Here is a 71,163-nt window from a genome sequence, read left to right on the forward strand (position 1 = left end):
TTCGTTGACGTTCTAAAAAATTAAATAATATAAACTATTCAATTTAATTCTATTTGCTTTTTTACATGAAAATCTTTTACTTTCCTTAACAATTAAGATATAAATTTCCATTACATGAATTTTGTTAAGTGTATAAAGTTTCAATTAATGAATCAGCAAAATGATGTATAATCTACATATCATTTATTATAAAAAGTGAAGCAGACAACTAAAATCAACAAAAATAATAATAATAAAATAAAGTAAAAATAAAATTCACGCAATTAAGCACATCAACAAATGATTTGTTTTCTTATCTGGTTTTTCCAATCCATGTGTAAGACTTTGAGCCGATTCAAACTCAAAGTTTCACCAAAAAGTAGGTACCCATATCATGGTTTTCCCATGACAGGTGTACACCTTGATTGTCAATTTTTATTTTTATTTTTGTCAAAACTCAGAGCCGTCCAAATGACACTCTCAACCACAGAGAGACTGCCACCTAGCATTTTCTAAATATGCACGTGTCAAAAAAAATAAAAAAACCCAAAATTCTGAAAATCTTCTAATCTAATTTAACACCCAATTGACTCACATTTGCTAATACATTTCCTCTTCAAGATTTTTTATCATATACTTTAGACAAATATAAACCTCCTACTTGTCAATATCTGCCCAAAGTAGCAATCCACGAATCCTTTATGTGCCAGTTTGACCACTCCAACAAGCAATTTCTTTCTAATTTTATTTGGTAATGACAGAAACAAAATGAAATAAATATTATATAATTTTAACATCCCTATCTTATTTTCTGTAAACACAAAAATTTTCCACGTACACAAAATTCCTAAAAACAAATCCAAATCAATCAAAGAGGAAGAATCCAGTCCTTTCCACCTCTTAAAACCTTGACCAACAAAAGTATTGATATTTGTAACTAAGCATAAAGGTCCAAAAAAACCCATCTAATAATAAAAAATTATACTTGTAAGATAGCTCATGGTGGGTGATGAGTGAAAGAAACCTCTAATTCCTCACATATACCTACAAATAACCCTACCCCAAAATAAACAAATAAATAATAATTGAACAAATAAGAGAAACACACACTAATGCTAACGTGTCACTTAAATTTGGGTCTCCGTTACACCACCTTTTTTTTTTTTTTTTAATTTTAAAATTTCTTTCTTTCCCTTTCACTATCCCATCCTTTTGACAAAATTCCGGCCTAACTATCATTTCCAGCGTGTCCACGTGTTGGCACGTGTCCACAAACTCCTAGCCGACGTCGTTTGCCTCCACGCGTGAAAAAGGCCTCCACATGAACAAAATGCGCTCTCTTTAAAACACAAACAATAAAAGAAACACACCTCCTCTAGCTCCCTAACAAAAGAAAAAAAGTTTCTAGAAGCTTTTTATCGTTATTCTGGACACGTGTCCATTTCATCGGGATGAGTCACCACGGTGTTCATGCACCGAAGCCAGGGACCGTACTCTTGTCTTCGGATAAGGTCGGCCGCACGATAACGTCGAACTTAAATGCTACGTGGCGAATTTTGAACGGTGATTAACTTATGCGGGTCCCATTTTGTCAACAGTAAGACAAGGACGACCGTACTTATCCCCCTTTGATTTCACAATATAAATAACGACCATATCTTCCCATTTAAAAAAAAAAAAAAAATAGAATTTAGAAATTTCAAATTCCAGTTTCTTCCTCTCGATTTCTCTTCATTTTCTTTTTAAGCTCTCGAGGAAAAAAAAAAAAAAAATTGTAGTCGGAAAATGGGTGTGCCGGAAACAGACCTGCTTTCCCAATTAAGCTTGCCTCCGGGATTCCGATTCTATCCCACAGACGAGGAGCTTTTAGTTCAGTATTTATGCCGGAAAGTCGCCGGACACCAATTCAATCTGCAAATCATTGGTGAAATCGATTTGTACAAGTTTGATCCTTGGGTTTTACCAAGTAAGGCTGGCAATTAATTTTTAGATTTTTTTTTTTTTTTTTGTTTTTCAGTTGTAGTTTCATTTATGTAGAACTAAAAAGTTGATGTTATTTTGCTGTGTGCGATTGTTTTTTTTTTTTTTTTTTCTTTTCAGGTAAAGCTATATTTGGTGAAAAAGAATGGTACTTTTTCAGTCCTCGGGACCGAAAGTATCCGAATGGTTCTCGGCCAAACAGAGTGGCAGGTACTGGGTATTGGAAAGCCACTGGAACTGATAAAATAATCACCACCGAAGGTCGGAAAGTTGGAATCAAGAAAGCTCTTGTTTTCTATATCGGAAAAGCCCCGAAAGGAACAAAAACCAATTGGATTATGCACGAGTACCGCCTGATTGAAACAACAAGGAAAAATGGCAGCTCAAAGGTACTAATAACTAGTTTCAAAACCATGCTTGTTTAATTCAATATTCACTTTTTTTCTCTTTTTTTTTTTTTTTCTTTTTTTCTCTTCAATTGGGTTTTTGTTCTAATTATGATTTATTTGCAATTTGCGAACAGTTGGATGATTGGGTTTTGTGTCGGATTTACAAGAAGAACTCGAGCGCTCAGAAACCCATGTCGAATTTGTTAAACAAAGAACATAGCAGCAACGGCTCGTCGTCTTCGTCTTCGTCGCACCTCGACGACGTACTTGAGTCGCTGCCTGAGATCGATGATAGGTTTTTCAATTTGCCTCGTATGAATTCGCTCAAGAATCTACATCTACATCAGGACGACAAACTGAACAATTTTCAGAACCTGGGTGGTTCGGGTAATTTCGACTGGGCCAGTCTCGCTGGGCTTAACCCGGTGCCGGATTTTGTTCCTGGGAACAATAACCAAACCCAGGGGCAACAATGTCACGAACCGATTCATTTCAACAATAATAATGACATCTATGTCCCTTCGATCCCGGCTATTTGCCACGTGGACTCGCCGTTGAAGAGGCACGCTCCTAACTCGGTCAATGAAGAGGTTCAGAGTGGACTCAGAACCACTCAGCGGGTCGACTCGTCGGGTTTCTTCCAGCCCAACTCCAACAGTATTTTGAACCAGAACTTCTCCAACTCACAGCTCGACCCGTACGGGTTTCGGTACCCGACTCATACGACCGGGTTTGGATTCAGGCAGTGAAAAATGTGGAAAACAAGAAAAACAGGAGGCTAGGAGTGTAATTCAATGGGAGCAATGAAATTGAAGTGCATTCCTGTAAATACTTGGGATTCTTTGGGCTACCATTTTCGCTTTAGATACCAAATAGTGGAAGTAGGGAAGGTTTTTTTTTTTTTTTTTAAATATATTTCAATTGTTCACGGAATGGATGAACACCAAGGTTGAAACAACAGAAAAATTGGGGCAAAGTGATAAATTTGGCTACCTATTTTTGCATGTTAGGGCACAAATTCAAGAGCATCTCTGTAAAATTCAATTGAAGATTAATTATATATGTATTCCAGTTTAGGTATTCAAAGTTTGGTACAAAGTCATTTTGAGAATTGGAACATTGATGATGAAAATTTGATTCCGATCTTAACCTGGTGGTGGTGGTCCATATTATTAATATAATAAATAGTGTATTTAATCTTCGTTTGTTTGGAAGTATAAAAGTTTGCGGCCAGTTAAGTAATAATCTTTTGAAGGGAACTCGCAGCGATTATAGTGCATAGTGGTTGGGTAAAATGCAGATGATTATAAATTGTATTTATTTATTTTTTTGGGTGAAGATAACTAGGTTTTTTTTTTTTGGTTAGTAGTTAATTAAACAGTGGTTTCTTTGATTTGAGGTATGCCAAATCTTGACTGAACCTATTCAAATATATACATATATATATACGATGGATATGGGCAGTTATGTAATAATTGTGTATTTTTTTGTTTTGGTAATTATGTAACAATTGTATATTGAACGTTGTGATGATAAAAAAAGAATGATATAATAGCTAAGAAACTTTTAACCATAACAGGGATTTTCTGATTTTTCTTTTATTAATATTAATTTTTATTAAGAAAAATGTACATTAGAGTAGTCAAATCACTATTCACTTTAATCCTCATTCAAGATTCAAGACGACCCTAAATATTTTGACAAAACAACTTCCCAATTTCGATCACGCGTTAAACATGCGTTACAATTATTTCTATTAACACAAAAGAAAATTAAACCTAATTTAATAAAAAATACTTACCAAGTATAAATAGAACTCATTTACTGTGTAATAATTTAATTGATCCGAATTCACTGATCTTATACTAAAATTTTAATATAAAAATAATATATAAATAAATGCATCAAATTGATATTTCTATTTAAATCTCATTTGTATTTATTATTAATGCTGATAAATAATAAAAAATTCTTTATTCATTATCAATGCTAACAAATAACAGAAATCCTTTGACAATTCAGTGGATTTAGATAGACACGTACATAACATAATTAGATAATGCAAGAAGTTGAAAAGTGTATGTTATCCATAACTTTATAAAGGAAATAACGAAGCTTAAAAATTGATTTTAGATTGGCAAATATGTATTATTTAAAGAGTATATCAAAATCTGTTAAAAAACAAAGGGTTAAAATTTGATAATAGAAAAAGAAGTAAAATGAGCCCACCAAAAACAATGTCAAGAGTAATAAAGCCAAGAGATAAGTACTAGGTTATGTAGAAGAAAAAGGATTGGACAGTATGAAATTTTGGGATAATTCTCATCAGAAGCCAATCATACACTCTTTGCAGCCAGCAGCCTAGCCTTCTTCTTCTTCTTCTTTTTCTTCCTCGTCATCTAATTTCATGCCCATCCTTCAAGATATGCATTGACCGTTGATCTTTTTTCGTTTATTCTTTGCTTGCACGTGTGGTCAACATGACTGCCACAGCTTCTTTTTTATCTCTCCCAATTGCCACCTGTCCTCCTTTTTTGCTTTTTTCTTAATTTCTTGTTCTGATGGGTCTCTGTTCAAACTATATATCCTCCAATGATCAACAGTATGAGTCGTATTATCACCCCCCCCCCCCCCCCCAAAAAAAAAAAAAAGAGAACAATATGAATCGTATAAATTTCCATAGCCATTGGAATATGCTTTCTATACTTTGGACTTTGCGATTTTTATGACTTTTGAAACTTTTTTGGACTTTTGCGAGCGTGCAAATGGGATTTTGGATTTGATCATCTTACTGTTTACCCATCAGAAAACAACAAAAACAAAAGCAGGTTTTGATGTCAATTTTGATTTCGATTTCTATATTTTGAAATTTATACTAAAATTGAGAGGAAAAAATTTAAAAAGAAAAAGAGAGGAGGGGGGAGGGGGGAAGTATATTTAATATGCAATCATCATTGAGAGTTTTGAGAAAATGAGGATGCATTGACGAAATTGAAGTTGAATTTCTTATTTTTGGTATCTATTTTTGTTAATAAATGCACAGACTTCACCCAACCTTCACCTACCAATTGATTATCATGAAAGTGGATATTATTGACGAGGAAATTTCCTTCGATTTTGAAATTTTAATTTGACAATATTTTTGGAAGAGTGTGTACGAGTAAAAATGATTGTATACAAGATAAAATATTGGAAGCTTATATTTTCCTTTTTTTTTTTTTTTTTTTTGGGGCAATTGGAAGCTTTTGTTTTGGGATGGATTTAATAGCTCAGATCAATATATTAGGGCTATGGTGATTTGAATTCAGAATTACTGTATAAGATCATTGGAATGTCTGCAACATCAAAAGCAACAACTTAATCCCATACACTCAAAACAAATTAATGCTTGTCTGTTTATCTTTATTTAAAGTGCCTAATTAGTACTAGCATTTAGTGCGGTTCAAATCAAAAACTTCTCAACCACAAATTATTGGTTATCACAAAATAAAAATAACTAACAAACAAACAAAGTATTGGCTCAACAAATTAAAGTTCTCAAATTAATGTCACGTACTTGCTGTTTACTACCATCTTTACAAGGATATAGAGAAAGAAAAAGAGAGAGAACTAAGTACAATCATGATTTTTATTTGACAATATATATATATATATATATATATTTCTCATGATACACATTTTGGCTTAAAGTTATAATTTTGACAATTTGTTTTTTTCTCATAACACACGTTTTAGCTTAAAGTTATAATTAATAATTATTTATAACTAGAGAAGAAAATAAGTTTGAATAGTAAAATTTTGAAAAACACATTCATAGCTCATTTAATCGATCTCAACATTTTGGAGCACATATATTTATATATTTAACTTGTAATGTGAAACGTACTTAAGTCACAACAAAATATGTGATTAGTTTAATTTCTTGAAGATTATTATAATATAGGTTTTCGCCAAGGCGTACCTGCCTAACTATACATTGGCTAGCCAATGACGCAAATTGGTGCAACAACTAAGGGATATATATTTAAACCTAATCATTTGTTGGGTTGCACATGTTTAACAGCAAGTCTGCTGTCATTAATTCTTCCCAAAAAAAAATAAAAAATGTCTGGCTTTAATTAATTAATTAAACTTAACAAGTAAATAAAATTAACGGGCCTAACATAAATTTTGCATTCTTTATTCCTTACTAAATTACTTTCCTAATTTCAGGTAGTTGGGATTTGGCGCTTATGTGGTGCCCTTCCGCTAATTTTGGTACTTGGTTGTCTGAGCGTGCTTCAAAGAATACTACTGATATAATTGATTTTTTTATTTATTATTATTATTTAATAAGAATTTTGCTACTATTTTTTATTTTAATTTTTATTCTATTGAGCTGATAAGTTGCTTTCACAATTAATGACGAAAAAAAATTATGCAACACATGAAAAATATTGAATGCATTCACATGGGGAAGAAAGCGTGGATAGAGACAAGTAACAGTAAGCAGAATATATGCTTCCCTCATCAACAGTTCAATGCAAAATTTGGCCCAAGTTGCACGACCTCCATTTAATTTCCCTCAATTTGAAGCTTCATGGTAATGTTTATATAATACAAGTCCATGAATTATTCAACAATCTAGCTGTTGATCCTAGCCTCTTTTATTGACTTGTACTTTTACAAATTTCCTTTATATACCTAATTAAGTAGTGCAGCTAGCTTAATATATAAACTATGTAATAAGAGTAGGACAAATTTACCCAAAATATAAAAACAGAACGAAAATTTCGATTTCGGATTGGAATTTTTGAAAAGTTGTTGATGGTATAAATAAAATGAAATTGACTCCAGCGAAATTAAACAGTTCATGTCAAAAGAAACATCATGATCTTTTCTTAAAAAAAACAGTTGTTGAGTTTTCAAAATATTTATGAAAACAAGAAAAGTAAAAATAAAAAAAAAAGTAATAAAATAAAATTAAAAATGTTATAAAAGAGTGTAGATAGGCATGAGTTGCACGTGGGGATATTTTGGATGTGGGGGTTTAAAAAGCACACAAAAACAACTAAAAAAAAAGGAGAAATGGGTTTGGATCTGATCTGACCACGCATGCTCTTACGTCACAATTATAACTTTAGCGCCCAGTGCCGTCACTGTATATACATAAATAATAATAATAATAATAATACAACTACCTCCAAAACATTAGGCTGTATCTTTTACTTCTTTTCTAACGATACCGACGGCATTAAACACATAGTCCCAACAGGTTCATTTCTCACTTCAAATTTTAATAAAAATTATATAAATTATGATATCCATTTTCAACAGGTGACAAATGTTCAAAATACCATGTTAAAATTAATGTCTCAATTAGCAATTTAAATCTAGAAATTGAATAAATAATAATTTTTAGCAATATATTTCTCATGTTGATAACATATTTTGAGGAAGTTTTTCATATTTATATATATATATATATATATAAACAAATATAATATATTTAAACCCAAGGAGATTATAATTAATCATGAGAAATTAAGTTTAGAAAGAAAGTACAAATAGCAGATCAGCTTTGGAAGACTTTTACAGACCTTTATGCATGCATATGAAATATTGATTTTGAATTAACTAACAACAAATATTCGTTCAGTATTTGAATTAATGCTCGGTTTGTTGGATTTTTTGCCTAACAACCACAAACTAATCTTAATTATGAGATTAAAAATGTGAATGGCATTATATATACGTACGTATATAAACTTATGATTCACTCAACTTAAATCATCTTCACCTGGAAATTTTTTTTTTTAAGTAGAATTAGTTTCTGTCATTAGCCCTAACCTTATCCATTCTTCAATTAATCTGAAGAAAATAAAAAGTGTAGAAAAAACAAATTGATAATCATTTTTGTGTATCAATAATATACTAATGGTTGCTCGTAAAATTCTATACATGCTATACATCTGCTTCCTTCGATTTTCTGCCCTGTGATTTGTTTCTAATACCGTAACATAATTTTTCTTTTTTACCTCTCAGCAGCCATTTATTTTTATTTTTAACATATAGACATTATTAATACTAATTACTCATATATATTATATATATGGAGTTATGCTATATTAAAAACATATTCTAAATATAAAATGGAACGTGTACGACCTGTCAAATAGGAACGATAGCACCTCAAATTACAATTTAATTCCAATCATCAATTGATCATCACATTCTGGGGAGGAGGGTCAGGGCACACAATTGCTTTGGATTTGTAATATTGCTTTGTAAATTATACACTTATCAACTTTCACTAGCTTCTGCTTCTGCTGGAGTTGCTCTATATATCCCTGGAAGGTTACTTTTCGCTTAAAATTGAAGTATTCGGAAGAATTAAAAGTTGGTCAAATAGTTTAAAGTTACATCAAGTTTATGATATTTTAGAATTAATTAAAGTTACATCAAATTTATGTTATTTAAAAATTAATTGAAGACTTGGAACACAAAAAAATTAAAATCCATGGGACCCTAACAATGAATGATTGAAATGCACGCATGTAGAAGTGAAGTGATCGTCATCCTCAGGCTTGGGCATCATATGCATCTTATGTATGAGAATGAAGCCAGCACTGATTTCATTGTAGGACCTGGTAGTGATGGAGATCTGTTTGCCTGTCGTATATATATATATATATGCATTTTGATCAGTTGCTTTCATTTTCAGGATAAGACTTGTAGGCGTGTGTTAGCGGATAACTTTCATAGGTTTTCAGCTTTTCACTTCTAGTGTTTTGGATAAGGACTTCACTCCACCACTTCTTTTGACCGTCAAAGAATTAACTGGACTGATCAATAATGTTCCAGGAATTTTAAGAAAATTAAGTTTTTTTCTGTACTGTTATTCTATATTGAGTCTTATCAAATTTCTTTTTTTTTTTTTTTAAAAAAAAAGTGGTTAAAAAATTAATAAGACAATATAAAGGATAAGATAATTCCTGACAATATTATCCAACTTTACCAGAAACTTATAAATTTTTATATGCTTTATGACCTTTTTTTTTTTTTTTTCCTGATTAATTAAGAATATGACCTTACGATTGAATAGTTCTATGTGATAATTATTATTATTATTATTATTAATGAGGCATTTTTATATTTTTGTATCGGTTGTACTAGTTATTAGTGTCTATATGACCATAGGATCTTTTAAGATAAGCTAAAAGATAGTTTTCAAAAGATTAATCATGTAAATTAATATATATAATTGTTATATTAAAGTTGGATCAGAGTAAAAATGATATTATCCTGGTTTGATCAGAACAAACCATGCATGATGAAGGTAAAATATGTCTGATTAATTCCTTATTCACCATCTTATTTATTTATTTATTTATTTTTTAAATATTTCTTATTCACGATCTAATTCCTATCCATGGATAGTGGCTTGAGCTTGTATTTTGCCTTAAATAAATGTAGAATTATACAGCTATTTTCTTTTTCCTCCGCTTGCATTCATTTTTTTTTTTTTTTGGATATAATCCTTTTGCATTCAGAAACTATGGATGTAAATATCGTAAGTAATCGTTTTTTTTTTTTTTTTTTTTCAATTTTGCTTAAAATTTTAATATAAATATGATAAGCTTTTTCTTATTATTTCCATTCCCCAAAAAAAAAGGAAGGAAAGAAATAAAAAGAAAAACGTTTGCTCGTGTTAACCGCTTAGACCCAACAACGCCTGATAAGGAGGCCCAGAATCAATTTGCTCTATTAGTAAATAAGAAATTTAGTTTTTAAAAGGATATAGCCCAATTTCAATCCGATCCATGTAGCAATCCTTATTTGGGCCCAAATTTAAGCCATTTATGGACCTTAACATTTCCAACTCGCCCAATATAAAGTTCAGCGTCAGACTGATTACCAGGCACAAATAGAACAAAAATAATAATGCATGAAATGCAAAAACCAAAAATCATGATAAATTCAATTAAGAATGTCAGACTACCAAACAAGACGTTTTTTTTATTTTTATTTTTTCATTCTCCCTCATTTGGGTGAATAGACTACCAAACAAGACCTCATCCAGGAGCTTTTCTTCAGAAAACTTATTTCCTTCTTTGTAAAACTACTACTCACAAATCGAATATAAACCATACGCTTAACTAACAAATCATGAATGTTCTTTCAAAGTATTACTCTAAGTTAAAAAGCTTTCCTTGGAATATAAAAATATTCGGAATTATCTTTTAACATTAAACGCAAATAAGAATTATCTTTATTTAGCACTAAATCTTTTCCCTTCATTGTTTTTATATAAAAAAGTCTTATGGAAAGGAAGAAGAAGTACCATTTAATTAAACAAAGACATGTAAACCCACAACCAAATTAGCATTGATTATCATTCATAAACGTCCAGAGAAAAAAATAGAGATAGAGAGACTGAAAGGCGAGGTATAGATTTTTGGGCATATATATATATATATATATATAAATAAATAAATAAAAAAGAAGAAGAAGAAAACATTTATGGTCAGCTTTGAAAGGACCATGAATGTGGGGGATGCTTTTCATATTTTGCTACCAGCTAGAGTCAAGAAAATGGCCTAACATTTTGTCCTTTTCTGAGAAATTGGCAAGTGATTGGATTTTGCAACACCAATTCCTAATTTGGCTTTAAAACAACAACTAGTGAAAGAAACCCATAACTCACATTATCTCTAATATTCTCAACGAAGGTAAACAAAGCCTGGCCACTAAACCCACCTTGATTGGCTTTGTTAAGCTCTACTCTCCTTTTGAGTGACCAATCACTATTTGCTTTGTTTATGTGTAGCTTTCTAACATGAAAGTGAGATGTGTATTAACCTAATAAGTACATTGAATTCTGAGTTTAATTGTCAGCTTTTGGTCCGTCCTTTACATTGAGCACTATTTCGAAATGTACTACTCAAAGCCTAACCTCGGGTAAATCATGGTAAAAAACAAGCAAATTAGGCCATTTTGAAAGGGTATATTGGGGTAATTTCTTACAAATAAAATGGTAATTTTGATTATATAACTTTCCCTTCGGGTCTTTGCTCTATACAAAGAATTACACCAAATCGGTTGGTAACAAGTTATTTTACATGGTTCAAGCTAAACGTACAAGTTATAACTTATATAAACCATGGGCTTAATTCTATTTTATAGTTAAGCTTGATGTTATTTTAATTAAATGACAATTCAAACTATGAATTTTATTTTTGGCTTATCTTAATTATTTAATTTCTATAATTGAAAAATGCACATATAATATAACCCAAAATAAGCTACCAATGTACTAAAATGCTATTCACCAAAAAAAGAAAAATGTACCAAACTGCTAGTGCAAAAGTATCTAAAAGGTCGATTTTAGTATGGGCAGTACTCATCTACAAGTAAAAAACCTCGAAATTAAGTACTTAGTTACTGTTCTTGAAAAAACACACACACACGTGTGCAATTACTTTTCATGCCATTTTGAAAATTTATTAATAAGATTGTATCATAATTAACTCGTTAATTACAAAATATTAATTTCTACTTTAATCTAAACAAAATATATTTCTTCCACCCTAATATATATATCTCTCCACAATCTACAATGAAAGAAAAATAAATAAACCAAAATTTTTATTCTCCTAGTCTTTGGTGCATATTGGCCACATAATTTTCAGGTTTTAGTTTCAGTTACTTTTGCAATATAAAATTATATGACTCATTTTTAATCTTTTTGCATTGTAAAGAATCCTTTTTGTTATTTATTTATTTATTTTTTTAAATATTGCCCTCTTTATTGAATTGAGGTCCTCGCCTTCACCCCTGAAATGTATATATATAAAGCTGCAAGTAAGCAAGAAATAAAACATTCATATAAAATAACAAAACATGTGAGGGAATTAAAACTAATTAACTAATATTTTTCATACACACATTAAAACGTGATCATGATGCATAAAACCATCGTTAACATTTGGAATTCATACCCCCATCACTCATTATTGTGACATCTGCTCTGACGTGTAAGCATCAATTTGCGGCTTTATCCCCCACAAGAACCACGTGTGAAAAAAGAGAAAGTAAAAAACAAAAACAAAAACTCAGATGTGTGTGTATGTGTGTATGTATATATATATATATATATACGCATACCTTAAGGAGCAAACGGATCAGCACGAAGAGTTCTCACAGTTTTGGTATTACTTAGATGAACCATATCTTTGACTATTTGATCATGATTTTGGGTTCAATCACAAGCACTATCTAGCTTGAATCTGTGTCACAAGCAATCCTCAAAAACCATCCAACTAACTAATCACCCACATGGATCAAAATGCATGCACAGCTGCAAATTAAATCACAGATTCATTCTCATAAAAGCTTGTTTGAAAATTAATGTTGATAATTACAAGTCATTTAGACGAGTAAAATGTCCAAGTGCATGCTAACCCAAAAGATAATTCAGATATCGATGAAGAAAGCTATGTATATTTATAGTTTTTATATTTGGAAACGCAAATTCGTGATTTATATATAAAACAATCATTTTCATATCAAAACATCAATAATTAAAATCTTTATTATAATATTTTGAATTTTTTTTAAAATTTTATAATTTAATATTAGATTATACGAATCTAATAAAATATTATAAATTTTTGAAAATGTGAAATATCTTATATGAATTCATATAAAATTTAAATATATTTTTAAAATTTTAAGCAATATAATAATTGATAAAGAAGGTCTAACAGTAATAACTACAAAATTACACATAAAAATATATATAGAACTAAATTTAATTTAAGTTTAATTTTTTGATTAAGATGGAAATAATAGTAAATGAGATGAATCTAAATCAAGGCCAGTGCCTTGTCACACGTGGTTAATTTGGTGATATGATATACCGAACTTGGAAGAATACGTGTAAAAAAAGACTAGTATTCCTACTAACAGAAAAAGAACCATAGAGAGGTATGGTTCACATGTTAAAGGGTCATGCAAATTGTGACTTTGCCCAAATCTGTTGCAAAGGAGAGGAGGAAAATTAGGTCCTTTGTTTTTGGCTTAAGGCTCAACGTTTTCTCCTAAGCTAAGCTTTCTAGGAATCAGAAATAGTAACCATTGAAAAAGAGAGCATAAGGGAAATTAGAAAGGGGTTATGCCACAAACACTATAAACATTAATATTCGAATTGGGAAATATAACGTCTAATGCAAATTACCTAACATTTTTGGGATATTGACTAAATTTTAGATATTTAGGGTAAAGAGAGCTGCTATATATATATATATATATATATGGAAGGGTGTATATATATGTGAGAGAAATACATCCATCCCCACTGAAGAAAAATGTCAATATCTATAGCAAATTAACCCTCATTTATTTTTAATTTATTAGTTTTTATTTAATGTATTATGAATACACCTTCAATATATTCATAATATACACTATGAAAACACGAATATAGATTTGTCAAAATCATCCTACATAGGAGATAATAAGGGGGTTGAGTTTCGTCTTAGCCCTCTGCATAGATCACTTATGAGAATTGAATTATGGTCACCAAGGGAATAGAAAGATCACGGGTTGTTTGTGAAAACAAGTACGATTTGCATAAGCAAATTTACTCATTTCTTTTTCCTTTTTCATTTTATTTATTTTTCTTAGGAAAAGATAATTAAAGAGCAAGTTAGGTTTGTTATGAAGTTATAAGTTACATATACCAATCTCATGGTGTGAATTTGGTTGCAAAATAATATTCATAGTTAGCTACATACATATATAGAAAACAATTATACAGAGAGGTGATTATATGTATACAAGATTTCTTTTTGTAAGGGAATCCCTTACATCATTATATCAGAGATTTTTTTACATGGTAAATATGCGCTTCTTTGACGAAGGCTAAGACTTTGCTAACTTTATTGTTGGCACTAAGCTTACCTCCTTGAATATATCCTGAAAACCACCAGCTTGCAGCAGTGTAGCAAGCGTCTTCGAACATAGAAATTAGGCCTTCACAGAAGAATCAGTGTGGTAAGCGTCTTCAAACATAGAAAGTAGGCCTTGACAGAAGAAGCAGTGCGGTAAGCATCTTTGAACATAGAAAATAGGCAATTATTTATCATCAGTTAGCACTGTAGGTGTTAGTGGTAGTTTTTTGTATCAGACACAGACATTGGGGGATCTCTATACGAGATATGTTAGTATGTAAAACAAAATAAGAGTTTTTGTCACATTTTATTTTAGATTTTTAAATTAAAATTGAAATAATGATTAATAATTAATTCAACCAATTATATATATATATATATATATGTACATGTTATGTAACTCTACCTTATGAAACTCACATGGTTAATGAAGCCACCCATATTTTCAAAAATTTCCATGGCTTACAGTATACGAAAAGAAAATGTGATGGAGATGTATTTAGACCAAACTAAATTAAAGAGATTCTTCAATTTTTTCAATTTTCTTTTTACTTTTTCATTCAACCTTCCATCGTACATGTCACATTAAAATAATTTAACAACTAAAATGTGGTAAACATGTTGGATTAATGGAGTAGCTTCATGCATATATGGTCTGCTGAGATCTCAAATCCAGGACATCACCAATTAAGTGTCTTATATATTTTGCTCGATACAACATATATATATATATATATATATATATTTCACAACTTGTTGTCTGTGGGATCCACCGAATCAGGACAAAAGAATGGTTTTTTTTTAATAAAAAAAAAAAAAGGTAGGTTTGGCAATATATTTTCTATTGTGACCCCTACAATACCGCATGACAATTTGTTGAGGGGGGTCAAATGTTTTTGCGTACGTATAGTGACAAGGCGTTTTTTCAATTTTTAGCTGCATTTTCCGATAATATGGACAGAAATATGTAGGTGGTGGGAAATAATTCCTTCCATGGCAACCAATGCTTCAAAAGACAAAAGAAAACTGTTGGCCCATAATTTGCAACGTCTTCGTAAGCAACATATTTGGATTTTAGTCAAGAATTCTCTATGAAAATGTGGATAATCAATCTGTTGGCTTAACCCAAAGTACTAACAAGAAGGATATAATTCAGTACATTTTTCTTGTTTCCCCAAAACCCATTACCTTATAAAAGAAAAAAAATAATAAATAAATAATTCATATATATATATATATATTATATATGTTGATAATCTATTTGTGTTTAATTTAAATAGTTAATAGATATTAAGTGAAATTGATTCAATTGATAAATTATATATATTTATATTAAAAATATCATAAATTTAAAATATTTTAAAAAAATTATCAATATCAATGTATCAAAGATTCTTTGAATATATTTTCCTCTCATCTTTGTTAGAAACAAAAAATTAAAATTAAAATTTAAAAAAGTCTAGGTTTATAAATCTAATCCTTTAATATTAAAATATATAATAGATACGGATGAGAAAGGTCAAGGATCAAAATGACGTTATCCCCAGATTTTTGGATAAGCATGTGAATAAAATACTTAATTGTATAAAAAATGTTATTTATGCAATCAATTCGATGATCATTAAGTTTGAATTTCTCTTCAAAAGAATAATTAGTTTAAAAAAAATGCTAAAGCAGTCAAAATTGAAGCTCTTTCAACCATCAGTTGTTTTTTTTTTTTTTTTTAAATGATTACCAAAAAAATAGTCTTTTATTTTTCTGGTAATTCTTCCAATCATAAGTGAGCAGAGCTCTTTAAACAGTTGGACTCTCTCTCTCTCTCTCTGTGTCTAAACTAAAGATCTAAAAAGAAAAGATTAATTAGGAACAAATGGGTGTAGCATGAGGGCCCACATGATCAGTCGATGCACATCAATGTCTAATCAAGCTGTTGTGATTAATTAATTAAAATGAATTAAGATGAAGCTGGGTTGGTGGTTCGTGGACTCTTGGTGTCATTCACAAATTTTAATTTTAATTTTTTAAAATTTTTTGGACTACTAGGGGATCTAGAAAGAGGGGAGGCGCGTGGAAGAGCGAGTGTGGGCGCGTGTGGATTAGGATGTGATAGGTGTAGGGTGATGTTAATCGGAGGCTCCTGATGATCTAAAATGTAAATGGAGTACAAGAAGTGACACCCAATGGGACCCATTTGGTCGATCATGGAACCAGCATTTTGGACCCACTTTTTTTTTTTTTTTTTTGCATTTAGTTGAAGATTTTTGGCCCACTTTCCCTCCCCTGAACTGTGTTCTCCATCCACTGCTTCACAGATCAGAATTTTACTATTTCATTTCTATCGTCCTCCTCTCTCTCTCTCTTCTTCTTTATTTGCCACCACTCGGTTGGTGACTTGCTACTTTGCCAGTCAAACTAGCTTTTGTACCACCCCCTTCTTCATCTTCTTCACCTTTCCTATGCTCTCTCTCCTTTCATTTTTTTTTTTTTTTTTTTTTGGGGGGAGTAAAAAAGGTCAATATCTAAATCTATACATTGTGTGAAAACCCCCTCTCACCCTGTAATAAAATAAAACCACAATCAAATCATAAATAGAGATATAAAACAAAGTCTACGGCAAACAATATCTCAAAACATTTTAATAATATGTCTTTTCCACGACAGTCTATTCATGAAGTTCATTGTTTTGTCGTATAGAAGTCCTAAATTGGGATTTTTAAAGTAAAAATAAGTAAATAGATATTCATACTCATATATTAAATTTCATTTATCGAAATTTTGATACTATTTTGGCTTTGTGGATAACAAATGCTATAACGATCGATATAGATGATTAGGACTATTCAAAATTTAATAAATTAAACTATTCTATGTAACATTATTACATTAAATTATTGTATCTAGCTCCCTTTGGATAACCGCAGGTCCTGGCTCTATAAAAGGTGGAGTGAAGCATGGCCCCTACCATGGAAAATAGCATATATATGTATATATAATAGGTATGATGCTTACCAATTATATGTGCCAATTTATATGGAAAAATGACATTTTATATTTACTTTATATCAATTTATCAATCAATAATGTTATTGTTACATCAGTCCAGTAAATAACTTACAGTAAACAAGATATCTTCCACAGTTTGCATCTATACCGTGAGTAAGATCTACCTATATAAGAATATCTACGGACCACTAAACTTTCGCAAATAGCTTTAAAACTGTTTAACCGTAGTAATCTATGGTGGTGAATAATAATAATAATAATAATAAGAGAATTAAACATGACATGATAAGTAAATAAAAATAATAATAATAATAAAGATCAAAAAAGGTGGTCCTCCTTCTCCTCCTCCTCCTCCTCCATAATTTGGTGGTATTTGCACAACAAAAGCATGACATCTGAAGCGTAAAGCTTGTTCCCACTCCCAACCCCGGACCTTATATCTTTTTGTTGCCTTCTGTGCCCTGTGGCCCCTACCACTCCTCTCCCACGTGTCGCCCCCTCCCACCTTTAGGAATTCCACGTGTCGACCTTTCAACGCCCCTCATTCACTTCACGTCATCACACCCCCTTCCCATCCTCTCCATCTCACTCCCTTCTCCTCTTCAATCTCCTCCAATCCATGCGCTCCGTGGTTTCCATCAACGTGGTTAATTCCATAATTACTCATATCTACAATGACTAATCTGTCCCAATCTCGTGACGTGGCGAGATTCTACTCCTTGTAACCCTTTACTTGTACATGAAGGCTAACCGCAGTGGATTCCTTCTACCCCCCTACCGATCTGTGGCAATATGGACCACGCCAATTTAAAACAAAGGGCAATGCCACCTCCATACAACATTTTTGAGTTTTCCATCAGCCTCACTTTTTTTCTCTCTTTCCCTTTTCACACTCTGTTAAATTTTAACATGTCCTTCCATGAAAAACCCTCAAAACCCGAAGTGTAACTCGTTGTTATTCACAGCCAAGACTGCTAGGGGTTTCAATGGAGAGCACCGACTCATCCACTACGGGCTCGCAGCAGCACCAGCACCACCAGCCGAATCTGCCGCCGGGGTTTCGATTCCATCCGACCGACGAAGAGCTGGTGATTCACTACCTGAAGAAGAAAGCAACGTCTGCTCCTCTTCCCGTTGCCATCATCGCCGAAGTTGATCTTTCAAGTTCGATCCTTGGGAGCTTCCAGGTAAAATTAATTTAATAAAAATAATTAGATATATGCAAAGATTCCTTGAATGAAAATGACTTTTTTATTTTTTATTTTTTATTTTTTCTTTTGTGGGCAGCTAAAGCTACGTTTGGAGAGCAGGAATGGTATTTTTTCAGTCCAAGGGATCGGAAATATCCGAACGGAGCTCGGCCGAATCGGGCGGCGACGTCGGGGTATTGGAAAGCCACCGGAACTGATAAGCCCGTGTTGGCTTCTGGCGGTACTCAGAAAGTCGGTGTGAAGAAAGCGCTGGTTTTCTATGGAGGTAAACCCCCAAAAGGGATTAAAACCAATTGGATTATGCATGAATATCGGCTTGCAGAGACCAAAGTTTGTAATAAACCTCCTGGATTCGACTTGGGCAAGAAGAATTCTTTAAGGGTAAATTTTGTATTTTCTTTTTTTTATATATTAACTAAAAATTTCCAATTTCTAGACTATTGAAGGACAAAAACAAAACAAAACGAAACGTGACTTGTGGAAATCGAATTTGGTGTTTTTTTATTTATTTATTTTTTTTATCATTGTACAGCTTGATGATTGGGTATTATGTCGAATCTACAAGAAGAACAACGCGCATAGATCGATGGATCCTGAAAGGGAAGACTCCATGGATGATATGATGGGACCCATACCTCAATCGATAAGCATGGGCCCATGTCTACACCACCAGCACCAGCTCCAACACCACCACCATCATCATCAGAATTTAAAATTTCAACTTCCAAAGGCCGCGACAACAACAGCAACAGCAGCAGCAACAAGCAGCAGCTTCGGAGCACTGATCGAAAACGACCACAATTTCTTTGAAGGGATGTTGAACAATGATTCAACCATGTCTCAGCAGTTCGTATCATCTTCCACAACCTCAACACAACCACCACCACCAGAGCTTAATCCTAATAATAATAATTCTATCATCTCACCCACCAACAATACATTCTCTCTTAAAAGAGCGCTTCCACCAGGGTTGTACTGGAACGATGTTGATGAAGATGAAGCTGGACCATCGACGAGCAAAAGACTGCAATTTGATAACACTACCGATGGGAATAATGCTGTTTTAAGGTCATCCACTACCACGACGACGACGACAACGACGACGGATGGGAATGGGAATGGGAATGGAAATGGACCGACTTCCATTGCCGCTCTGCTTGGTCAGCTTCCGCAGACTCCACCGTTGCACCAGCAAGCAATGCTAGGCTCTTTGGGAGATGGGTTGTTTCGAGCTCCTCCTTATCAACTTCCTGGAATGAATTGGTATTCTTAGTTCGGAAATTTCTAAGAAAATTATTGATGGGTTTTTAATTTGTTGGCTGCTCTCATGTTTTATTATTTTATATATATATATATATATATAAATATATATATGTGCATGCTGCCTCTTAGGAGAAATATATAATTTGTATATTCATCAGAATTTGCTTCAGGTGGAAGGATTGCCACCCAAAAAAAAAGCCAGATGCTGTTATATACAATATTGGTGGGAAATTAATTAGTCTTGGATTAGTTTGAAAAGATTTGGATTGGGTATTGAACAGAGAGATTTTGGGTTTTGTTAGGAAATCAACCAAAAAAAAAAAAACACGTACATTTGGCCTCAAATATAATTTCGTTCTGTGTACGAGGCCATAGCAATATAAAATTTATTCATAATTTGTTGTTTTTGATGCAAAGAAGAGTTTCAAGACCAAGATGCTTTTCATTGTAGAAAAAATAAAACAGGTTAGTTATATTATTATTTATTATTTTGCTCTCTTTATATATATATATATATATATATTTATAGCTAGCTAACCAGCAACTAGGATGGAATACTTTAAATTTTGCATTCATAGATGATCTATCTTATATTGTAGAACTTTATTATCATTGCACATATAAATATATATACATATATCAATTAAAAGTGTAATATTATAATTGTTATGGTTTGTCTACATCATCTTGTCGTTGTTTATTGGATATGTATTATGCATGCTTTTTATTATTGGCACCAATTGCTCCCAAATTTGCTTGTTATGCTTGCATGAACCCTAGAAGGTAAGTGAATACTTTTTTTTTTTTTTTGAATTTTTATAACCCAATGGCGTTATCTTTTCAGCCGCCCCCCTGAATATGTGTGTGCATATATATAGTTACAAATATTTCCTTTCCTAATATATTTAATTACTATGATTTTCCAAGTGAAAATTTGAAAATATATAAAATAATCATATGTTTTAGATAGCTAGACGTAAGCCTCCAATGATGCATGACACTTGAAAACATGAATTCTACATACATATGTAGAGTCAGAGAATTTTGATAATTCAATTATTTAATTCCGTCTAATTTACAGATTGATTAATATATATATATATATATATGTACACGTATAAATCAGATCGGTATTTGAACATAAAAAATGAGACCAATGTTTGAGATGCCGTACTATATAATTATTGGTAGATAGATCATAAGCTCTCATTATCATATATTACTGTTATATTATTAAAAAATTTCTAGGCGCCATCAATTAGGAATGTATTCTGAATAATTGGGGAGAATATAAGTATGTCTATTATTATGAATTATGAATAAACCATGCGACCAAAACCTTTTAGTCACGTATAATTGTTATTTTCATCATCATCAGCATGATTAATTTAATTAATTATAATTTTGTTTTCCGCTTGTGACATGTCTGACATGAAAGCCTATCAATCTAAGCTCTCTGCGTAATTGTTAAATTTCCATAAAACATGCATATCTATACTAAAAGTTTTTCATAATCAATTAATATATAGAAAAATATGTAGTCTGCCTTCCATGCATTTGGTTCATGTAACTGGCTTTTCTCTTTTTGGTTCATAATTGATTTTACAAGAGAACCAAGCAATAAAAAACAATTACTTTTCGTAAAGTTTGTTTTTAGTTATATCCTTTTTTTATGCTAATCTAATTATCATTCTTCTTTTGTTTATAATATTCACCGACTAACATTCATTTGAGCATGTATTCGTAAAAGTCGGTCTTGGCACGTATGATTATTCTGTTTTAAGAATATGTCAAGATATAGGGGGGAAAAAAAATAATAAAAACAATTTCAATTCTATCTTTTTCTTACCTATTAATAACATTGATATTATATGTCGAAAAGAATCCAAGCTATATGCATTTTATCGAACATATTTTCTATTCTACTATGACAATGAAATTGGTGGCCTTAATTAATTATTATATCGCCTTTCGAGGTGAAAAACCAAGTCAATAAAAAAGAAAGAAAAGAAAAAAGACTTTGCAATAAAGTTTAAGGGGTTAAGATCTAGATAAACCTGAAATTAATATTTTCAAACTACCATCCAACCAGCAAGAGCTTGTCCGTATACATCTCTATCATTATAGTGACCCAAATAGTATCTATGAAGAAAAAGAACCTTCTGGGTTGTAAACAAGTCTCTTTACAAATGTATGTATTTATATATATATATATATATGATGAGAAAGCTAGCAAATCATGAATTTCAAATGGAAATTAAGCATATTTTTATTGTTTACTTTTACTAATGAGAGTGATCAAATTTAAACACTAAGATTGATTTAATCTTAAAAATAATATGGTTGATTTTATTTGGGAAAAAAAAAATATCTATCAGATATTTGAGTGTGGTTGTCATTGTCTTTGATTGGGGTGATAAGACTTATATATATATAGCTAAGTATATTCCACGGCCTTTGAGGTCACACAAGTTGACAACAAGAGGCTACCTCTCAATCTCAAATGGCTTTAAATTTCTTTTTTGCTGACTATATATGGGACCAGTCTTTTGCTATCATCTAAAGGAATCATTATCTTAAAACCACACAAATTAAATAGCCTTTTGATTACATTACTTTCCGAGGAAAGAGTACAAAACTACTTTACAAAATTTAGAATCATTACTGCTTATTTTTGGTATACACAATATTTTCCATCATCAAAATGCGCAATTATCTCCTTTGTGGATCATATATATTTATTTTTATTTTAATTTTTTTATTATATGCTTTCCAAAAGTCTATAGATACATACTTTCATATATATGTTGAAAATTTTAACAAATATCTTCACTTTATGAACTTGTTTTTGCGTAAATATTTTGTTCAAGTATATGGGTATTCCTACACGATTATACTTCTATAACACTGGCCAAAATATCTCTCTCTCTCTCTCTATATATATATGCTTCATACATGACTCATTTCCATTACTTTTTCTTTATAAACATACATGAATTAAAATATATATATATATATATATATTTTTTTTTTTTGTGAAAGGAAATTGAAGTTGAATTATATATATATATATATAGTGAAAAAAGAGTTTTGGTTGCTGAATTTAATGGTGTGGGGCACTTATTCGAAGCATAAATTACTTTTGTTGAAGCTTCTAACTGCTCAAAAGAAGATCTTTTGTGATGCTAGAAGGTGTAGAATAGGGGGTCCTTATTTTTCCATTATCATCAATGAAGTTATCCAAATAAAGGAGGGTTTTAATTGGTGAGTTGGTGTACAGCCAACTAAAATTCTGTACAAGATTTAGCCCCCTATAATTGATAGGGAAAATCAGGTAAGTGGCACAAAAGTCTTTTTAGGTAGTCTCTCTCTTTTATGGACTATATTAACATATGGTTAGTGGGCACAAGACCACTAATTTTATCTCTCTGTATGACCCACAAAATTGACAACTGCTTTGCTTTCTCGGCTGATCTTGGCATAATGCTATTTAGACCATCAGAAAAAGACATTATTCAGATAGGCCCATGTCGGTCAAGCCCATAATTAAAGCCTAATTTGTGTTGACTAAAGGGCTATTGTTAGGTTCTAGATTCTTCCAATTTTTTTATTTTTATTTATTTATTTTTTTTGGTTGAAAGAGGTTTCAGATTCTCTGTACTTTATAAAATAGAAAGCGACTGGAAAAATATAAATTAAAGAAAAAGGAATAGAGAGTATAAGCTTTTTTTGGATCAAAATTCTGAGGGTATGAAAATCACAGTGCTGGTCTAGTGTGTCAATTTTGAATAAAAAAAAAAAAAAAAAACTATAAAATTATGTTACTTTTCATTTTCATTTTGTTTTTTCTTTTTATCATTAGGTGATTTGAACTTAGAACTAAACAAGAAATTTAGATTTTTTTGATAATGTGATCTTTTTTGGGTTTATTAATTATATGTAATTTACCATCATCAGGTATTAGTCAGTAACAGTTATAATTTGATCAAAATTTTAAACAACTATAAACTAGAAGATTAAAAAAAAAAAAAAAAAAACTAAAACCAATACAATTTGAAGTTATAGTTAATTTGATATTTATGTTTTATTTTTCCATCTTAACTTTAGAGTTAAATTGGCTGTCTAAAAATTCTTTTTAATATTAACTACCATTGGAAGACTTGACGATTCAGATTCAACAGTGATTTTTATTGAAAATCTGTGCGTCTGTTCTCCTGTCTTCATTTTTCATATCTTTCTTCTATCCTTTCTACTTCTGTTACAAATAATTAGTTAAAAAAAATAAAAAATAAATAAAAGCAAAAACTAAAAACCAACGGCACCTATATTCAACTCTTTTTTTTTTCCTATTATCTTTGTTTCGCTTTTAGTAAAATTTCTGAAAAAGCATGTAAAAGTAGAAGAACTTCTTCTGCCCTGCCTGCTGTACTTAGGTTTATAAGTGATTGGATTTGACATAATTCTGAGAAAACATCCAATGGTGAATACATACGTAGAGAAAGAAAGAAACCATTAATTTAATTAATTAATTAATTAAATTTTTTTTTTTTTGGGCCAAAAAAAGAATAAAAAAAAGAAGGGGATGAGAAATGAGAAGTAGTAGTAGCGAGTGGGCCTAGTCAAATCTAGCGGCTGCAGGCAACAACAATAACAACAAACCAAGTCATTGAGTTGAAAGACCAAGTCCAGCTCTACAGAATTTGGTCACTGGGTTCAGGTCAAAGCACATCACTTCTGAATAATCTAGAAAAAGTCTTTGTGAGCCAAGTTTTAATAAATTCAAAGTCATTCACACTATATAATAAAAAGCTTTTTAGCCTATGAGAACCACCAACCCAGAAACTCAAACTCAACCCCCCACCCCCTACAAAACTAAAAGAAACAAACCACTTAGCATTTTCCAATCTCTCCCATCCTTCTTAAAGTCGTTTAACATTGAGAAAATATGCAGATAATGCCTCAGAAACAGGGCGGAGATCAACGGCCACTACAAGCTCCACGTGGTCTTAGGCATACTTATCGGACATCATCATCATCGTCATCGTTGTCATCTCCGAGGAGTCGAATGCAGTTGAAGAAGGCAGTTAGGCCTGCAGTTGCAAATAAGGAAATATTAAAGAGAGCTTTGACACCTCCCACCCGTCGCTTAAGCCTTCGCTGGTTGAATTTCCGCCCAACCCCCAGTCGTCTTTCTAACATGTCCACCGCTTAATTTCTCTTCTTTTTTTTTTTTTTAAAAAAATTTAAATGTAACTCATTTTCTTTCACATTTTTTTGAGTGAAACAAAATCTTAGCTCGATGGTTTTCACTCCTTATCGATTGGAGAGAAGGGCCTCTTCTTTGTACAATGTGGCGTTTGATGGAATGCAAATTATTATGTGTAATTTTTCTTCCTAATTTCCTTTGTTAATTATACGCGTTGTGGTTCGTGTTATGATTACCCAACATGGGCCTAGTAATTTGGGTCCCAGATAGATTTATGGACTCTAGCCCAATATACTAACCAACATCACCTGGTGCAGCAAATGTATTTCTTCATAAAATATTAAAATTAAGCTCTTCAAAAATTTGGAATCTCTTAATTTCTTTTTCCCATTTTGATCGGTACATTATCTTCTTTGCCACAGGGTGAAAGCTATATATAAAAATGAAGAGCAGAGGACTTGTGTAATTATGTTTGTGCAAATAATTATATGCAAAACAGGCAGTGCAGTACTTTCAGCAATAAATAAAGAAATAAAATTAAAAACTGTAGTACAAGTCAATATTTTGATGGAAAAATTTCATTTGAACCCTTTTCAATTTGATCCTATTTGCAATTACATCCGTATTTTTAGAAAATCATCGTTTACACTTCACTTGTCAATTTTTAGCAGTTAATTTTAACAATTAAAGATTTATATTTTCATTATATTATTTAATTATAAATATTTATTTTTAACCATCTTTTGATCTTTAAGAGCAAAAATAACTGAAAAAAAATAATAAATTGATCTATTTTAATAAGTATAGGAAAAAAAATTGATAAATAAATTTATTTTAATAAAATATAAAATTAAAGAAAAATTAATCATAATTTTTTTGAAATTTAAATATATTATAGCAAAACTAAAGAGGTTTAAATAAAACTTACTTATATTTTAATAGATAAAAACTTTCTGAGGCATAAAACTCCCAAGTTCTCAACTTTAATTCAACCAAGTCTTAAATCTTTTCTCATCTCCCTTTCCTAAGCCTCTTTAAAATATTACAACTTCCATTTTACAAGCTTGGAGCTGACATTTCTTTTAGCATTCACACTCTTAATACTTTATTAATGTGGCAAATAAGTCTCTCTCTCTCTCTCTCTCTCTCTCTCTCTCTCTTTTTGTTTTGAAACGTTAAATAAGTCACTCTGTTATCGATTTTTGTTTAATTCAATTTTAACAAATCTCGACACATAATTGTCGTATATATAATCGTAGATGGATTAGTCTTGGCACGGTGCCACCGAGTCCCTAACCGTTTCTGTTCCCGTTCATGTTTTGGAGGTTTTTTTATTTTATTTATTTTCAAAAGAAAACTTTATAAAATCCACTTAGGCAATGATGTGGTAATAATGTATAGGTATAAGGATTTCAAATTCAGCAAAAATTGGTAACAAATTAATGGTCTATTTGACATGTAGTATGGTGTAAAATTGTGTGATTGCACAAAAATACCAGTGTAACCGTGTAGCACTACATTAACACTTGACTCAAAAATGCAGATGTACGTGTTGAATGTTATAACCAAATATATAAATATTCTTGTCTAATCACTTACTTAGTATTTGAAGTTCGGAAGCAACTCTTTTAACAATAATCCTTAAGAAGTAATTAATGTTCTGAATTCTACAAAGGAGATGAATATAAATTTAATTTTAATGTTTGGACGTCTTTGTGTTTGACTCAAACCGTGCTGAAAATTGCATTCTTGTATTGGCAAATAATTATCTCAATAAAAATATGTCCAAGTAATTACATTGTTTTGCAAAGACAAATTTGCAAAACATAATACAAAAAATTGTCCCAAAATTCTAGAATGGTACGTATTATAAAAATATATTATGCAGCATATACAAAAAAAGAATTTCCACATTATCTATGAAATAATCCGATCTAGCTACTTAGGATGATATATTCAAAATGCAGGTAAAAGCATTACCATCAGGGGGAAAAAGAAAAAAGTAGTGAGAAAGGGTTTGTGGTGTGATCGAATTAACTTGCCAATTAGTATATATGCAGAGTAATGGTGGAGCCAGCCTTTCGGCAGACTGACAATATATATGATTTATTTTTTTCATTACACGAATCCGTGACAAAAAATAAAGTTGGGAATGTTTGGCTTATAGCCCTTGTTTTAATCTGTATTTGCCATAAAAGACACATATGAGATTTGGTTTGTATAATAATTTACCCAAAAAAAAAAAAAAAAAAGATATGGTTTGTGTTAAAATATGAATGTAGAAGAAGGTGTTAGGTCCCCTCCAATAAATACTGTTACATGCAATTATCAATTCTTTCTCATGTGGACCTTGCTGGCTTTATTTGAAATTCTGACTCAGTCTTGCTGCATATTAAATATCCTCAATTCTTAAACACCGGAATATGTTGTTATTCAATCAATGGTCGAACAAAAATTATCAAGAAAACAATGTTTTTAGTTTTGTTAAGGCCAAATTATCGCACCATGATGAGTTAATTAGTTTGTCTTGACTTTAACTTATATAATATTCTAAACAAAATTTGAACGAGTCAAATTTGGAACTCAGCTTTCACACCACCCAAAAAAAAAAAGGGAAATCGGTAATGACTAGGTCAGATTTGTATTCATCTACATGTATCGTTTTCCAAATTTTCAGAAAGTATACTTTGCCTAGGGAGAGTAATAATTAGTAATAGATATTAGAATTTGGAAAAGAAAAATAAAAGTTACTACTTTTTAATAATTTTTTTCTTTTTCAATTACTCCAGATTACAAATGTGATGAGAAAATTCTGAGTCCTAATTGAAATAGGAAATAGTCATTAATTTCTCAGAAAGATGTTTTATTTTATTTTATTTATTTATTTTGTGTGTGTGTGTGCGTGTGTCGAAAATGTTTTATTCAAATAATTGACCAAATAAAAAAATCCCAAAACTACAAAAGATATTGTACTTGAGGAAAGATATAGAATATTAATGTTTTTTAATAGAAACAAAGTCATGGGGTGAAGTACATTATACCCTTTTCTAATTTTTTATTTCTATTTTTTTATTTTTGGTAATGGGAGTACATCATACCTTGAAAACTAGATGATTATCGATTAAAATTATGTGAATTTCTTGGCTGTTTCTCTTTCATCCCCATAGATTTAGACACCTTCCCATTTTCAACTCTTGGAAGATTTCAGCAAAATGTACATGGATCTTACTTTATAATTTAAATATAAAAAATCATGTTACAAAAAAAAAAAAAAAATATATATATATATATATATATATATATATATATATATATATATATGACTAGAAAACAAAATAAAAAATAAAAAACAAATTTTTGTTATCTATATGTCTTCATTCAGAAACAAAGGAATTAAATTTCTCTTAACCTGGAAACAAGAATGAAGTTCTAATGGAGGACAAGAAAGTAAACATAATTGCTATTTCTTCAGTCTCTGCTCTTCTCATCCTCATCATCGTTGCTCGAATCAGTCTCAAACTTTCCAAAGCTTTTTTTCTCATTTGCGGGTCAGGTATTTCAGTCATAATTGCGGTTTTTGCATTCCTTGTAGTCAGAAATCGTTACAACCAGAGAAGAAAACTGTTAGAATCCAAATGGGTTTCAGAAGGTCGAGAGCTTCGGATTGAATACAGTTTCTTGCGAAAAGTCGCTGGAGTTCCTATAAAATTCCGATACAACGAGATAGAGGAAGCAACTGACAAGTTTCAGGCATTGCTTGGACAAGGGGCTTCAGCCTCTGTTTTCAAAGGCATACTGAGCGATGGAACTTCTGTGGCAGTGAAGAGGATCATCGGAGAGGAGCGCGGAGAGAAAGAGTTCAGATCGGAAGTTGCAGCCATTGCTAGCGTGCAGCATGTGAACCTTGTTCGACTTCTTGGGTATTGCTGTGTCCCTTCAGGTACTCGTTACCTTGTTTATGAATTCATCCCAAATGGTTCTTTGGATTCTTGGATTTTCCCCAGAAGGGATAGCCATCTTCGGAAGAATCAGCGATCCGGTTGCCTTTCTTGGGATTTAAGGTATAGGGTCGCCGTTGATGTTGCCAAAGCGCTTTGTTATCTGCACCATGATTGCCGCTCCAGGGTTCTGCATCTTGATGTCAAACCAGAAAATATTCTTCTCGATGAAAATTACAGAGCAATTGTGGGGGATTTTGGTCTTTCTAAACTAATGGGAAAAGATGAGAGTAGAATCGTGACGACGATACGGGGAACTAGAGGCTATCTAGCTCCTGAATGGCTTTTGGAACATGGAATTTCAGAGAAATCAGACGTATATAGCTATGGCATGGTTTTGTTAGAGATGATTGGCGGTAGGAGAAATGTAAGTTGCATAGAAAATGGAAACGAAAGGTCAACGTCGAAAAAGAAGAAGTGGCAATATTTTCCGAAGATTGTGAATGAGAAAATGAGGGAAGGGAAAATAATGGAAGTTGTTGATAATAGACTGGTTGACAATGGAGGTATTGATGAAAAGGAGGTAAAGAGATTGGTTTATGTAGCATTATGGTGTATACAAGAGAAGGCTAGGATGAGACCTAGTATGGGACTTGTGGTGGAGATGCTTGAAGGGCGTGTAGTAGTGGAAGAACCTCCGGATACTCAAATGATTGTTGTTGATTTACTGTCAATAGATGAAGATGCACCACCAGGAGACCATGGAAGACCAAGAGGAATCCTTGGTAATGCTTTAATTGGTCATCAAGTAGATTCCAGTGAAGCTTCTGCTTCAACATACTCTTTTGCAATGTCAGCACTATCCGGGAGATAGTAGCACATTTTTACTTTTTTATATTCATCATCAACATTTCAGAACTTGGGAAAGTTTTCCCTTGTGCCTATGATGTGAGTATCTTAGTTGTTTTGCTTTTTTGTTTAGCTAATTGTTCAGAAGATAAAGAAGAGTTTCGATTGATTATAAATTGTATGACAAATTTTGTTTTTTCTTGCGTTTCAGAATTGTTCTATATTTTATCTAATAACTGATAATCAACCAATATCAAGAATCGAATTGTAGTTACAACCCCATAACCCATTAATCTTAAAAGTGGGAAAGAAATTGGGATTGAAATTGTAGGCAATTGGGGGTGACCAAATTGAAAAATATATTTTGTATTATTGAATTTCTGTGATTCAATTGTTTCTATTTGTTAGCTTTTTATCTAGTTTTCAAAGGGAAGAATAGTAAAGCTTAAGCCTTTGGAAGACTTTTGAGTAGAATAATTAGGCTTTTAGATGCTCTTTTTGTAATGTACTATTGCAGAGAAATTTCAAGGTGGTAGGGTGACTTTGTATTAAGACCAAAAAGGAAAGAGTATGGCTTTCAAGACTTTGACTCTTCTTTTTTTTTAAAAAAAAAAAAAAAAAACATATAACCCTATAAAGAAGAAAATGGGCGTCTTCTATTTCCTTTTTATTTTTCATTTAAGACCAAGGGAAGCCATTAGATGTTGGTTAACCCCTGTTCTTCAATGGCGTTTTCCAAGTCTAAACTTATGCCCCTAGCCCCTTTGGTTGCCTATCGGAAAAAAGAATGTTACAAGAGGAAAATGCAAGTGATTTTTTTTTTTTTTTTTTGCTAAATAGGAAAATGCAAGTGATTTATGTTACCATTTATCATATGTGATATGATTCCTGTAAAACTGAAAATCATAACATTCAAAACTCAACTAAACATTACAATTAGCTATTACTAAAATGAACTAGAACATTCTAATTATTCTTGTGCCCTTTGATTTCTTTGCCATTTGATATGTTTAGATGACCTTATAGAAAGTCCCGAAAATATTGAATGGAAATTGCAGGAGTCATCTACATGGACTATGAACTATACCCTTTGGTAGGTCTCCCAACATTAATTTGGACCATATATGTATATATGTTGATATTTGGACCATATAATTTAACCAAATCAAGATGTCCAGGTCTAAACCAAAACCAATTAAGTCATGCAAGGGTGATGTTTCTTTATGTACAATCCAAAAATAAATAAATAAATTAAAAGCCAAGCCAATCCCATCCCCTATGCTAGTATTTTTATAATATAAAGGTCTAAAACGCATATATTGGATGCTTTGAGTAATATATTCTATAAACAAGGTATAAAATCATAAAATTTACTCTTCAGCCGAAGTTGTTATATGATTGAAGAAAGACTTTTCAACCTTCAATTTTGTATATGATTGATAGAAGAGAAGACTTTTCCATCTAAGAGGTTAAAAAAATGGTTGTTTTTGTCAACTAAACTATAGTAATTTTGAATTCGTCACATATTTGAGGAATTATTTAAAACTTTGTAGTTTAAAAGGCAATAAAAAAATCTCTTTTTATATTTCACAGGTTTTAATTTGCCCCTTAAGTTACACGAAGTTGATCGTTTTACTTTTATATAGACGACTTGTAACAAAGAAAAAAAAAAAAAAAATATATATATATATAGACACACACACACATGCACACGCCTTTTTTCATTTGCCCATTATCGTAAAATAATCTTTAAACAAAGTATATATTGTCTATGCCAAGATTTAAAATATCCAATATTTCTTTGATATTTCAATTTTTTGAAGGGATCGAAATAAAATTTAAGTTCGACATAAAAATAGATAAAATTTTCATAATATCCATTGAAATTTTGGTAAAATTTTCATGGAAATTTCCATAAAATATCTACATCAAATCCTTAATGATTTGGTTAAAAAATCTACAATTTCTATGGAAATTTCTGATTGAAATTTCTAAAATATTTGATATTTTTTAAATTTTTTTAAAATAATTCATAAATATTATTGATATTTAGTAAAATTTTTTTATCAAATTAACTTCATTGATAATTTTTTTATCCTTTAATTTCTTTTTAGACATTTAGTGATATAAGCAAAATATAATGAATTGAATTGAATAATATTAGTAAGTTCTACTTATTTATTGAATATCGATAAAGTAAAAACATAAAGATTGTGGATTATATTTTTGAATTTTGGAAATCTTAATATTTGAAACTATAATGGAAGATGATGATGAAGAGGGCAATCAAATGTACCAATGGATTAGAGATGTTCATTTAGATAACCATGAAGGGAATCCTGATTTAAAGACTGCTTAACAAGCTGAAAAAGAGGGAATAAATGTTCAAAAAGTGATTGCTGAAGAAGTAAATTCTAGTAGTGATGAATCATTTCAAAGGCTTATGAGAGAGCCAACTAGAACTACTAGTGCTTCAGCTCCATCAAGTGGTATACATTCACAATTTGAGACTTTTAGTAGTTACTCTAGCTCCAATGGTGATGAAGATAACTTCAATAAATTATTTGAATTAGAAGTTAAAAAAGGAAGTGGCCAAAAGGAATCACCAAGTTAAGAAGTTGAATTAAGCCCATTTATTGGTGAACAATATTACACACATACAACAGAAGATGAAGATCATGGAAGTAGAGATGAAGGTTAAGGATTCAGTGCTATTGGAAAAGACTATATACGTAAAAAAAAAAAAAAAATCTATAATAGAAATATCACAATAAGAAAAAGATTCAATTTTTACGAATTTTGGATCTATAAGGATTGGAAGTCATTTTCATAATCCTTATTCAATGGATATGTATAGAATGTCATCAAGTAACAACTCATGGGTATCATCTCAAACTTAACCATCAGAGAGTAGTAGTTACACATATAATCAACCAATAATATAAGATCCATATGGTTGGCATATTAACATTTATATGCAAAATTACCAGGGAGATACATATTTTCATAACTATTTCTCACATTTCAAATCTCAATATCAAAATGAAGAAAAAATCGATGATTTTCAATCACCTAGAAATTCTATACGGAATTAAGATGACATTTATGAATTACAATGTAATTATAATAATCATTTTATATATTTTAGTTAATAAATAATTTTATCATATATGTATTTTTTAATATATTTTTATTAATAATAATTCATCTATGGTCATTAATGCTTATTATAAATTAATCCACTAAGAAGAATATAACATCCATTCAATATTTTAGCAAATTTTATAATCAATGGATTAAATAAGCTAATTTTAAATTTTCAATAAAATTTTTCACTTTTTAAAACAAATTTTCATAATTTTTTATAACTTTTTTTTATCGATATTCGATATTTTTTGATATTTGTATGGAAATTTTTGTATTTTAAGTTTTCGATATTTTCATCAATATCGATTTTTTGAACCTTGGTCTATCCAATGTCTTACACTAAAATATGGAGAGGTAAATTTTCCTTCTTCTTTTTTTGTTTTTTTGTTTTGTTTTGTGAAAGAGGTCAATTTAATGAATAAATAAATAAATATTAATTAAAACTAAGTCTAAATGATCAAAATAATTGAGACATATCCCGGTATAAGTCTAAGATACAACAATGGATATTATAATCCTTAAAATTTATATAATTAAAATATAAAAAAATTATTTTTTTAAAGGGCAAATTTTATTTAATTCCATTCAACTTTATTATAATTATATATATATTTTTTATTTTTGAAAAATTATCGTTAATTTCTTTTAAGTTTTTAATATTTATTTATTAATTTTAATAATTAAAAAATAAAATAAAAATTAAAAATTAATATTTTATGATTGAATAAAATTATAAAAATATTTCAACTTTTAATTGATTAAAATGGATAAATGAATATGTTATATACAAATTACAAAGAATAACAATTTAAAAAAAAATTAAATATTTAAATATAATTATTACAAAATTAAATAGATTCAAATGAATTTTTTTAATTTGGTGTTGAAAAATAACGAGTTTTAAGCAAAGTGGGACCAGCAACAGGCGGCAAAAACAAGGATAAAGATAGGGACCAACCAGCTTCCTCTGATTCAAAACCGTCTTAAAGCAGGTGCTGGAATTTTAACTCCACTTATACGTGTCATAAATCTACTGCACTAACAATTAGGGTCCCACTCATCAAAAGTGTCCATTATCTTAAAACCTACGGTCTTGGATTCATCATATCGTACGACCAAATCACACGGAGGATTTACCCTCAGGCCTTTTTGTCGTAGACCATCTGAATAGTCAATTGCAATTACAAAACGACAAAGCACATAGTCGACATTTAGAATTTTTGGGGAGCAGAAAACAGAAACTCTATGCGTGTGTGATAGAGAGAGAGAGAGAGAGATAGACAGACACACACACACACACACACACATAAGCAAAGGAACAGAGCTTGTGGAGCTTCTCGGAGCCTCTGGAAGTAATTTTGAGGTTTGTTTGTTATGGCATTAAACCCTAAATCCCATTTGTTGTTTTATCCTATGATTATGTTTAATCTGTAACACAAAAATTTCATGCATGAATTTCTAATTTGGTTTTGGGTATTTTATTTTTGTCGATTCTGGGAGTTAGACTTCGAATTATTAAGGGTTTTTGGGAATTATCGGCCATTTCAGATAAGGTGTTGTTATGATTTTCTTTCAATTTTTTTTGTTTTTTGGGGGGATTTTATGCTGGATTAACTATGTCAGTGAATGTGATACACTATGAAATTTTGAAAGAGGGAGGCATGTCGGGATCAATTAAATGATTTAGGGACGAAATCTGTATGTAATTTATTGTGGGTTTTGTTGTAATGTCAAATAGAAGTTGTCATATAACGTGGGATTCTCTAATGCTCTAAGTAATTCAGGTGTGCACGGGATCTACTAGGGTCGTTTAATCAGTCTTTGGCTCTGCTTAACATTTGGCAATTGTGGAATTTGAGAAGTTAGTTGTCTTACTATAATTGTTTGAGAAACAATTTATTCTCTATTTGATTACTTTGGTTTGTGGATCTCTGTGGTAACATATATTGTTTATTGTGTTTCACTATCTACATTTGTTTTATATTGGCGCACAAGTAGTTCTTTTGATATCTTAGGATGTACAAGGGCATATGTAAAGCAATGTATATTTCAGTTTTATCTCAGAATATGCGGTATGTGCCTGCTTGTGGTAATTTAGACATTAGGTCTAATAGCTTTGCTATGGTGCCTAAATCATTAAGGACCCTAGGCGGACACCAAGGTTTTCCTTCATAATTATTTCGTTTCCAAAGAAACTGGATTTTGATGCAAATCTAAATTATGGATTTTCTTTATTTGCAGGATCTGTGTTATCTCTATCACTGCACTAGGAATTTGGTTAGTGCTATATTTTTTGGGGCATAATATGAGCTTTACCGGCCCTTCTGTGGGTTCTGGTTAGTCTTTCCTTTATTTTTATAGTTATTGTCTGATAAAATCGCTGTTTTTATTTATTTTTTCGTTTGTTCTGTTGGGTGAGTTCTGATGTCTGACTGTTATGTTTCAGTTTTATTTATTAATTCCTGAATTTTCTGTGTGTGGAGCATAACTGTGTTGAAACAATGATTTTTCTGCATGTATTTAAATTCTGTTGGTTGTCATTATTTCTTATGTTTTCTAAATAAATTAGAATTTGGTGTAACTGTTCCAGGTGGAAGAACCGTTAGAAGGGCACTTGAGTTTGGAAGGACCTATGTGGTCAGACCCAAAGGTAGACACCAAGCCACTGTAGTTTGGCTACATGGCCTAGGTGATAATGGCTCAAGGTATAAGTTTATTTAATCGCTTATTTTATTGGTTTTATAGGTTCATACAGTACTAGTATAGTATTTGACTACCCTTGGATTCTGGGCACAGCTTTATTTTCTTCCTGATTTCTTATGCTTTGGTTCTTTTAAATGGTTTGGGCTGAAATGGATTGAGTTTTCACTGCTTCTTCTTTTCTTTGCTTGTTCTTATTCTTCATTCATTGTTGGTTAAATAAATTTGCTTTCTAGTGCATTTACTTTTTACTTCTTTACATATACTATGTCTGAAATCTGGGTGATTATTATGTAAGGGAGGTTCAATGAGATTGATATGTTCTCTATGAGGTTTTTAGAAATCATGATTTAGTGGATTCCGGCCACAAAAGCAGTTACTCAGAATAATTGAGTATACAGGAATTGAAATCTTAAACTTTCATTTAATCTATACATATTCTGATTGGCAGCTGGTCCCAACTCTTAGAGACCCTTCCTCTTCCAAATGTAAGGATATTTACATCTAAATTTTCTTACATTGCATTTTTTTTCTTTTTCTTTTTTTAATAAATAATTGCTTCCTATTAGAACAATTAGAAGTTTACTTAACTCATGACTGTTGCATTAAAAAATTTGGTTAAATTAATATGATGCAGATTAAATGGATATGCCCAACTGCTCCTACTCAACCACTATCTATTTTTGGTGGCTTTCCTTCAACTGCTTGTAAGTCAATTTTTGCTTATCTGGTTTATATAAAATTAACCTGCTATTTTTTTTTTTTTTTGGGGGTATAAATCACTATGTTATCCGTACTACTAGTTTTAATTGTACGGCAAAGTTAAATCAATAACTTAAATAAAGATCTCATCCTGAGACAGCCATGTCATAAGGAAAATTGTCTTTGATTTATGAGGTGAAACTTTGTAAGTAGGATGTTCATTTGATTGTTTTACTGTGGTTCTGCTGGTTCTACACTATAGTTGCTAATGGAGCATAATTCAGGGTTTGATGTGGGAGAACTGTCAGAAGATGCTCCAGATGATATAGAGGGTTTGGATGCTTCGGCAGCACATGTTGCAAATTTGCTGTCAACAGAGCCTGCTGATAGTATGTCTTCACTTTCAGGGTTTTCTATATGATTATGTGTGCTGAATGTTTATAATTGAAGCATATTCTAATACTCTCCTTGGTTAAAGAAAGATAATAGAAGAAACTGAGAACACTTTGAATCATGCAACTGCCTTTGTATTGCTTACCATTTGCATTATGACAGGTATTTTAGTTCCTTTCCATTTTTTATGAGGTCAATTGTATATGTGGACAAATTTTATGAGGCATTAACACTTCTGAACTTTCACAATTAACTAAGAGGTGGTTAAGAAAACCTCCAATGGATGTGGATTAATGTGATGTGTTTTACTTGTAAATTAGAATAACTAAATTATATTTAGTAGCAAGCAAAATTGATGTATAGCATAATTAGTCTAAACCAAGTTTGAGGTAAATAATGCCAGTTTATCCATCAAAAATAAGAAAAAGAAATTGATGCCGTAAAACATTTTTCTATCCATTTAGGTTGAAGACTGCATATTTTGGTGCCATAACATTCTTTGTTCTCATGGTCCTTAATTTTGAATTTAAAGAAGAATTGCCTAAGTTTGGAAATTTCTTTTGTCAACCTAAGTGAAGTTTTCTTGTTTGCAGTTAAACTTGGAGTAGGAGGCTTCAGTATGGGTGCAGCTACTGCTCTGTACTCTGCTACCTGCTTTACTGCAGGAAAATATGGGAACAATAATCCCTACCCAGCCAATCTGAGTGCAGTTGTAGGACTTAGTGGATGGCTTCCATGTGCAAAGTTTGACTTTTTATCTTTCCTCCTCCCTTGTCAACAGAACCCATTTATTTATTTCTGTAATTTTGCTGTCCATCGGTAATAAAATTTTGTTCTTTTCCAGGACCCTGAAAAACAGGTTAGAAGGGACAGATGAAGCCAGGAGGCGTGCTACATCGTTGCCTGTTTTGTTGTGCCATGGAAAAGGTATTCAATCATAAGTGTCTCTTGTTCGGAGCTACTATTGGTTTTATTGTGTTTGGCAAATTAGTACCATAGCTATTGGCTGGAAAATTTAGATTCAAAATTTTCTGTAGATGTCTATAGTGGTCTGCATATTTGAAATACTTTCCATATTATTTCCCATATCCTAAGTGTAACTTATTTTTGGTAATATGATCATTACTGTGACTTATGTAAGCTAAAAGTACCATCTAAACGGTAGCATTTAAAATTTTGTAGGTGATGATGTAGTTGTTTACAAATTTGGTGAGAAATCTTCACGGGCCTTGAGTTCAACTGGATTTCAAGATGTGACTTTCAAATCCTATAATGGGTATGTAAATAGAGAGATTCAGCCAATCCATTTTATTCAATCTTTTGATCGAAAAGGAATTTTAATACTTTGTTCTTCTTGTTTGCATTTGCAGTCTTGGCCACTATACAATTCCTGAAGAAATGGACGAGGTCTGTGGTTGGCTAACTTCAAAATTGGGGCTTGATGGGAGTTCATAATTTGCTTGATATTCAAATTTTAAGCAACCAGCAAGAAAAGCAAGAAAATAGGATGAAAGTACTTGGAAACGAAATTTGTAAGAAACAGGGGTGGATCACTACAAAAATGGCAGGGGGTGCAAAATAACATTTTAGATTGACATTGATCTACGTGTTACTTATATATTTGGTTGGTTGGTATTACCGAATTGGTGGGATCGTAAGTGCGTTCTTGATTTGGATCATAAAAATGTTTGAAATTCATTAATTTTTTTTATTTTTTCTTTCTTTCTTTTGGTATTTGGTTGAAATACATTACAATGGAGAGGAGGAAAATTAGGGGGATGAATGGGATAGGAATATTTCTTTTAAAGGAAAACAAAAATAAAATTTCAATTTCTCATGTTGTTTGGTCTGATAGAAAATGAACAAATGTGTGACATTTTCTTTATTTGGTAAGATAAAAATGGGAAAGGCAGAGGAATGATATATTTTGACTGAATTTAGTAAGAAAATAAAGAAGTAAAAGCAACCAAACAAATTTAACATGATTGTGTTTGGGGAGTTTGGTACTCCAGGAGTACCGTATTTTTATTTGTTTATTTATTTTGGTCAAGGACAGGGTTCTTTGTTGACTAAAGAAGTTCCGGTAACATATTTGAAGGGAAAAATATCACACCTAAACATAATCCAATGAAGAAGAAAATTGTAAAACGAAAAAAAAACACAAAAAAATACTTTGATCAAGTTTGAATTTATGATGCTTGACAAAAAAATACTTCGATCAAGTTTGAATTTATGATGCTTAGCTTTTCAAGCAGTATTGCAATTGATGCAAACACATGTAAAGAACGATAGAGTTCAAACTGAATTTTCACCCTCCCATGAAGTAAATATTTGTAGTACGAGTAGCCTGACCACTTTCTTTCTTTCTTTTTTTTTTTTTTTTTTGGGGGGGGGGGGGGGGGGGGGGGGGGGCGGGAAGGGAATAAACAGAGAAATGGACATTAATTTAAATTTTTTCCCCTTAAAAGAACCCTTTAACCTGTAGCCTAATTGAGTCCAATTATCCATCAATATACATCGGGGAAATTGCATACATTGGTAATGGTGATCACTGGTGACAAAAATAGAAATTTTCAAATAGTAAAAACAAAACGGCCTTGTACAGAACTCTCATTATAGATATCATCAATTACAACAAATAGCAATCTAGTTTCAGATTCCTCAATTCCAACAAATGAATGAAACAGTAGCTATAACATGAACGCCATATGTGACAAAAATAAAATATTAAAAAAAATTAAAGCAAATCGTAAGCAAGTTAAAAATACAAGTGGGCTTTAAATCTACAGATTGAAACATGTTCTTCCCTTTCAAGCAGCCAACATTGATACGACGGTTATACAGGGGTGACTTTCTTCTTCCCTCTTTCCTTGAAAGGAGTGATTTTATAAGTTTCACCTGTGAATCTCTTTAACAAAAGCCACTACACTCCCACTTCCAGATTTTGGTGACTGCCCAGCCAATGGTGATAGCAGGCGCTTCTCTTGATCATCTTCAACTTCCATTGATTCACGAGGAGTGGCGCCTGATAGAGACTCTATACATTCTTCTTCTGAACAAACCACCCATGAAACAACCAAATTAGTGTCCAAATGCTATGAGAAGACAGGTTACATGCACACTACATAAACGGAGAGAGCAAAAGAGAGAGGAGAGCACCAATTGGAAATGCCACAGAAAATACTTACCAGAACATTCATGGTATTCAGGCAGCTGTTTAACAGTAGACACTTGAAGGCTTTCAGGAAGCAGACAACTACAAAAAGAACCTGAGATTACAAAAGAAAAGGCAGACTTAGAAACAGAGCATGTGGCTTCAAATTGTCAATAGTATAAATATTTTCAGTGAAGAGGAAAGTTTGAAAGAGTATGTTATAAACAGAATTATGCTACAGAACCGAAGACATTTTAACCAAAAAAAAGTAGGGAGAGGCCATGAGAAAGGAATCAACACATCTTTTTCCATGCTTTGAATTTATTTATTTATTTTTTTGAAAAACACTCATAAGCAGTATCAAGGCTAAAATTTGGGCTATCAAAAGAATAATCTGTTTCTGCAGATGGATAACTTTTCCTAAACCTGACCAAAAATCAAGTTCCCAGACAAATAAACTAAATGAACTTGTTATAGTGGCAAAGAGTAACAACTGAACTAATTTTCATGTCAAACAAAAAATCAATTATTTATTTATTTATTTATTTTTCATGGGAAACAAATTACAGATTGTCAATTCATGTCCACAACATCTTCAAGTACATGAAACATATCATTATTTTTTTTTAATAGCATTTCAGTCCAATATAGAATATAGATTTAATACAGATGAAAATAAAAAGTGATAAATTAACTAATTTCAAAATTCTTAGTACCAAGCCGAGCAAGCCGATTTACCCAACCAGGGACCCGCTTTCCTGTCAGCCTTGATGCCATGTCATCTGTGAAATGGTTGCAATTCTTGGAAATGAGATGATATGTATCACCGTGATACTCTGAAGCCACATTCTCAATAAATGTACGGAATTCAGAAGGCGACATATTTATGTGGCCCAGGGAGATAGAACTTCGGTAAACAAAACCTGGGCAGCACCTTGGCTCCACTTCAAAAACTCCACTAGCAGGGAAGTCATGAGCTCCAAAGCCGTACTCCTTGCCATGAACTGTTCATATAAAAGTAGACACATGCTGTAATTCAACAGATTCCCTTAATCTTTTGCAAGGGAAACGAAAGAGAATTCTTGTTTAACTTGAAATCAATTCACCTGTCAGTTCTTCAAAACAGATGATTCTAGATTTGCATGAAGTAACAATATATATATTAAAAAAAAAAAAAAAAAAAAGAAGAAATTGTGAGATAACACAAAGATCTAACAAAAAGTTAGCTCTTCTCATCTTAACTGTACAAACCATGTGCATGTGGAACTCAAAAGAACCTGAACACTATCTCACATTCATCTCTCAACTAACCAAGTATAGAAAGGAACATCTAAAAGGCATTTTGTATTCTGTCTCACTTCGAACAATAGAAATCAAATGAATGCATAAATCCATCAAACAAATTATACACGTTGGAATCAATAATTGTTCAAACCTCAAATTTCAAGTAAAACAACCATTTCTTCTACAGTTAATTTACTTTAGCATGCAGCAGTAAAATCCAAGTAAAACTTTCCTTGGTTTCAAATAAATGCTTATTTAGCCATTTTTATTGTACCATTCTGATACATTATAGTTATTTATAGTGGACTTAGTGGACTAAATAACTCTACTTTTAACTAAATCAAGGCAACCTAAATAAGCAAGGCCATGCAAGCAAAGCGGGTTCTTAGAATCGTTGATAAATGAGAGACACAAATTGAATTTTCAATGCAAGATTGATGCTCCATTACTAAATTCCTAAATTACGACATTCTTGGTCCAAAATCTCTAAATCATAAAACTCCAAAGCATGTTCACAAAGGAAGCAAGGATTAAAACACAACTTAAATTCGACCAAAAGACACCACCCATCTTTAACAGTGTAAAAGAAGTTCCTGAACATGAATTAGAAAGTGAAATTATCATTTGCCAAGGTGCACGGTGACCAAAATCAAAGTTTAACGCTCCATCAAAATATTAATAATCCCAGAAAGCCCAAAATTGCCTCTTTAAGCCATTAAGCTTGAAATTAAGGAAACGTTAAAAGAAGAAAAATCATCATAATCAAGAATAGTCATTGAAACAAAAGAAGACAAAGCCCAATATCCATTTATTTTTTTTATGTTTTCCTCAAAAATCCATTTATAACGCCATGCAACAACAGAAGACAACAATAACAGCAACACCCAGATCATGAAAAAACATAAAACATCCAAAAACACTTACTAGAGAAAAAGCATAAATAACAGCAACACCCAGATCATGAAAAAACATAAAACATCCAAAAACACTTACTAGAGAAAAAGCATAAACACAAAAATAATAAATAAACGAAAAGAAAAATGAAATGATGGTATAAGAGGAATTAAAGACAAACCTTCAATACCCGAATGAAAGATTCCGAAACCGAACCAATACATGTAATTGTTGATAGGGGTGAGATCGTATATATTCAAGACCACCTCGGTTTCATGGGCCTTGGTGCCTTCATTATTTGCAGAATGTTCAGAGTTGGAGTTGGAGGTTTTGTCGGCCCCCATTTTTCAAGAATTAATTTTTTGGAATTCAAAAGAGAATCCCCCAAAGCCCCCAATAAATTTGTTTCCTTCTCAGTCCATCGGAGGGAGAGATTCTGAGCCATAGAGATCCATCTCCGGGCAGAGAGGAAAAAAGAAAAAAAGAAAAAGCTTTGGGACTTTTGAGGAATAAAAATAAATTAAAGAGAATAGAAAGGAAGTGGCAAATATGGTTTGTTGTGACCAGGTGGCTGGCCCTGAATCTTACTGTTTTGCATAATTAAAATTAATAAAATTTTACATTTTTTTTATAAATTTTATTATTTGTTTCAAAAGAAAATCATTATGTTACTTTTAAATATTTTCAATTATTATTTTTTATTTGGAAACATTTCTTATTTGAGAAAGCAATTATTAATCTCATATGAGCAATTATATACAATCTACAGTTTGTTGAACAAATGACATAATAGATCAATCAATTGAAAATTAAATAGACGGACTACCCGGATCAAGTAGAAACAAATAAACAATTGACGCATACATTGACGTCCAAGTTTTGATAAAAATCATCTTGACTAATATAGAACTGTTGTCATATAAATTCTCTTATTATTCATCTCATTGAATTACTATATCATAGGTTTTAAATTATATTAAATTATATAACCTATTATTTTACACAAAAAAACAGAACATGTTTTTGTGAAACGTAAATTAAATATTGTGGAAATATTAGCTATATTATTAAAGAACCGAAACGGTTAAAATGAACCAATTCTTTTTTTTTTTTTTCTTTTGATAAATTAAAAAAAAAAGGAAAAAAAGAAAAAGAAAAAAGAGAGTATCCATGTTAGGGACCAAGACAAGACACGCGAGGACCGATTTACGAAATTCGGAAGCACTTTCAATTTCAATTTTATTTTCGATGAAGAATACTCTCATTCATACTCTTCGTACCGACACCCAAATATTACAACTCCTTAACGACATGTGGAGTTTATACAGCAAATGAGAAACGCTTTCACAACCAAATTTTTAATTTTATTTATTTATTTATTTTTTGACAAGTCAAACAGCCTAACAGAGCCGATTTGGAAAATAAAAATGTACCATCCAAGAGACATATCATTGTTTATCATTACCTCCTCTATTCATATAACTTTAATACAATCTTTTTTCTTCCAGACCACACATTTGACTGAGATTCACTCCATAAATGTGTTTTAAATACCAAAAGATATTCATACCCATATACCGAAAGAAGGATAACCAAAAAGAAAAAAAGAAAAAAGTGAACATCTTCCAGAAAAGCAGTAACAGATTCTTCACTTTCTATATATCTGCAAAAATGATTTCAGAAGAGTTCCTGCTCTAAGATATTATATATTACATCCAAATTCCAATATGATATAGCGCACAAAACCTAGTTATATGCAAAGTCCGATGGATCAGAGCTATAACCATCTTATTACATAGCAACATCTGGGTCCAATCTTCTCTGGATAGCAGCAGCAGCCTACAATAGTAAAAGTGGTGATTTGGATCAATTACAAGCCATACTAGCATTCATTCAAAGTTGCAACACCATAACAGCTTTGAGCATTAAATCTCACCTCAAAGTTCCCAAGCTTGTACTGGTAGGCCATCTCCTCCCTGAGTTGAGCTTGCTCTTTCATTGCTTGTGCCTGGGAAACAAATGGATAAGGAGAGTGAGAAACAATCGCTCGGTATGGACTAAGGGATTATGAAAACTGAAATTCCTATTAGAATTTAGAACCATGCAGCAGAATCTTACCAGTCCACTTTGCATAGAACGCTTCAAAGCTTCCACCTCCGACTCTTTTTGCTTTTCACGTGCTTGTAATAGTTCTTGCCTGGCAAAAATGAAGAAAATCATTTAGTAAAATAGTGAGTAATAGCTTTGTACCATGGGGCCAACAGAGGCAATCTTCAGAAAATAAATTCAGAACCAATTCCCCAATTCCACTAGCTACATTAAATGCTTAACCAGGATGTATGAACAAGAATTATAGGCCAAGCATGCCCCTTTGTGTGGTAAAGTGCAGGCTCATGCAATTAAATATAAACATAAGGCAACGAAAAGAGGGCATATACATCTCTAACCAACATTAGGTTAATAAGAACCAAGCCTTTCAAGAGATCTGAAGTGTATGTCTAGTATAAACTCTCTTTCGGTTAAAATTAAAAAAGATTACTTCATTTTAGCATTCCTTTATTTGTAAAGATCAAAGAAAGGTCAAAGAAAGGTATATTGGAAGATAACCACAATGAAACCTTAACCTTGTTTCTATCAAAGGATTCAGAAACCGTCCAATATTCAAAGCTCTGAGAACCAAACATTTTAAAGCAAGATACTGAAAACAAGCAATACTTTTGACTCTTAATATCGGAATTCCTCCCCCCGCCCCCCCCCCCCCCCCCCCCTAAATAGGGCAATAAAAGCCTTAAATAAAATACATTTAGCAGAAGAACAAAATGTATAATCAAATTAGAGCAGAAAAGCAACTTTATGATATTGATCCAGACTTTGGTAGATGAAAAATAATAAACAGGTGATGTATTAATTCCTTAATGTGCAGTATAGAGCAAATCAAGCAGTCGATTTTGATAAACTTAATGTTTGATGAACTTTTAAGACTATTAATCAGAACATTAGACAGGCTATACAGCAGCATTCAAAGAAAGAAATGCCTACCTGCGCTGTTCTTCATCATTGAACACAGTACGTTCTTTCTCCATGACCTTTTTGAAACCTCTTTTCATTTCTTTTTCCATTTTAAGCTGGTAATAAGCATCAAGGTTATAATACCTGTTACAAAAAAATATGATATGATTACTTACCAAACTGTATTTTGCAATGCTAATTCAAATTCATATCTACGCAAACATTCTACAGCTATTCAATCAGAATAAGCACAGAAACACATACACCTAAGCAGTCAAGGGTCCTAGAAATTACATTCCATGATCAAAAAGGAAATCCCACCTATTCCAAACGTTGCTACTTTGTAATTATAACTTCCACTGTGCATTCAATCCTCTAGAGAACAAAGAAATATATGATAACATTGGAAATGGCAATAGGGGCAAATATGACAAGGAGCTCCATGAAAAGCAAACGCTGGCCCTGTATTCTTATGTAGATTTGAACTACAAGGCCTGACATAGCCTATATATACACACATAAATATATAAATATCTAAATATATATATATATATATAATTATATATATTATATAAGCATAACTTATCTATGAATCTACATAAAATAACTAACAGACGACTGCTTTTTGGAACAGAACACAACAACCCCCTAAAGCAGAAGTTGAAAAGAGGAGGAGAAAGCTATATAACTAACAGAATAGGACATTACTTTTTGGAAGGAAAGGTCGCCGTGTTATGGTCCTCCATGAATCTGCACAAAATATTATCAGAAGAAATTAAGATAGATTTTTCACAAAATTTATCACTCAAATTACAGTATTAAGCAATTAAAACATATTTACCTATTTCTTTAATTATGAAAAGAATGTATACAATTTAGGAATTTATAAACTTACTCTTTAAACATTTGTTTCTCTTCCCAATTAGGCAGGCTTTCCAGATTCACCTACAAGTAAAGATCCAGAAAAGTATCATTAGAGTAAAATTCTCAACAAGATAAGTGCAATTTCTAAACCAATTGGCATAAAAGAAATGCTATTTTCATTATTATGAAATATCTTTAACATAGTTTATAACTTAGTAACAACCCATTTCAGTAACAGGATCCTACAATCAACAAATTCAACAAATATGCAATTAGAAAGTTAGTTCCATATATGAAATAAGTCCATCATTTTATATGTGAAAGACCACTTATTTCATCTTATAAATTACCAATAAAAGTATATAATCGAGTATAAAGTGCAATCTATGCCTTTTAGTGGATAGTGAAATACAGAGAAGTTAATTACCTGTTTCACTTCTGCCAACCATGCAGTGAACTCAGGCCGTTTGGTCCTATACAAGTACCAATAATCAGGCAATGAGGAAAAAGACAATCATTCAGGCAACAGTAAACAAAACTTAATTTGCTTACTGTTTAGTAATGTGATATTGTTTTTAGTTTCTAGCTTTTTTTTTTTTTACTGGAAAAAAAAAAGAAAAAAAAAGAAAGAAAAGAAATTGCATTTCATAATAAGAATCATAACCAAGTTCATTTTCTGTTTTTACAATTATTTCTAGAAGCTGCATGATCTGGAAAACCATTTAAGGGCCAGCTCTTTTTATTCTTACTTGCAAGAATCATTGTCTCCCTTGTGTCTTATATCACCTGCTCTTCCTTTCTTTCCAATTTTCAGCATAAAGATTCAAAATGAGATAGTAAATACATAACATTGCTTTAGATAATATGTTATAGCTCATTTGCTTCAGGTTCTTTCAATTCCTCATTATAAGAACCTTGATATTCACATCTCACTTAATTTCATTTCTGCACTAGATTTTTTTTAGTTCAAAGCAATAATAAACCAAAAGAAGTGAGTTACAAATAGTTTAATTTTCCTACAGTTTCTCATCAACCAAACAGAAAATGAGAAAAGAAAAATTAAAAAAAATAATAATAATAAAAATAACCTTACCACATATCAGTCTCTCTGATAATCCCGTACTTCCCCCAAGAATTTGTGACGGCTCCTGTCTTTCCTCTTTCTTTTTTCTCCTTTTTCTTCTTCTTCTTCTTTTTCCTCTCTTCCTCTCTCTCTCTTCTCCTCCTCTTCTTTTCCTTCTCCTTTTTCCTCCTCTTCCTCTCTCTTTCTTCCTCTTTCTCTCTCCTCCTCCTCCTCTCTCTCCTCTTCTTCCTCCTCCTCCTCTCGGTCTCGCTATCCTCTGACTCCGAACTCCCAGACTCCGACTCTGAATCTGAACCACTGCGTTCCGAATCCGAGCTTTCCGACTCGGAACCTGAACTCGAATCATCCTCATCGTCGTCGCTGCTGTATCGTCTTCTCGACAACTTCCTCTTTCTTCTCTCGCCTCTCCCGCGGCTTATCTCTTCCTTGTCGTCGGAATCGGAACTATACCGAGCTTTCCTTCTGGATTTGCCGCTCCGTTTCCTATCTTCATCGATAACCGAGCCCGAGCTTTCGCGAACTTTCCCGGATTTCCTTTCGTTTTCCTCCTCTTTCTCGGAATCTTCGTATCCTGGTTTCTCTGGTGCCGTATCGTTCCGATCTCTGGCCATTTTGCCTGTACAGTCGCCGAGAACGGGGCTCGAAATAATGGCAATGAAATACTGGAGGCCATTTTAAAGTTTCTCCTCAAGTGGACTTGGGCTTCATCATTCAGCCTGACCCGAAAACTAAAATCCGAACCAAATCCGAGGCTGCAGGGCTAGTCAATCCAACCAATACTAGCCCATTGTCGTAGGAGTTGTTCTGTATACACATAGAATAAACTGTACGCACCCCTTAATAATTGTTAAGTTACCAAAAGCCATAGACCTATAGCATAAAATTGCTTTTCATTATTAAAACAATTTAGGTGTTTCTAACTCAAAGCTAGCTCAAAAATCACTGGTGATTGTTTTAAACCCTTCGAGCATCTTTCTTAGCATTTTAGAAATTATTCAACTTCTTTTTATATCGATAAACCGTATAGTTTATTTCTATATTCTATGTGATATATTCAAACTCATGTACGTCTCTCAGCAATGTCTTATAAATACACAATTAGGACATTCTTTGATTTTGTGGAGGCAAAAGATCATTCCATCGATTGAATTTCAGTAGCTTAAAAAAAAAAAATTCCCAAGTGGATCTCAATATTGTGGGATGCTATGAATATGAGTTTTTTTTTTTTTTTTTCTTTTTTTCCCTCACAGAAATTCATCTCATCTCCAATATTTGAATTTTGTGGATGTTTCATGATCAAAGAATAGGAAACCAAGAAAAATCTGTCATGGCATACCAGTTTGAGTTCTATCTTGAGCTTAGGATCTTTGCTGTTTCCTCATCTGCATCTATTTTATCAGTTTTCATGCTCTGTAAAAGACAATCCACTTCTTTCCCTACTTTGATGTATGCCTTGATCAAGGCATGGTACATCTCCCTATCAACTGGAATCACAGTCTTCAGTGAGCTTACAAACGCTTCTACGTCCTCAATGTTTTCATTATCCCCAAGCCAACTCAACACACTCGAAACAACTGTAGGTTTAGGTCTCCATCCTTTATTTTCTCCCCGGACAGATAAAGCTTTCTTCATGCACTCAACAGTCTTCTCCATGTTCTGCTTATCTAAATACCCTGCTGCTATAATGGCCCAACTATTTGGACTTGGAGTCTTCCCTTTCCTGATAATTTCTTCAAGGAATGCTTCTGCTTTTTCAATCAATCCCTTCAGAGAATACCCAATAAGGAGGACATTTGGTACACGAAAATCATAAAATTGACAAGATGACTCCCACTCCTTAAGCAGTTCTTCAGTTTCTTCAAGCTTCCCGAGCTTCACGAGAGAACCCAGCATTGTTATATAATCCCTGTTAATCAGCTTCTTGCACATGGTCTTTTGAAGTGCCCACAACCTCATCATCTCATCTTTGTCTCCAGCACTTGCATAAAGTGAAATAAGATGGTTGTAGCCAAGTGCATCTTTGTCTAACTTCTGCTCACATTTCTTTAGGTATATCAATGATTTTTCACGAGCACCTGCTTTTATGTAGAAATTGGCCACCATGGCATAAGTTGTCCAGTCCATGGAGATAAAGGATTGGCTCTCCATTTCATCCAGGATTTTCTCCATGCTATTTAGATCAGATCTTAATCCATAAGAGTTTATGCAAATTCTGTAGCTAAAATTATCAGGGGAGACACCATTCTTTTTCATCTCTAACAGCACATCGGGAATCTTTTCAAGCAGGCCAGTATGCGTATAAAGGCACATGATGTCATTATAGCTTAGAGAAGAAGAAGCAAAGCCCAGCTCTATCATCTTCTGCATAAGTGAAAGGGACTTATCAATGAGGCCTTCTCTTACATAACAGTTTAATAGAGCACCATATGTTTTCTCATTTTTTTCTTGGTCGCTAAGATTTTCAAAGTAACTCTCTGCAGCATCAAGACCATGAACCCTACCAATGAGATCTAGCTGCACAGCACGATCAGCTGGTGAAAGTACATAGAGCTCCTTGCTCCTCATCCTTTCAGAAACCTTCACAAAATCATGTGAAGAAATAAAGTAAGTAATATGGAAACTTCTACGATTAATTTTTTTATTTTTTATTTTTTTATTTTTAACGGGAAGTACCAATGGAACAAACTTTTAAAGTCTTAAGAGACAAAATGGAGCAGAGACTACAAAGTCATAGCATGAAAATATTCTCCAATACTTCTGGTGTTGAACACAGAATAAGTCTGTCTGGCTGCACATGTGTATCATTAGTGTGGGAATAATCAGTCTCAAACCCAGGACAAGATGCAAAAAGCATTGAACAGCTACATTTGGAGGTTAGTGCCTTCGTGAATATCTAAACTGACACTGAGAGGAACTTCAAGCAATTCTAAAAGACATTTTGTAGTAAATTTTGCAAGTAAGGTGCCCTTCGATTCTCTTATTGATTATCAATTATCCATGCAATAAAATTTTTTATGATGGATTAAGTAGGCATCTGATGGAAAAGGGAAATATCACAAGCAATAGAGAAGACCATACTAAGAAATTAAAACAAATAATAAAATGATTAGTAAGGTCCGAAAGGAAACAAGCACCGAGGGAAGAAACACATCTTGCTACCATGCACACAGCAAGAATATTGCAAGTTTTCAATTAACTATTCCTCCAACACAACAAAAAGCAGTTTATACATCATATGTCAACATTAAGCCATTTACTCAGTCTTGTCTATTCATCTCCTATACTGTAAAAGTGAATAAAGACACTTCCATACTGTCCAACCCTTAATCTTACGACAGGGACATTTAATGCCAGAATTAGTATGACCTGTATCAATTTCTCAGACTTCTGTAAGCTCAATGCTAGAAATTCACAATCACAAATGGGAAATTCTTAATCAGGTACTATTGAAAGGAAAATTTATGCAAAGAAAACATTTCATGATATTGCTTAAGAAGATGGGATATAACAATCGTCCCACAAAAAAGATAAAACAAAATAAATTGATGTAGCAAACTAGTGATGCAAGAAGGCAAAAATTGAAGAACTAGGAAAATTCTCGCACTTGCAACCTGAGGAACAAAAACTTTAAAATATATATATATATATATATATATATATATATATATATATATATCTTAAAGTCAGCTGCTCCCTTTCAACAAACTTAAACTACATGGTAGAACAAAACCCGCCATTCTTTCCGTAACATTACACTCCCCCACACTATTATCAGCAACAAAGCAAAGGGCCAAATTTCTTTTCCTTTAGCCAATACTTAACAACCAGATGATCAGGAAAAATGCACCAACCAAAAAATTCACTCAAATGACAAAATGCAACACAAACACATCATACCCAAAACTTAATACAGGAGTTGTTTTAAGTATTTTGTGCTCTTTCTTTTTTCCCATTGAATTCAGAACCCTAGAAACCAATAAAAAAAAAAAAAAAAAAAAGAATGTATAGACCTCAAGGGCATGCTTATATCGCCTACGGCGACGGAGGTCGCGTATGATGTGGCTGAGCTCGATATACTTAGCTTTCATACCTTGTTGAACCCACTGATCAAGAACTGGGACTACACTTAGGGAAGGGTCTCCCAAAGGGCTGATTCTTGAGTAGAGGTTTTTTCTAGTGGAAGCCTGAGTTCCTGAGGTGTATGATCTCAGTAGGAAGGCGTTTTCTGTGAGGTTTCGATTCCTCTTCAAGATTGTGAAGATTGCCGAAGCCATGGCCTTCGAAATTTGTTTCTGCTCTGCTCTGGGGTAGTTTGCTGTGTAAACACTTAAAAGAAAGACAATAGCAGCGGGTGGCTCAACCCAATTTACTGAATAAAAATATATACAAATTAAAGAAATAAAATAAAATAAAAAATAAAAAGAAGATGAAGTAATTTTGGATGTTAATATATATATATATATATATATTTATTTATTTTAACATTACAAATTATTTTAAATCTCTGCATTTTCAACAGGAAAGCTATCCTCTTCGTTAATTTTGAATATTAATCTTGGTGTGATTTTTTTTGATATATTTTTTTTGGGGTACTGTTTAAGTTACATTTACACCTAAGGATGAAGTAAGTGGTACAAACTACAAAGACGGTTGCCTATCACCTTGTCACTTCGAGGTTATGAGTTTAATCTTTGGTAAAGTCCTATTTAATGCCTTAAGGAAATTTTAAAGTAGATGATTCTCACGGAAAGGTCCTTTTTAATTACTAAAAATGAAAATAAACGAAGAGAACATTTTCAAACCTGTGTATAAATTAATAATAATAAAAAAGCTGAAGTATAATATTTTTTAAAAAATTATATAAATGAAATTTAACTTATAAATTGTGTAGCTTTTGTTTATATGTTAACTAATTAGAAGTGAAAAAAAAATTGTCAGCTAAAATCGAAATGTCCAAATATATTGAAGGCAGTTTCTATTTATATGTTTAGTTTGCAACGTATTTATATAAAAATTTCAAGTTACAATTTTATTATTACTCTTATTATTTATTATTATTTTTACTGGAAGTGAAGAATTTGAAGCCAATCCTTACGTGAGTATATGTGGACACAGTAACTTTTAGGGACAAATTAAAGTAAAACTTATGAGAGAGAAATTAAAGTAAAATCAATTGTAAACTATTTCTTTTGTTATCAATGGCCGGAATATTTTTCTTTTTTTTTTTGGGACAAAACGAAAGCTAGAGTGTTATTAATGAAGCAGAAATAATAAAGCAAAATAAATTAAAAAATAAAATAAAATCCTAAATCATATTTTTTAAATTTTTAATAATTTAAATTTAATATTGCGTATCATTTATAAATATTTAAAATAATTAATTATATTAAAAATATTTTAAGAATTATTTACATTTGCAGGGTTGCTTTAGTTGAAATAAAACTATCAAGAGAATAAAAACCATATTAAACTAAACCAAACTAAATCAGATCATTTTGGATAATTTGGTTTGTTTAATGCCCATCCCTAAGTGCATAAGGTTGCCTTGTGTATTAATTAATATGAAAAAAGGGCATTATTAGGTATTCACTATACATTAATTAATTAATTAATTAATTAAACTGACGAAATTGTTAGAGATTGTTTATTCGGTCGGTTTTCCCACATCATCTGTAACTCAACCAATAATATTATATTATTTCGTCAAACATGTATAATATATTTGAAAAAAAAACACATAATATATTAATTTTGAAATTTAATATAATTAAATTCAAAATGGGTAAGTCATTTATCAATAATCCCTCATCTCACATTTGGAGTTTCATGAAATTATTATCAATAGTACTGGATGCCTCATATCAAATATCTATATATATTTTATATTTGATCATATATCAAGGGTATATGAATAAGCTCTTTTTCTATTGTGTCAAACATAGAAAACAATTCTAAAAATAACATAGAAAACAATTATTCTACGTGTTTTATGGTGATTTAGGATGGTAATTATGATAACAAGATATTTAAAATGAAAAGAAAATATGGTAGCTCTGGTGATAATTGCATGGTATATGTAAAATTTTTTATAAATTATTAAAAATTTATTCATGGACAACGAGAAGAGTGACACCATTCATTAGGAGGTGCAGGTGGCGGAGATGGAGATGTTCAAGACAGAGGACGCGGGATAGAGTGGCAGAAGCTCTATATAATATATGCATATATATATATATATATATATATATTCTATAGCAGAGAAGATCATATCATACTGTGCTACGAACCATACTGTGATATAAACTTTAGTATTGATGATAATTTTTTTACGTCGAAAACTACATCATAAATAGATTATATATATATATATATATATAGCAAAATATATATATAGAAACCATATATTAATAATTTAAAAATAGTTATCAATTAGGCTTTAAATAAATATTACTTAATTGATTAATTAAGCATCTAGACTCCTCTAAATTATTAAAGATATGATTATTAAAGCTCGGATCGGATAGTTTCACCAACGATAGAATCCAGCTTCATTTAAAAACAGTTTTAAAATAACATAGTGTTATATTATTAAAGATATGATTACTAAAGCTCGGATCGGATAGTTCCACCAACGATAGAATCCAACTTCATTTAAAAACAGTTTTAAAATAACATAGTGTTATATCAATAATGAAACAAAAATGGAAAAAGAGTGTAACAGGAAGATATGGATCCTATGGATTTTTTTTCTCAACCTTCATATTCTCAAAGTAACTTGGAGCTGGATATATCACGTTTTTTTGTTTTTTGTTTTAAGGTGTACGAGAGGAATGACAATGAATTACAAGCATATAATGGATAGTTCGCATTAACTTCATGACCGAAACAAATGAATTGGCATATTCATAATTTATTGCCAATATATATGTATATATATATATGTATGAAACAAAAAACTATTTAAAATTAATTAAAGTCATGTCTACCCTTGAACCATGATTAAAATTGCCTGGTTCTCAGAACATGTAGTTGACCCAGTGCCTCTCTTCTTCTTGTGAGCTAATTAAGAGAACTGGTTTAAGGAAGAAAACGTCTGTCCAAACATCCAAGAAGAAGGAACAACATTGAAAAACTCGAGGGTTTTTCCATCAACCAAAGTGAGCTTGAAAGAAACTTTCTGTCTTCGAATATCAACGCTGCTCTGCCAATTTGCACCCCAATTCCTATGCATGGGAATCCACCTTGTCATCCTCGAACCCCTTAACCATGCAGCCTTCAAGTCCCCACTCCCTCCTACGTTGGAGATCATCACCATGTTGAAATTCCCTTGTCCCTTCAACGTGAATCGGACACCCCCTCTTCTTTTGCAACTCACCCTTTTATTCAATTAATATATATATATATATATATATATATATGCACATGTGGAAAGCAACATTAAATTCATTACACAAGAAAAAAATGCCACCATTAATTGATTATTTATTAAACTCTGATTAGGTTTTTAATATCAAAACTTTTATCATAATCAATATTCCAAAACATATTGCGGAAAAACTATTAATCACACAACATGTAGCAATATACAGATCCTGATAAAGTTTTAATATTAAGGATGAATCTGAATCAGACTTGATTAATTATAATATTTTATATTTAAAACTACCTTCTATAAAGCACAGGAATTATGCCTTCATTGCCGGGTCTAGCAATGCGAAGAAAAGCAGGAGTGGACATGTCAAAGTGTTGGCGAGGAGGATCACACCACCCACCATTGTTATTCTGGGGGCAAAAGTTGGTGGCGGTGACCGTGACAACACGGCCTTGGAGGCACCATTTTGGGTCTATCTTGTAGTTGCATATTACCTGGTAGCATGCACCGCATGCCTCGCCTTGCCTGAAAAGTGTGCCGCTCACCGCTGCCGTGTTTACTCCGAACCCAGCATGGAAGGTGTTGTCATAACCACATGCTCCTCCTTGAGAGACAACAATGTCCAACATTATGAGAATTTACCTTAATTTGATTGAAAACAATTATATGATATAATGCTGCCATGTTATTTGGACATACATTATACATATATATATGGTGTTTGAAAAAATTACCAAAATGCGGTTTATCAAAACTGTACTATATAGACACCCACATTCATATATGAAGTTTTATATTCTATATTGACCGAATGATGAGGTATTCATACTCTATTTGGAAAAATATATTTGCAACTTTTTTCGTTTTAAGGAAAAGCGACTTACCAAGTGTGGTGGGGTTTTGGTCGGATCCATAGAAAGTTGCATGACCACTGAGCCAATTACCATTAAGTTGAGCATTGATTGCCTTGAAAAAGAAACACAAAAACAAGAAAAAATACCAAACAAAAACCCCATAAATATGATTACATGGCCGCCCCATCTTCGACTCAACAGACATAAACAAGTATAGAGCTTCTTGTTTTCGTTTCCTAACTCTTTAATCTTAGAATTTCATGAATGAAATACCTCCATTTTATAGACTCAAAAGACGGTTGTCGGTGAATAAAACAGAATCATGAAAAAACATTATTTTTCAAATAAAGGAAAGAATTTAATTAAATGAAAAAATATAAATAAAGAAGATGGGAATTTACAAAGCGCGTTGTTTTATCACGTCGTAGCTAAGTTATAAGGTACGAAAAATATGTACGGTTGGACATGTCAGTTTCTCTTAGACAATGCAACGGCAAGTCCATGTGATGCCTTGTGCGATCTGTTCTAAAAGTCACCCTGTCGGTGATTCCAACTTCTGTACCACTTTGAATTTAATGAACTATTATATAATGATTCTTTAATTTTTCTTTTAGAAGATATTGGATACCACATGCATGTCGAATTTCTCAATTATAACAATTTTTTTTTTCTAAAACTTTTCTTTTGTTCAAATTGAATCGGAAATGTTATAATTAAGAAACAAAAAGCAGTAAAAGCATGCATGTATATATGTTGGTTTACTTTGTTGGTTTACTTAGTAGATACATACATTTAGTAACATATGTATATATAAGCAAATGAATAATATATCTTTTCAAAGAATATAATGAAGAAACTTGTAAATTAAATTACACAACCATTCCAAAATTCATTTCTCTTTGCCGAAATGTCGATACAATTTCATTGTATTAAGGTTCTTTTAGAAGACTATTTACTATGTTAATTATTATCAATTACTGACACTTTTGATACATCCTCTAATAAAATATTTAATTATCATCGATAATAGATTTTATTGTTAAATTAGTACATGATCACAACTATGCACACATAGGTAATGCATGGCTCAAAAGACATTGTTTCTTAAAAGAGGAAGAATAAGTGATAACTATTCGTAGAAATTGATATATATACTTGTCAAAGCAGTTGGAATGGTACTTGTGTCTCAGTTTCACCAGCTTCATCTAGTCCCTTTCGTCCAAAAATGGATAAAGTTAATCCGCTTTTTTATGTGTGTTGCTAAATGCATGTCTTAAATATAAATAAACAAATGTTCATATATATTCTCAGCTTTGAACATTAAGGATCGAGTAGTATATTTGATATTTACAAATGCTAATTAATTTAAATAAGCTAACCAGGCCATCGAATGAGTTCTTCTATACGATGGTCTCTGTTCACAAATCCACAAATTTATAGGTCCACTAGCTCCATAAGATAATGACCATTTGGTTAATTTATATGTATACGACTAGTCAAATTTAGTTTTAGATTTGGGTATTAATTTTGAGATTCTGGGTATGTATTTTGGTTCTTTTGGTGTTAATTACGTCGAGTTTGGGTCACTAGCGGTATGTCTCTTATATATATATCTCTTATTGTAATGATTAGGATCTACTTTGAGTTAACTTCGATGGTTGTAGCTTGTATGAAGTTGGTATATTAGCAGTGAAATAATTATTTTGTTTTTGAGGGGAAAAAATGCCTTAAAAAGTAGAGAAAACTAAAGTCATGAATTATGGAAATGCAAGCGAATCAAACAGCCATACATGTGGAAAGTATTTTTATAATTTATTATAATAGGAAATAGACAAAGCCCATTAACAATCTTTTACTTATAAAGCAATGAAAAAATAAAAAAATAAAAAAGAAAAAAAGAAAACCTGATCGTTATTTTGAAAATTTGTTAATAATTTGAGGAAGCACTTTTTATTTTAAGATATTTTTAGTTTCCTTTGCTAAATAACACACTATTTTTCGTTAATGGCTAGGAAACTGGTTTTCCTTCCCAATTAGTGACAAGGAAGTAAGTTGGAAACTTCGCAAAAGACATTTCGTGAGACCAATTTGCAAGTGTGCCACTAATTGTAGTCTTCCACTGAAAATATTGAACTTTTAGTCCATTTTCATTTTCGTAATTTCATTTGGTTTATTATACTTTCGTATTTTGGGTGGAACAGAGCTAATTACAAACTAGTTTCATTTTTTTTTTTTTAAACAAAAAATAGCTAAGTCAATTGATACTAAATTAAGGTGATTGTTGGGCCCTGGCTCTTTATTATATATTACGTGACACTAATATATACACCTATAATATTTTTTGGCATTTCTAGTTTACAATGACGATATATGCACGCTTTTTTCCTTTTTTTTTTTTTTTTTTTGGTTGAAGACAATATATATATATATATGCACACGCTGTATTTCACAATAATTAAGAAACCTGTAACAAGCATATACATGAACCCCACATTGATAAATATTACTTTGGTTTTATATGTATACAAAATTCCTACAAACCTTAATTAAACAGAGCAAATATGTAGAACGAATCGAGCAAGAAAAAACTGCAGATATTCATTAATTAGTACTTAATTAATCAAGAAGAATTTAATTAACAAATACATTTTAACTGAAAAGCTATTTCATTTCTAATTAAGTGGTAATATCTCTCATCTCCTTTGATAATCTTGTATATAAATAAGCACTTTCATTCCACTGAATCCCATCGCAACGACAACTTTTTGCCTAAGTAACCAAAAACACAAAAAGATTAATTATAAAATATATTCTTCCAAAAAAAAAAAACAAAATGGCAAGGTTGATGAAAATGTCTCCTCTTATGATGATTTTGTTGTTGGGAAGCATTGGATTATGATCTTACCAGGTCAGGCAATCCGAGAACTAGCCCCTGCACCGGCTGTAAGCTTAAAGTTCTTGGCTTCTTGCAAGATTGTGCTATTAAGCTCGGAAATTGCGACTTTGAAGTGTACTTGGAGGTGTTCAAAATGAGTATGTAAGTGCCAATTGTTGCGCTGCACTGGTATCCATGGGAAAAGAATGCCATGATGATCTGTTGCAACATCTGCTATTGGAACCTGATTTCAAAGGCAATGTAAGATTTTGGCTAGGAGGGAACAAGTTTGGAATGATTGTAGTGTTTCAGCTTTTCCACCATTATCTTTTTAAAATTTTTGTATGCTGTTGCTAAACGCATTATGTCTTAATTAAACAAACCAAAAAGTATGCTTGTACTTTCTTGGAAGCATGGACAAGGACCCAAGCTGCGAAAAAGTAATATCTACCGCTTGGATGGACGCAGGGAGGAGTATATGAAGAGTATCTTTAACGGCAAAACTACAAACCACAGCACAAGCTCTGAAGAAATGGAATCGAGAAAGTTTCGGTTTCTGCCAGGCTAAAATTAAGGATTTAGAGGATCAATTACCCGTGATTCAGAACCTCGAGCCTACGGACTCAAATGTAGAAGAAAACCTTCTTCGACAAGAACTAGATGAATGGCACTATCGGTTGGAACTTATTTGGAGGCAAAAATCCCGTGAAACATGGCTACAGGCAGGTGATCAAAATACTAAATTCTTTCATGCGACTACCACGACCAACCGAAGGAAACTTCACATCGTGGCTTTGAAGAGCAATTCAGGGGAGTGGATGATGACCAAGGAAACCATTGGAAGGTATCTCATAGATAAATTCACTATGCTGTACAAAGACGAGGGAGTGGATCATTGTCCTTACTTTTGTGAGCTCTTCCACCCGGTTGTCTCGTGAGAGGAGAATAATACCATTTCGACCTTGCCATCCGAACTTGAAATTATGGAGGTTTTAAAAAAGATGAACCCTTCCAAAGCCCCGGGACCCGATGGAATGCTAGCCCTATTTTTCCAATACTATTGGAATATTGTCAGGGGAGACGTCGTGAAAACTATCCAAGATATCTTTAGTTCAGGAAGAGTTCCTGCGACCTTAAATCGAACTACTTTGGTCCTTATTCCCAAGTTAAAAACTGCATCTGTGTTTAACTAGTTACTTCCTATCAACCTTTGTAACACTGTTTACCAAATTTTTGCCAAGTTGTTGGCCTCTCGGATAAGACCTCTCTTGGACAAACTTATTTCGCCCAACCAAGCAGCGTTTTTACTCCTGGTAGATGGATTGGTGAAAACTCCCTTCTTGTCAATGAAATAGTGCACTCACTGAACCACACAAGAGGAGCCACAGGGTATACTGGGGATCTTCATAAAGCTTATGACCGAGTCCACTGGGGCGTTCTTCATGAGATTCTTATCCATTATGGTTTTTCGGCTCGAGTGGTGACCCTGCTAGGACAATGTTTCTAGATTGATTCTACCGCTATTTTCCTTAATGGTAGCATCTGCGAATCGATTAAATGGGAAAAAGGCCTTCGACAGGGGGATCCAATTTTACCCTATCTTTTCATTATGTTTGAGGAACTACTCTCGAGAATGCTGCATAAGTTGGAAAGGGAAGACAAATTGCATGGGTTCAAATTTGGCAGGCTAGGCAGCCCCATAACACATCTTTTCTTCGCAAATGACTTACTAGTTTTCTGCAAAGCCAAATGTAGCAAAGTGCAGGAGTTAGCAAAATGCATGGACCTTTTTTGTTGATGGACTGGTCAGCAGGTCAATACCACCAAATCTGGTTGTTTTTTTTTTTTTTTTAAGAACGTCCCTGGGAATCTAAAGGCAGAACTCAAACAGATTCTAAACATTAAAGAACTCCCAAAGGATACTAAATATTTAGGAAATCCTTTATTTATGAGTAGAACAAGACAAAAGATTTTGATGACTTGCGAAACAAAATGGAAGCCCGACATCAAAACTAGTGAGCTTCCCTCCTTTCCTAGGTAGGAAGATTGGTGTTAGTCAAGTCAGTCCTTTCAAGCATCCCCATTCACACTATGTCCTCCTGTAAACTCCCTAAGGCATGGTGCAGCAAGTTAGATAGGTTGGTGAGCATGTTCCTCCGGCACGGCACCTCCTTCTCTCAAACAGGTTATCGTCTGGTGTCTTGGTCTCAAATTTGCCGACCCAAGAAGCTTGGAGGGTTAGGAATACAAAAAATGGCAGATATCAACGTCGCCTTACTATGCAAAATTAGCTGGAACCTGGAGACCAATACAAGTCTGCCATGGGTCCGTGCGATAAAAGCCAAATATTTCCCTTCTAACACTTTCATGAAGGTGACATGAAAAAAATCAGATTCGTGGCACTGGAAAGGTTTATTAAGTATTTGGCCTATGCTTGCCAAAGGAATATGCTTTAAAGTGGGAAAAGGAAATAATATCAATTTCTGGGAGGATCCTTGGATCCCTGATTGCCCAAATTTCAAACCTTCTCCCAACCTACATCTATCAAGCTTTCATTCGGGCATGGTTGATTCGCTTTTATTACCAGATGGGTAGTGGAATAAACCAATGGTTGAAAGACTCTTCAATAGGGATTCCTCGCAAAAAATCTTGAAGATATTTTGGGCAAACAATTCGCAAGAAGATACATTTGTGTTGATGGGATCTCATACAGGGAAGTTTCAGGTTAAATCTTCTTACAAGTTCATAAATCCTGTTCCTGGGGACCATTCTAGCTGGTAGCAAGTCTTATGGAAGAGCAACATGCATGACTGTCTAAAATTTTTCTTGTGGAAGATGGCATCCAAGGGCCTTCCATTACGGGAAACACTCAGAAGGCCCAACGGGAGAATTATAGATTTTGACTATTCACATGGCTGTAGAAGCCGTGAAGATGAAGTCCACCTTTTTTTCCATTGCGAAGCTACACGAGCCTATTGGCTAGCATCTCCTTGGAGCTTAAGGTGGGAACACTACTAGATTGACAGCTTCCATAATTACTTGAATCTTTTGATGAAACCAAGCGATGTCCTTCCAGTCCACCTTGATGATGGCAACTCTTTTTTCTTGTTTTCTGCCCTTGTTTTTTATTCTCTGTGGAAGTTACGGAATAGTATATTATTTGAAAGTAGCATGCCTACTTTGGAAAAGGAAGTCCATGCTCTTCTTAAGAGATTCGAAGAACACAAAAATTTTTCACCTCTTAATCGTCCTCCTCGGCTTACCTTTCCTACTACGAAAAATGTGATGAGCTCGTGGAGCCGGCCACTGTTTGGAGTAATCAAAGTAAACTACGACGCCTCCGTAAAAGACAACTCTGCTGCCATAGGAGTGGTTATGCGGAACCATAAGGGTAAAGTTATAAGGATAAAATCGTTCACTCTTAATCTTAGTTCTCCCGCAGCGGCAGAAGCTGCCGGAATTCTTAAAGTGGTCCAGTTAGCCATTGAAGATGGACACCACAGTATCTGCTGTGAAAGCAATGCCAAAACCATCATTCAAAGCCTCAGCAATACTTTTCAACATTTCTTGCCATTGGTCTACAGCTGGTTTTATTCAAAAAATCTGAGCTTTACGTTCAGGTTTTCATGCTATTTCTTTTGCTTGGGTACCAAGGAATGTTAGCCGTTTAGCCCATTTAGTGTCATGGTGGGTTTTGAACCATTGTCCTGATGCCTACCCACCTTGATTAAACTTTGACCTTTTTGTAGAGGCTGTAAATTAGGATAGAGGCTGATTTGCTTCTCCCTGATATGTGTTTAATGTTTGTACCTAGCCTTGTTTTGGTTAATATAACAATCCCTTTCAGCGAAAAAAATGCTTGTACTTTCAAAAAAGATAAATAACACCCATCTTATAATTTTTTATATGACCAATTTATGCTGAAGAGTATATTAGAACAAATAGTATCATGTTTCAGGTATTACTTACTTTGTATCATGGACATTGGTCCTTCAAGACAGAGGTGAATATTTAAATCTAATTCCCATTATTTTATAATGGCATTATGTTTTCGACCACTATATAAGCTCATAGCAATATAATTATGAAGAAAAAAACTTATAAAAAAATGTTCAAAATCAAAACAAAGGCAGAATCGAATAAGGGATTCAACATTGAAATATTGACCAATACTTTGCACATGTCCATGATTTTTTGAAGGTGGGAGTGTAATTTGCTTACTTAAATTTCTAAGGTGGTTATAATGCTAAAGTTTGTGTCTCACCGAATGATGGTTATATTGCTCAGAGTATTTTATCTAAAAAAAAATTGGGAAAAAAAAAAAAAAAGCAAACGAACAAACAAACAGTAGACAGGTTGCTTGGGGAAATATCATTGTTGCAATATATATATATATATATATATATGTGTGTGTGTGTGTGTGTGTGTGTGTGTGTGTGTGTGTGTGTTCTTTTTTCTTTCTTTCTTTTTTGTGGTTGGTTCCAAGAAATAGTGCAATTATATATGCTTTGCCTATACCAATCCGCAAATCATCAATTGGTAAGACTAAGTGATTATTGCCATAACTTCATCGGTAATGGAGGTTGGTATCCAAAGCAAGAAAAACCAATCTTTTATCTCTTTAAAACTCCTTATATCCTCTTTTTTATTTATTATTTATTATTTATTATTTTTGTTTCTTTTTTTCTTTTTTCTTTTTTTTTTTGGGTTTTGGAAGGGACCTTTCCCTTATTCTTTATTTTCTTAAATTATTAAGAAAGAATATAAATGAGGTTGATTAAGTTAATAAAATACTCATATCTATTATTAAAAGCTATGGATTTGAGATACCGGAGTAAAGGGGGAAGTATTTTAGATAACCAAAAAAAGAAAAAAAGAAAAGAATTAATAATAGAATAGATAGGATTAGCAGATAATATATCAAGTGCTATATATTGATATATTTATTACATATATTGATATATTTATCAATTAATAATCAACCTACTAGACTGTAAAAGTTTATTCCTTATAAAATGGGGAAAAACAATTATTGTAGCAATAACCTAATAACGAGGCCAAGTAAAATACACCTTACTTTTAAGTAAAGTCCCTCCATCATAGCCAACGGATTTCATGAAAATCCGTAAAATCTAATATATATATATATATATATATATACAGTTTGTCTATAATGCGGACGATCCTCATGCGGACCACAATATTGGTGACGGTTTTTCATAGTATTGGTGACGATTTTCTAAGAAGCCATAGTTAATACTATGAAAAACCGTTACTAATACTGCGGTCCTCATGCGGACCGTCCTCACCATAGAATTTCCGTATATATATATTTATATATATATGACTTACTTTTCAGTAATTTTTTTTTTATTACGACATGAGAGGAAAAGGGATTTTTCATCCAATCAAGAATTGAACCTTTTGACTAAAAATATACACTTAGAGGTATAGCTACAGGACCAAATGTATGGGTACAGATTGATTTACCCAAAAAAAAAAAAAATGTATGGTTACAGATTGGTTTTCTAAAAGGAATAAAAAAAAGAGCAAAAATAATAAATAATAAATAAAAGAGAGGATATGAGAAGTTTTAAGAGATAAAAGATTGGTTTTTCCTGCTTCAGGAAATCACCTCCATCACTAATGTGGTTATGGCGATAGTCACTCTGTCTTACCAATTGATGATTTGAGGATTGGTATAAGCAGAGGATACATAGTTTAACTATTTCTTAGAACTAACCGCAAAAACAAAGAAAGAAGAAAGAACCAATTAGTGACACACTTGCAAATTGGTCTTACGAAATGTCTTTTGCAAAGTTTCAAAGGAACTGGGAAGGAAAAGCAGTTTCCTAGCCATTAACTAAAAATAGTGTGTTATTTATTCATAATTAAAAATAGTATCTCAAAATAAAAAGAGCTTCCTTATATTATTAATAAATTTTCAAAGTAATGAGGGGTTTTTTTTTTTTTTTTAATTTGGACTTTATAAGTAAAAGATTATTAAAAAGCTTCGTTTATTTCCTTTTATGATGGATTATAACAATATTTTTCACATATATGACGGTTTGATTGACTTCAATTTGCATGATTTGTAACTTTAGTTTCCTCTACATTTTTAACACATTTTTTTCCTTCAAAAATAAATAATGTTAAAATACTAAGATATTCACCAAGTTTGTTTATTAAATGATGTGATAATTTTTAGTTGATTTATTTTTTTAATTCACCGAACGGTTTCCATTTAGATGTTCACTTTTCCATATAAATTATAAGAATATCTAAATTAATAATATTTTTATACATGTTATTTTATAAATAAATTTAATAAACATTTTGGTACTTATAATATTATTGAAAATTATTTAACTGTTAATATCAAATTCACACAACCATCAAAATTAACTTGAAATACATATTAATTAATAGATAGTCTAGTGTTTTGCCATTGTTTCTTATGGATTTATATTCTCTATTGTAATCATACTTTTGACTGTGATATTGATATAATTATTATTATTATTATTTTTTGCTGGAAAGCCTTAAAAGCCACGGTTAAAGAGAGAACAGGTGTTATTCAGAGCATAATCGCATTTTGTTTCATTAATCCTGAATACATTATTTGGAGTTTAAGAATCTGTCATACGTTTTTGACAAGTACATAAAGAGCCTATTAGGGAAATGAGAATCAGTGGAAAAGAGATGCGGGGGCGGAATGAACACAACCATTCCATACTTGCTCGCTCTTATCCAAAATTTCAGAAACGTTTCCTTTGAAAGTAGGCCTCTGAGTAGCATATACTATCAAATCATGGTGACATTGTTTGCCCACAGATAGAACCCGAGTGCAACAGTCCTTGGTGACAGTAGTTCCATTGACGAATACAGCAAAGTATACTTGTTTGCCGCAGTCACCGAGTTTGTTTGCACATTCCAACAAATGCTGCCATGCAGGTGCTGGTGATGGTGCTGGAACTGCAAGTCCTGGTAATATGGTGACTGCTACGCTTCCCAGAAGCAAAATCACCATAACGGGAGAAATGTTCAGCCTTGCCATGGCGATGATTAATTTATGAATTGCTTGTGATTTTGTTGGTTAATGTGGCAAAGCGGCCTACTTTGGAGATGTGTGTAGTCTGTGAAAATGTTAAGTTTATTTATAGGATGATGGGAACAGGGGAGGTTAGGAATAGGAAGAGGACAATATAAATTGAGAAACGGCTTATCAATGAAGTTTAAATTAGAATTTATTGAAACAGTTATGTCTTTAGGTCCCTCTCCTTTGGAGAAACTCTTGCATGCAGCGGTGGTACGAGGTCAGCCGGTACCACTCCAACTCATTTCATGCCATGTGTTAAAATATCGTATCAGTCAATTTATCATCTCATTATCATCTTAATTATTTTTTTTAAAGATAAAATTTTTTGCACGCGCTGGTTTATCTTCCTCGCCCTGCCCTTCACTACTAGAATCGCGTTGATAACTGACGCAATAAATGCGTCGCACAAAATAAATAACGACGTATCGCACGGTGTCGCCTAATGTCTTGTCGCTAAATCTATAAGACAACAAGCGACGCATTATAAGAGTCGCCTATCTTTGACTTTTTAGCGACTCATATTTACTTTTAGCGACGCATTAATAGAATCGCCTATTTAGCGACGCATTGACTATTTAGAGACGCATTATTAGTGTCGCCTATTTAGCGACGCATTTTACTATTTAGCGACGCATTAGTAGAGTCGTCTATTTAGCGACGCATTAATAAAGTGACTATTTAGCGACGCATTAATAGAGTCGCCTATTTAGTGACGCATTAATAGAGTTGACTATTTAGCGACGCATTAGTAGAATTGCCTATTTAGAGACGCATTAATAGAGTCGCCTATTTAACGACGGATCGACACTTTTAGCGACGCATTATTTCTTAATGCGTCGCCCCTTCTTTTTTTTTTTTAATTTTTTTAAAATTTGTGAAAAGTGATTAAAATAGTAAAAATATAAAAATAATTAAAATACAAAAAAATGAAAACTAGCTTCATCCAAAATGAATAGAATACAAAAATTTTAAATAAATATTTTGTCATAACAAATTAATTATCAAATAAATTAAATATCATCTCATTGATATATTTTTACATAATTTGTAAGTTATTGTATTTTTCATAACAAATTTAATATTAATTAAACTTCCATGAATGCATATTCATTGAGATGGAAGTTGACCTCTTGTTGACGATATTACATCCTCATACTGCATATGGAAACATTAAAAAAGTTATTAGCATGCACTTATGCAAAATAAATAAAATATTAATCATTATTAAATTTGTAATTTAGTATAAATGAAAATTTAAAAAATATTACCATTGTTCTTAAGATTTGACGAATCACATTTCTCCCCTCATAGTCATTACAAACATAGTCACTCTCACATTCATCCTCATTATCATTTTCATCGACACTTGGCAACTATATGACAAATGGATTGTGAGCCATCTTTGTATCTCCAAGAACATCTTCTTCAACAACCGTACGATGTTGTGGTGAAGTTAAAACAATAGACCATCTTGATTCAAGTTAATCTTCAACATAAAATACTTGTTGAACTTAGCAAAATAATGTCAAGCAATATCACAAACATAATTTCTAAAAAAGCAAGATTAATAAAACCCAATGAACCTAAGCTGCAGTTAAAATGAAAAAAAAAAAAAAAAAACAACCCACCTCATGTTAAGAAAAAAGAAACTCACCTAAACGATGGAGATAAAGAAAGAAGAAAACCAAAAAATCACGAGGGCGACAAAGAGAAATCTAGCTTCTCGGCCGACGACAACGTAGGCAAATGAAAAATGAAACCTGGAATATCTCACTCTTCAAGTCTCTCTTAGATTGCTTCCAAATCTAATATCGATTAGGTGGTGTACTTGATGTAGTTTTAAAAAAGAAAAAATGGATTTAAAGGAGCGCGTAAAAATTTAAAAACGCGCCAAAAATTTTCAAAAAATGGCAAGAACGCGCCTTTTCTCCCAATTGCATTTTTTTTCTTTGATTAATATTTTTATTTTTCAACTACAAATAAAAACCGAAAATATTTCTTAAAAATGCGAAGCAAAATATCGAAGATTGCTGTTTATTTTTATGTTTTTCAAGTACACCTTTACTCATTATAAAATTTGCATGTCTTTCAAAATTTTTGTTTTTGTTAATTGAGAGAATAGGCAACGTATTCTCTTCAAGAAGGATTGCCTGTGGTGTGGTGATTTCTTGAGAGTGTAGGAGGTCTTGGGTTCAATTCTTGTTATGGTCCTATTTTGATTTTATTTTTTTTAAATGTTTAAAAAAAAATTTTTTTAAAAAAAAGGAACAGGCGACGCATTTGTTGAGGAATGCGTCGCCTGTTCTTGTATTTGGCGACGCATTGATTCAATAATGCGTCGCCTAACACTATATTAGCCAATATTTGCTATATTAGTACATATAAGTGATTTGGCCTAGTGGTGTGGTGATTTCCTGAGAGTGTATGAGGTCCTGGGTTCAATTCTTGTAATGGTCCAATTTTGATTTTATTTTTTTTAAATGTTTAAACAAAAAAATTGAAAAAAAAAAAAGAACAGGCGACGCATTTGTTGAGGAATACGTCGCCTGTTCTTGTATTTGGCGACGCATTGTTTCAATAATGCGTCGCCTAACACTCTATTAGCCAATTTTTGTTGTATTAGTACATATAAGTGATTTGGCCTAGTGGTGTGGTGATTTTGTGAGAGTGAATGAGGTTCAGGGTTCAATTCTTGTTATGGTCTTATTTTGATTTTATTTTTTTAAAATGTTTAAACAAAAAAATTGAAAAAAAAAAAAGAACAGGCGACGCATTTGTTGAGGAATGCGTTCTTGTATTTGGCGACGCATTGTTTGAATAATGCGTCGCCTAACACTATATTAGCCAATTTTTGCTGTATTAGTACATAAAAGTGATTTGGCCTAGTGGTGTGGTGATTTCTTGAGAGTGTAAGAGGTCCTGGGTTCAATTCTTGTTATGGTCTTATTTTGATTTTTTTTTTCAAATGTTTAAACAAAAAAATTGAAAACAAAAAAGAACAGGCGACGCATTTGTTGAGGAATGCGTCGCCTGTTCTTGTATTTGGCGACGCATTGATTCAATAATGCGTCGCCTAACACTATATTAGCCAATATTTGCTATATTAGTACATATAAGTGATTTGGCCTAGTGGTGTGGTGATTTCCTGAGAGTGTATGAGGTCCTTGGTTCAATTCTTGTTATGGTCCTATTTTGATTTTATTTTTTTTAAATGTTTAAACAAAAAAATTGAAAAAAAAAAAAGAACAGGCGACGCATTTGTTGAGGAATACGTCGCCTGTTCTTGTATTTGGCGACGTATTGTTTCAATAATGCGTCGCCTAACACTCTATTAGCCAATTTTTGTTGTATTAGTACATATAAGTGATTTGGCCTAGTGGTGTGGTGATTTCCTGAGAGTGTATGAGGTCCTGGGTTCAATTTTTGTTATGGTCCTATTTTGATTTTATTTTTTTTAAATGCTTAAACAAAAAAATTGAAAAAAAAAAAAGAACAGGCGACGCATTTGTTGAGGAATTGGTGACGCATTGTTTCAATAATGCGTCGCCTAACACTCTATTAGCCAATTTTTGTTGTATTAGTACATATAAGTGATTTGGCCTAGTGGTGTGGTGATTTCCTGAGAGTGAATGAGGTTCTGGTTCAATTCTTGTTATGGTCTTATTTTGATTTTATTTTTTTAAAATGTTTAAACAAAAAAATTGAAAAAAAAAAAAGAACAGGCGACGCATTTGTTGAGGAATGCGTCGCCTGTTCTTGTATTTGGCGACGCATTGTTTGAATAATGCGTCGCTTAACACTATATTAGCCAATTTTTGCTGTATTAGTACATATAAGTGATTTGGCCTAGTGGTATGGTGATTTCTTGAGAGTGTAAGAGGTCCTGGGTTCAATTCTTGTTATGGTCTTATTTTAATTTTTTTTTTAAATGTTTAAACAAAAAAATTGAAAAAAAAAAAGAACAGGCGACGCATTTGTTGAGGAATGCGTCGCCTGTTCTTGTATTTGGCGACGCATTGATTCAATAATGCGTCGCCTAACACTATATTAGCCAATATTTGCTATATTAGTACATATAAGTGATTTGGCCTAGTGGTGTGGTGATTTCCTGAGAGTGTATGAGGTCCTGGGTTCAATTCTTGTAATGGTCCAATTTTGATTTTATTTTTTTTAAATGTTTAAACAAAAAAATTGAAAAAAAAAAAAGGAACAGGCGACGCATTTGTTGAGGAATGCGTCGCCTGTTCTTGTATTTGGCGACGCATTGTTTGAATAATGCGTCGCCTAACACTATATTAGCCAATTTTTGCTGTATTAGTACATAAAAGTGATTTGGCCTAGTGGTGTGGTGATTTCTTGAGAGTATAAGAGGTCCTGGGTTCAATTCTTGTTATGGTCTTATTTTGATTTTTTTTTAAAATGTTTAAAAAAAAAAATTGAAAAAAAAAAAGAACAGGCGACGCATTTGTTGAGGAATGCGTCGCCTGTTCTTGTATTTGGCGACGCATTGATTCAATAATGCGTCGCCTAACACTATATTAGCAAATTTTTGCTGTATTAGTACATATAAGTGATTTGGCCTAGTGGTGTGGTTATTTTCTGAGAGTGTATGAGGTCTTGGGTTCAATTTTTATTATCGTCCTATTTTGATTTTATTTTTTTAAAATGTTTAAAAAAAAAATTGAAAAAAAAAAAAGAACAATGCGTCGCCTGTTCTTGTATTTGGCGACGCATTGATTCAATAATGCGTCGCCTAACACTATATTAGCCAATATTTGCTATATTAGTACATATAAGTGATTTGGCCTAGTGGTGTGGTGATTTCCTGAGAGTGTATGAGGTCCTGTGTTCAATTCTTGTTATGGTTCAATTTTGATTTTATTTTTTTTAAATGTTTAAACAAAAAAATTGAAAAAAAAAAAGGAACAGGCGACGCATTCTCTTGTATTTGGCGACGCATTGTTTGAATAATGCGTCGCCTAACACTATATTAGCCAATTTTTGCTGTATTAATACATAAAAGTGATTTGGCCTAGTGGTGTGGTGATTTCTTGAGAGTGTAAGAGGTCCTGGGTTCAATTCTTGTTATGGTTTTATTTTGATTTTTTTTTAAATGTTTAAAAAAAAATTGAAAAAAAAAAAAAGAACAGGCGACGCATTTGTTGAGGAATGCGTCGCCTGTTCTTGTATTTGGCGACGCATTGATTCAATAATGCGTCCCCTAACACTATATTAGCAAATTTTTGCTGTATTAGTACATATAAGTGATTTGGCTTAGTGGTGTGGTGATTTCTTGAGAGTGTAAGAGGTTCTAGGTTCAATTCTTGTTATGGTCCTATTTTGATTTTTTTTTAAATGTTTAAACAAAAAAATTGAAAAAAAAAAAGAACAGGCGACGCACGGTCGCCTGTGGGTCGCCTGTTAAACGTATAACAAAAAAGAAAAAAAAAATCAACCTCAGTTATGTTACTTTAATATCTTTATGGGTTATTTGTTGTTAAATTAAGATTAATTAAAAGAACTAAAAAAAAAAAAAAGTGGAGGAGAGAACAGGCGACGCACAATCTATATAGTACGTCGTATATTTATTGAATTTTTACTGACGCATTAACCTCAGAGTCGCGGTTTTGTTTTTTCAGACGTGTTTGTTTCGTAGCGTCGCTAAATAAGTGTCGCTAGATATCAATTTTCGCGTAGTGCTTCCAGGACTTACAGATCCATTTATCTGCACATTTCAGCCTAAGCTGCAAATCCTTTAAAAGAATTAAAAGTTAAAAAAAATAAAAAAAAAATATTATTATTAATCTTCTTTGATGTGCATTTGTTTGATTGTTTTGTCTTTTTTTTTTTTTCCATAAAAAAACGCTTTACTTTTCTATGTGTGTATTACCATTTTTTGTTTTTGTGAAGCTTCACAGCTTAACTCTCTCTATCTCTCTGTGTATTTCTCTATATTCTCTGTTCTTCATTTTTTTTTCCTT

The 71,163-nt window shown here is 32.2% G+C and overlaps 8 protein-coding genes and 1 long non-coding RNA gene across 14 annotated transcripts; 4 read left to right on the plus strand and 5 right to left on the minus strand.

Moving 5' to 3' along the window:
• The first annotated feature begins 1,639 nt into the window (after positions 1-1,639).
• Positions 1,640-3,434, plus strand: LOC107406551 (NAC domain-containing protein 72-like). Its single transcript, XM_016013694.4, is given in 4 exon segments — positions 1,640-1,945; positions 2,080-2,348; positions 2,483-3,049; positions 3,051-3,434. Coding segments are annotated over 4 exon segments (1,122 nt in total). The 5' UTR covers positions 1,640-1,764; the 3' UTR covers positions 3,156-3,434.
• Positions 3,435-10,326: 6,892 nt separating this feature from the next.
• On the minus strand, positions 10,327-12,683 carry LOC125419492 (uncharacterized). The gene is made up of 2 exons (XR_007238455.2): positions 12,329-12,683; positions 10,327-12,164 (listed from the first exon to the last, which is right to left on the minus strand). It is a non-coding gene; the product is annotated as an uncharacterized LOC125419492 (long non-coding RNA).
• A 5,427-nt stretch (positions 12,684-18,110) lies between these two features.
• On the plus strand, positions 18,111-20,246 carry LOC107407155 (NAC transcription factor 56). Its single transcript, XM_048465166.2, is given in 4 exon segments — positions 18,111-18,442; positions 18,445-18,471; positions 18,572-18,876; positions 19,028-20,246. Coding segments are annotated over 4 exon segments (1,245 nt in total). The 5' UTR covers positions 18,111-18,270; the 3' UTR covers positions 19,769-20,246.
• Positions 20,247-28,314: 8,068 nt separating this feature from the next.
• LOC107407156 (probable receptor-like protein kinase At5g20050) lies at positions 28,315-29,946 on the plus strand. The gene has a single exon (XM_016014387.4). It carries the CDS (start codon positions 28,397-28,399, stop codon positions 29,774-29,776), a length of 1,380 nt encoding a protein of 459 aa, XP_015869873.1. The 5' UTR covers positions 28,315-28,396; the 3' UTR covers positions 29,777-29,946.
• Positions 29,947-34,098: 4,152 nt separating this feature from the next.
• LOC107403710 (uncharacterized) lies at positions 34,099-38,404 on the plus strand. 2 transcript variants are annotated; one of them, XM_016010625.4, is made up of 10 exons: positions 34,099-34,261; positions 35,140-35,234; positions 35,489-35,603; positions 36,050-36,086; positions 36,236-36,305; positions 36,585-36,689; positions 37,287-37,437; positions 37,538-37,620; positions 37,876-37,969; positions 38,064-38,404. In XM_016010625.4, exons 2-10 carry the CDS (start codon positions 35,204-35,206, stop codon positions 38,146-38,148), a joined length of 771 nt encoding a protein of 256 aa, XP_015866111.1. In that variant the 5' UTR covers positions 34,099-34,261; positions 35,140-35,203; the 3' UTR covers positions 38,149-38,404. The 2 variants fall into 2 exon arrangements, with proteins under 2 accessions (XP_015866111.1, XP_060668968.1); XM_060812985.1 differs by lacking the exon at positions 34,099-34,261 and adding an exon at positions 34,330-34,451.
• An 867-nt stretch (positions 38,405-39,271) lies between these two features.
• On the minus strand, positions 39,272-42,571 carry LOC107403712 (deSI-like protein At4g17486). The gene is made up of 4 exons (XM_016010628.4): positions 42,207-42,571; positions 40,564-40,851; positions 39,882-39,962; positions 39,272-39,745 (listed from the first exon to the last, which is right to left on the minus strand). Exons 1-4 carry the CDS (start codon positions 42,367-42,369, stop codon positions 39,588-39,590), a joined length of 690 nt encoding a protein of 229 aa, XP_015866114.2. The 5' UTR covers positions 42,370-42,571; the 3' UTR covers positions 39,272-39,587.
• Positions 42,572-43,648: 1,077 nt separating this feature from the next.
• Positions 43,649-47,609, minus strand: LOC107403711 (uncharacterized). Its single transcript, XM_016010627.4, has 8 exons — positions 46,992-47,609; positions 46,326-46,371; positions 45,930-45,979; positions 45,743-45,784; positions 45,065-45,178; positions 44,144-44,222; positions 43,962-44,033; positions 43,649-43,864 (listed from the first exon to the last, which is right to left on the minus strand). Exons 1-8 carry the CDS (start codon positions 47,591-47,593, stop codon positions 43,817-43,819), a joined length of 1,053 nt encoding a protein of 350 aa, XP_015866113.2. The 5' UTR covers positions 47,594-47,609; the 3' UTR covers positions 43,649-43,816.
• Positions 47,610-47,650: 41 nt separating this feature from the next.
• Positions 47,651-51,352, minus strand: LOC107403700 (pentatricopeptide repeat-containing protein At4g21705, mitochondrial). Of its 5 annotated transcripts, none has more exons than XM_060812653.1 (3): positions 50,993-51,352; positions 48,319-49,559; positions 47,651-47,786 (listed from the first exon to the last, which is right to left on the minus strand). In XM_060812653.1, the coding sequence occupies exons 1-2, from the start codon at positions 51,254-51,256 to the stop codon at positions 48,330-48,332; spliced, it is 1,494 nt and encodes a 497-aa protein (XP_060668636.1). In that variant the 5' UTR covers positions 51,257-51,352; the 3' UTR covers positions 47,651-47,786; positions 48,319-48,329. The 5 variants fall into 5 exon arrangements, with proteins under 5 accessions (XP_060668636.1, XP_060668634.1, XP_060668635.1 ...); XM_060812651.1 differs by having other exon boundaries at positions 47,669-47,806; XM_060812652.1 differs by lacking the exon at positions 47,651-47,786 and adding an exon at positions 47,831-47,852.
• Positions 51,353-54,045: 2,693 nt separating this feature from the next.
• On the minus strand, positions 54,046-55,428 carry LOC107403701 (expansin-A12). The gene is made up of 3 exons (XM_016010615.3): positions 55,239-55,428; positions 54,649-54,958; positions 54,046-54,358 (listed from the first exon to the last, which is right to left on the minus strand). The coding sequence occupies exons 1-3, from the start codon at positions 55,411-55,413 to the stop codon at positions 54,046-54,048; spliced, it is 798 nt and encodes a 265-aa protein (XP_015866101.2). The 5' UTR covers positions 55,414-55,428.
• Between the last annotated feature and the right edge of the window lie 15,735 nt (positions 55,429-71,163).

The sequence above is a fragment of the Ziziphus jujuba genome, chromosome 11, assembly GCF_031755915.1.
Source record: "Ziziphus jujuba cultivar Dongzao chromosome 11, ASM3175591v1".
Lineage (NCBI taxonomy): Eukaryota > Viridiplantae > Streptophyta > Magnoliopsida > Rosales > Rhamnaceae > Ziziphus > Ziziphus jujuba.

Bases quoted from the DNA above. Each gene is read 5' to 3' on its own strand.
- LOC107407156 (XM_016014387.4), top strand. From the start codon at position 28,397: ATGGAGGACAAGAAAGTAAACATAATTGCTATTTCTTCAGTCTCTGCT.
- LOC107403710 (XM_060812985.1), top strand. From the start codon at position 34,345: ATGCATGAATTTCTAATTTGGTTTTGGGTATTTTATTTTTGTCGATTC. The intron at 34,452-35,139 runs GTGTTGTTATGA...CTTTATTTGCAG, and splicing joins TATCGGCCATTTCAGATAAG to GATCTGTGTTATCTCTATCA. The intron at 36,087-36,235 runs GTAAGGATATTT...AATATGATGCAG, and splicing joins AGACCCTTCCTCTTCCAAAT to ATTAAATGGATATGCCCAAC.
- LOC107403712 (XM_016010628.4), bottom strand. From the start codon at position 42,369: ATGGGGGCCGACAAAACCTCCAACTCCAACTCTGAACATTCTGCAAAT. The intron at 40,852-42,206 runs GTTTGTCTTTAA...TTATATGAACAG, and splicing joins CTTTCATTCGGGTATTGAAG to TTCATGGCAAGGAGTACGGC. The intron at 39,746-39,881 runs GTAAGTATTTTC...TGGTTTGTTCAG, and splicing joins TGAATACCATGAATGTTCTG to AAGAAGAATGTATAGAGTCT.
- LOC107403711 (XM_016010627.4), bottom strand. From the start codon at position 47,593: ATGGCCAGAGATCGGAACGATACGGCACCAGAGAAACCAGGATACGAA. The intron at 45,980-46,325 runs GTAATTAACTTC...CTTTACTTGTAG, and splicing joins GGTTGGCAGAAGTGAAACAG to GTGAATCTGGAAAGCCTGCC. The intron at 43,865-43,961 runs GTGAGATTTAAT...TTACTATTGTAG, and splicing joins ACAAGCTTGGGAACTTTGAG to GCTGCTGCTGCTATCCAGAG.
- LOC107403700 (XM_060812653.1), bottom strand. From the start codon at position 51,256: ATGGCTTCGGCAATCTTCACAATCTTGAAGAGGAATCGAAACCTCACA. The intron at 49,560-50,992 runs GTCTATACATTC...GATTTTGTGAAG, and splicing joins GATATAAGCATGCCCTTGAG to GTTTCTGAAAGGATGAGGAG.
- LOC107403701 (XM_016010615.3), bottom strand. From the start codon at position 55,413: ATGTCTGTTGAGTCGAAGATGGGGCGGCCATGTAATCATATTTATGGG. The intron at 54,959-55,238 runs GTAAGTCGCTTT...TTGTCTCTCAAG, and splicing joins CCAAAACCCCACCACACTTG to GAGGAGCATGTGGTTATGAC. The intron at 54,359-54,648 runs GTAGTTTTAAAT...ATTGAATAAAAG, and splicing joins ATTCCTGTGCTTTATAGAAG to GGTGAGTTGCAAAAGAAGAG.